The sequence below is a fragment of the Elaeis guineensis genome, chromosome 2, assembly GCF_000442705.2.
Source record: "Elaeis guineensis isolate ETL-2024a chromosome 2, EG11, whole genome shotgun sequence".
Classification (NCBI taxonomy): domain Eukaryota; kingdom Viridiplantae; phylum Streptophyta; class Magnoliopsida; order Arecales; family Arecaceae; genus Elaeis; species Elaeis guineensis.
Window position 1 is genome coordinate 104,855,512 of NC_025994.2, and position 71,440 is coordinate 104,926,951.

At 39.9% G+C, this 71,440-nt stretch overlaps 4 protein-coding genes and 2 pseudogenes across 10 annotated transcripts; 4 read left to right on the forward strand and 2 right to left on the reverse strand.

The window, feature by feature from the left end:
- Positions 1-547: 547 nt before the first annotated feature.
- LOC105045777 (uncharacterized) lies at positions 548-6,849 on the forward strand. Of its 4 annotated transcripts, none has more exons than XR_012138992.1 (4): positions 549-1,026; positions 1,107-1,184; positions 6,320-6,443; positions 6,526-6,849. XR_012138992.1 is itself a non-coding variant. In XM_073252509.1 (3 exons), the coding sequence occupies exons 1-3, from the start codon at positions 784-786 to the stop codon at positions 6,362-6,364; spliced, it is 366 nt and encodes a 121-aa protein (XP_073108610.1). In that variant the 5' UTR covers positions 548-783; the 3' UTR covers positions 6,365-6,849. The 4 variants fall into 4 exon arrangements, 2 of the variants coding, with proteins under 2 accessions (XP_073108610.1, XP_010922481.1); XR_832130.4 differs by having other exon boundaries at positions 553-1,026; positions 6,227-6,443; XM_073252509.1 differs by having other exon boundaries at positions 548-1,026; positions 6,320-6,849.
- Positions 6,850-7,799: 950 nt separating this feature from the next.
- Positions 7,800-16,355, reverse strand: LOC105045787 (uncharacterized). Its single transcript, XM_010924193.4, has 5 exons — positions 15,737-16,355; positions 15,200-15,361; positions 8,548-8,643; positions 8,295-8,450; positions 7,800-8,205 (listed from the first exon to the last, which is right to left on the reverse strand). The coding sequence occupies exons 1-5, from the start codon at positions 16,214-16,216 to the stop codon at positions 8,074-8,076; spliced, it is 1,026 nt and encodes a 341-aa protein (XP_010922495.1). The 5' UTR covers positions 16,217-16,355; the 3' UTR covers positions 7,800-8,073.
- Positions 16,356-20,262: 3,907 nt separating this feature from the next.
- On the reverse strand, positions 20,263-29,819 carry LOC105049209 (uncharacterized; annotated as a pseudogene).
- Positions 29,820-32,077: 2,258 nt separating this feature from the next.
- Positions 32,078-45,526, forward strand: LOC105045796 (uncharacterized). Of its 4 annotated transcripts, none has more exons than XR_832140.4 (13): positions 32,078-32,256; positions 32,342-32,404; positions 32,907-33,041; positions 35,426-35,528; positions 37,507-37,577; positions 37,672-37,776; positions 39,732-39,765; positions 41,223-41,323; positions 43,863-43,922; positions 43,986-44,183; positions 44,274-44,378; positions 44,886-45,018; positions 45,102-45,526. XR_832140.4 is itself a non-coding variant. In XM_010924213.4 (12 exons), the coding sequence occupies exons 1-11, from the start codon at positions 32,149-32,151 to the stop codon at positions 44,370-44,372; spliced, it is 1,077 nt and encodes a 358-aa protein (XP_010922515.1). In that variant the 5' UTR covers positions 32,079-32,148; the 3' UTR covers positions 44,373-44,378; positions 45,102-45,526. The 4 variants fall into 4 exon arrangements, 2 of the variants coding, with proteins under 2 accessions (XP_010922515.1, XP_010922507.1); XR_003801694.2 differs by having other exon boundaries at positions 44,934-45,018; XM_010924213.4 differs by lacking the exon at positions 44,886-45,018 and having other exon boundaries at positions 32,079-32,256.
- Positions 45,527-51,189: 5,663 nt separating this feature from the next.
- On the forward strand, positions 51,190-53,314 carry LOC105045825 (heavy metal-associated isoprenylated plant protein 22). The gene is made up of 3 exons (XM_010924248.4): positions 51,190-51,348; positions 51,508-51,583; positions 52,665-53,314. The coding sequence occupies exons 1-3, from the start codon at positions 51,262-51,264 to the stop codon at positions 52,955-52,957; spliced, it is 456 nt and encodes a 151-aa protein (XP_010922550.1). The 5' UTR covers positions 51,190-51,261; the 3' UTR covers positions 52,958-53,314.
- Positions 53,315-59,631: 6,317 nt separating this feature from the next.
- Positions 59,632-71,440, forward strand: part of LOC140855353 (beta-hexosaminidase 3-like) — a 22,121-nt pseudogene continuing 10,312 nt past the window's right edge.

Consider the following 71,440-nt stretch of genomic DNA (forward strand, 5'->3'; position numbering starts at 1 on the left):
ACAGAAGGAGCACATCAACGAGGACGTCGATCTGATCAAGTGGGGGAGTCTGTCAGGGCCTTTTTCCTTGCATTTTTGTTTGGCAATGGCCTCTGACACAATCTTGTACATACCTTGTAACTAGATGGCATGAACAACCGCCGCCACACCATTTTTCCTTGTTTTGGATGGGTTTTGGGGTGTTTTCATCATGTCGGGGCTTCCGAAGGCGAGCCATGAAAATGCAATGCCGCTCGATCATTTGGAACTCCCGGGGTGGGATTTGGGTGGATGCCCCGCTTGTATAGTGTTGGGAGGGTGGGCGAGAACAATCCAGTGGGCCGGTTTCCTTGCGGATTCTTGCGGTGTCCATTGTTGCCTCCCCTGCCTCCTGAGCCCCTAATTGTAGTCTGAGTAGCGGTTGTATAGGTTTGTATTCCTCTGATTTCATTAATGAAAATACTGTTCTTACAGTGCTATATCTGAGCGTGTTGCCGTACTTTTTTTTTGTATTTTTTTGTGCATCTTGCTGGGTGCATTTTGGCTGGCTCCTTTGTGCAGGTGACATCGGGGCGCCGCACGAGTTTGCTGGTCCAAGAGGCGAAATCCGTGACAAAGCCGCGTCAATCACCAGTCGTCACCCCCAACTCAAAAGGGGAAGGAATGGCGAAGAGAAGAACGCAGGGAATAATGGTCATATTTTCCCAAGAAAAGCAGATAATGAAAGAAAGAGAAAGTGAACAAGAAATAGAAGCAGGTGGAGAAGGCCATTAGAGGCGATGATGCTCCTCCTCCAACCCGCCGATGTCCGCTCCGCCATGGCGGTGGAAGCGGCCACATCCTGCTATCACACAGCGGTCCCCCCCGAGGCCGCGGCGGGAGGAGAGGCGAGCAAGCCGCGTACGGCCCGTCTTGGCCCTGGCCGATGCCTCCACCGTGAAGGATGACAAGAAGCCCGCTGTGCGCGCCGCCGACGAGCTCCATCACGCGCCGGTTCCGGGCACCGAATGGAAGCTCGCCCTCATGCGTTACACCCCCTCCACTGAGGTACCTCCATTCCCAATCCCCTTTTCTCCCTCCGCCTCTCTTTTTCTCTTTTCTTGATATAGATTGATGGGGATTCGTAGGCGCCGTTGAGGAGCCATCCTTTGATGCTTTTGTCAGGGGTGGGGACGAATGCGATCGGGTTTGATCTGTCTTCTGGGGTGAGTTTCTATTTGTCAAAAAATTTTTAGTAATTTTAGAAGATCTTTTTGGTAAAAATTCCTTTTGTCTGGTTAGTTTCAGCAACCATTTTGGTTGCTCTGTCAAGACATAAACTACTTATATAATTGATCAAACCACGCTTGTTTTGCGAATTCTTGTTTTGTGAATTCATTAAGAAGTTATCGGTATGTTCTGGAATTTGTATGATGGATGGAAGGTCCGAGTTCTTGTGATGGGCTAGATTGTTGAACTGTGGTTTTATTGGAGGGGGGTTGTAGCACAAATTTGTAAAAGATGCCTGCTTGCAGATTACTGGGTTTCTTGATTAAATGATAACATGGTGGATAGGAATTGATCAATATGTCTTCATTTATGCTTAACCGCGAGATGAAATTTCAGATTCGTAATTTCACTTTATATGTGACAAAATATGTATTTTTCTTTTAATCCTATGGATTTTTATTTTTATTTTTATTTTTTATTGAGGGGGGGGGGGGAGGGGGTATTTCAAACAAACTTTTAGGATCGAAAGAAATTTTTTGAGATAATTCCATGAGAAAACCTGCATACAGTAAGGGGGTGCTCGGTGGAGGTAATTAAAGTCTGGAATAGGAATCAGAATGGATGATTTTCATTCCAACTACTTAGTTGGAGGGAGTCCTATTCTGATTCTCATTTCAGAGAGAAATGAGAATGATCCATTCTTTCTATAACCGAATCCGAACTCATCTCAACGGTGTCAAAATCTCATTCTAGTGGAATAAGATTAAAAAAAAAAAAAATCATATAAAGAAATCCTACTAACTTCTTCTGCGCCATCGTGTTCTCCACCCTTACTAGCACATGCGTCACGATGGATTCTTGGAACTCGATGTCGTGGAAGATGCAAAGGGAGGTGGTGGGGGAGAAGGCTTGGTGGGTGGTGAAGGAGGAGGAGATGAGGGCGAACTTAGAGCGGAGGTGGGTGAGGTGGAGGTCGGGCTTAGAGCAGAGTTGGGTGGCATCAAAGAATATGATGAGGGAGTAGGAACGGGGGATGGAGGCAGAGGTGAGGAAGCGGGAGACAGCGCAGTCGTTGAGGTGGATGATGTCGGAAGGGGACTGAGCCCAGAGGGTCTCCAGCTCCGCCACCAGGTCATCGGCGATGGGGGAGGTGGTGGAGGAGAGGGAGTGAGGGCAGGGATAGCGAGGAAGAGGAGGGGGTTTCGGCGATCCATCTGGCTCAGAGTTCTTTTGGAAGGTTTCGATAGACTGATGAGGTGGGGGTTTGATTGGTGCTTTTGGTTCTAGTTTTACATCGATCGGCATAGGAGGTTTAAAGGGAGATTATTGCGTGCACCAGGTCCAAATGAACCGACACAAATCTCGAAGAATATGCACGGTAGATAGCGTGCAATCGGGAATTGGTGAAATACAAGGGACAACATGGTGTGTTATCGATCATGAGATTTGTGCGTTCTAATTGCTTCGGGTGATTTTTAGGGGAGGCTGAATAGCAACGTATACATAAAAAAATTGCTATCTACATTTTTTTAATGATAATTTTTTTAAAAAAAATTAAAGATATTATTATTATGTTTAATTTTTATTTAATATTAATTTTTAAAATAAGTAATTTTTAAAATTTTAGTTAAGAATAAAAATAAAAATTTGAGTTGACTTCGATTTCTATCTTTATATGAACTAAACAACAACAATGAGAATCATTCATTCTCATTCCGATTCCGATTACAAATCAAATACTTTGGATGGTTTGGCTATTCTGATTTCGATTTCAATCTATTTCGATTTCGATTTTGATTTCAATTGCGAACTAAGTACTCCTAAGAGAATTCAAAGAGGGGCATATAAAGTGCAATTATGCATGGGGTGGAAGAAGGTTTTCAAAGGGGAAAGGGCAATGGAGGTAGACATGAGGCTCAGAGGATGTGGGTTGATGATGGGGTGCTAAATTGGGAAATTTCAATCAGAGGAGTATTTGAAGCAGATGTTATGGAGAGAGGAAGTCTCTGTGCTCCTTTGAGGCCATTGCTAATGATAGAGATCTCCATGACCCATCGTGGTTGACTTTTTGTGATAGAAGAGAGATGCAGGAAGTCCTCACCAAAAAGATGCCGTAACCGTAACCTTGCAGAAAGAAGAACATAAAAATTGAAAAATTCTTTGTACACCATAGGCCATGTAAAAAATTTGATATAGAACACACCATTTTATCTGATTGATCTATATAGTCATCATTTTCTAACGTATATTTAATACCAGCAGATTGACTTTTTCATTTAAAAATTTTGTATGATAAAAATAACTTTATCTTTTGAAAAAATTATGACATCTTATGGCGTATTATAGGCCAAAATATCATAATATAGCTCAAAATATTATAATATGAAAGAGATATTTTTCTCCATCCACTTTCCAACACATATTTAATGCCTGCAGATTAATTTTTTTATTAAAAAGTTTTGAATGACAAAAATACTCTTGTTCTTTGAAAGAAATTATGACATCCCGTACATATTATGACATTCTGTGGACAAAAATTATGACTTTCTGGATGTAGGATGTCATAATATAAACATAAGAGGTCATAATTTTATCAAAGAATAGGGATATTTTCGTCATATAAAATTTTTAAATGAAAAAAATCAATCTACAGACATTAAATTCGTGTTGGAAAATGATGACAACGTGAATCAATTGGACAAGATGAAATACGCCACGTCAGATTTTTTACACCACCCATGGAGCACAAAGGATTTGCCCATAAAAATTATACCCTCCTTGTGAAGAGATATTCCTTGAGATGGGTGTATCACTAATGCATGATTTTGGCCCAAGTAGAAAAAGTCTTGAAATTTTTTCTTTTCTCACGAGGTCATAATGATAGCAATGCTCCACACTGAAATATTGCTCTTGTATTTTGTGTTAGGTAAAATTTCCTTTTCCAAATAATTGAGTGCTCAGGTCAATTAATGAAAAACAATGGGTCATTGGGTGCTCATGTCAATTTACGAAAAACAATGGGCCATATGTACATACCTATGTATGTGTTTAAAAGAGAGGAGATAGCAGAATAAAACAAAAGTAGAATATAGAACAGGAGATAAGAGAAAGACACACACCCTATGGTGCAAATAACAAGAAAGACATAAATTTAAGTGGTGTCCCAAGTAACAGACAGGCGTGGAGAAAGCACAGGAGTTAATTAATTAGAAACTCATTTTTATTGGATGGAAAGCAACATACCTTGTAAATGTTGTAGCAGCTCCTTCTTGGTTCATTGACGTAAAGAAGCTAATAGATGAACAACACCAGCATCTTTGGCGTTCAGGACTTGATAGTTCCACATATACCTATCTCTGATGTCGGAAACTTGTACACGAGCGGGAAGTTCAGGTCGGAAGGGTTCTTCTTTATGAAATCATAAAGTATCTTCCTCAGTTCTTCTTATTTAATCACACGGTTGACCATTATTAGCCTGCATCTCCCTCCATTATAAACTTGTGATCTTTGCATTAGATCTAGTTGTCCATCCCAATGGCTCAACACAAGAACCTCTTGGTCGCACATTGTGTGCCCTATCATGCATTCAGAGTTAGACATATACATTACAATGAATGCACTATTTCGGAGTGATTAAGGAAACTGGATCATTGAATACACATCTGTGATGCTGGTTTATCCTTCTTTATCTTCTCACTTCACCTTGAGGCTCCTCTACTTTGGTGTCTCAAAATTAAAGCTTGGAATCATATAAAATAAACTTAAGCACTTAATCTTATAATCAACATTTAATATAACATGTAACTGAGTACACAAGGAGTTTTTTTTGTTGATATATGCTAGTCTCTTCACTTTGATTGCAACTCTCTTTAATCCAAAAAACTGAACAAGTCTACGGCTAAACTCAAGGCCCATTTGGATATTTGAGCCCAAAATCCTATGAGATTAATGGATTGAGCCAAAATAATCAGTTATGAGAAATTTTTTATGTATCATGAGTGGTGTAGAAAATCCGATATGGAGTGCACCACTTCGTCCGATTGATCCATGTAGTCACCACTTTCCAACACGTATTTAATATCTGCAGGTCGACTTTTTCGTTTACAAATTTTATATGACGAAAATATCTTAAATTATGATATCCTATGACGCAATATAGCTTGGGATGTCATAATATGGTCTCAAATATCATAATATGAGAAGGATATTTTTGTCCAATTATTTTCCAACGCGCATTTAATGCCTGCAGATTAGTTTTTTCATTTGAAAATTTTGAATGACAAAAATGTCTCTATCCTTTAATAAAAAATTATAATATCCTGTGCATATTATGGATGCAGGATGTCATAATATGGACATAAAATATCATAATTTTTTCAAAGGACAGACATTTTCGTCATATAAAATTTTTAAATGAAAAAAATCGACCTGCAGGTTTTAAATATGCGTAAGAAAATGGTGACTATATGGATCAATTGGATAAGATGGTGCACTCCACGTCGGATTTTCTATACCGCTCGTCGTGCACAAAAAATTTTGCAATTAGTTATTTTATGCTGGATTAGTTTTATCTTGGTAAATACCTAAAGAATCATTGGAGTGGGCCGGCCTAAATCGTGTAGGAAGATAAAAAGACTGCAGTCGATTTTTTTCCTCCCTATAAAATTCAGGCGGGTCCACTCGAATGGTTGGTTGGACATTTATAAAGATATATCTAATGTAACCTGACTTAGCTGATTGTCTTAATCTAACCCATGAATTCTATACGATTTTTGGCCTGGACGTCCAAACAGACCCTCGGAGTTTCTTGTCCATGGAGAATTGGTATCAAGGTTGGTGATTCCCCTTCATAAAATTATTTCAATCTACATAAAAACTGACGTCTTTGAATGGGTAACACCAATGGTAAAGAACATCGTCTCTGGTGCCTGCATATTATTACATATGTTTCATATGTCGTGGAAAACATGTTCACAGCCTGCACTGTTTTTTTTTTTTTCTTTTAGATCGACTTCTAAACTGCGTCATTGTTCTGTAGATGTGCTGTATATGGTGAATGTCTTGGAAACAGAACCTCAGTGATGCATTCAAAAGCCGTGCAATCTTTTCTTTATATTTCCTCTATTTTTAGGTCTTGGTTCCATATCCAACGGGGGTTCTCCCAGGTTTTGTTTGATGGTGGCGATCCGTGCCCTTGATATGAAGGCTCCTGCGCGGGCGTGGTGGCCAAGATTTTCAGGGCCTAAATGTCTAACGTGAGTAAAGGCCCTTCGAACTCAGCAGATGGTTTATGATGTTTGTGGCTTGGTTGGCTTATTTGGTGTCTTCCTCTTGTAGCTTGGTTCATGGGAGGTTCACTTTCAACCATTTAACTTTAAACAGACTAGCAAAAGAGAGTTGCTGAGGTACACAAGTAGTAAGATGTGGTTTCTTTCGTAAATAGCCATGGTTAATGGTTGCTCCTGCTTCCAGAATCTGCTTGGTGCCTACAACAGTTCCCCTGGATTTGGCAGGATCATTCATGTTGGTGTATGTATTGTGTTCCGACCTATGTAGGTCCACTACGCAAGTCATTTGAGTAGGAAATATCATTCGGATGTAAACAGATAGCAACTAGATGACGCTGTTTGGTTGAAAAATGAAGAAAGGAAATTTTAGGTAGGAACGTAGGTGCTGAGGCATTATTCCCGGTGCTGCTTGATCGACAGTTCTTTTTTTTTTTTTTTCCTTTCTTTCTGGTGGAAGTAGCCAAATTTCTTACTTGTTGCAGAGATGGAATAAGACCAGATCTTAAAGGTTAGACGTCCGTTTCCATGTACCGAAGGCTGCCTGTACGCCTGCAAACACAGACGTATACTACAACAGAAGCTCGTAGATTTAGTATGAGGTAAACCTAAAATTGAATGACTACTCAAACAATAACCCTTGACTTTAGGTAGGGCGGAAGGGTATCATTGACGATTGAATATCATGCCCCAGCTTCATGACCTAAAACACAGATGTGCACTGATTGATAATTTTATTAACAAATATATGCAAATATTGTAATATGCATCAGTTAGTCAAACATTTAATTTTAAGATTAGGATCCCAACAGCCACAATGATTGGCGCAACAGTCGTGATTCGAGAAGACCCAGGTTATTTAATAACAATCAAACTAGCCCTAAATTTGGAAGAGGTTGCATAATGATACTTCAGGTTTAACCTTAAACAAGTACTCTTTAGAATATTTAAGCTTTAGGACAGTAGAAAAATAAATAAACAATCAGAACCCTTCTGTTATAACCATAGAGACCTAAGCTGAGCAGCGTTTCCATACAAATGTGAGGGCGGGGGCCGATGCAGGCATGACTTGGATCAGTAAAGGATGACTCCCTGAACAAGCATTTGAATAAAATCAAGTAACATGGTAGGGGAAACCTACGGAAAACTGTAAAAACAGAGAAACAAGGTTCCAAAACAGATATATCTTGGTACCGAGCCTGTGTTCTACAGCATCACTTTTCTAGACACATACCTTACACCACTGCCAACACCTACAGCCGTAATAATCCAATATGAGATGCAAAATTCAGATCTCTCCGTACAATTTGTTTGTTGCAAGCATGGTTGGATTCAAGTTGAATGGGAAAACTACATTAAGGCATAATATATAAAATGGTTGCTTGCTCAAACAAAGATTAAATACATGGATTCAGTTTTAACTAAACTAGAACTACAAGAAGGTTGTGGCCAATCCTACCAAAAGCCATGAAACTGCCATTTTTCTATCAGCAAACAGAACTACAAATGAATGCTCTTTTTATCTTGGGGCCAAAGCGCAAAAGCTATACACGAGGGAGGACAAATGATGATCTCAGTTCTGTCCGTGCATCAGTCTGCACTAGGCTTTAGGTACAGCTGTCTTGCAAACAGGGCAAGCATTCTTCTGAGAGAGCCATTGTTTTATGCAACATATATGATAGCTATGACCACATTCCAGTTTTCCCATTTCATCATTGGCTTCATATTCTTCCTGTACGGCAGAAAATGGAGCACTCGACCTTCTCAAAGGCGTGAAAGACAAACTCGTAATTGAGTAGATCATAAATAGAAATAACTTACTTGACAAATGCTGCATTTCCATTCAATTTCAGATGAGATGTGTATGGCTGGAGCATCAAAAATTGAATGTTTAACTTTCCTGAGATTGCGAGTGATCTCATCCTCTCTCAACCCAGTACTCACATATCCAATCCTATCGCTTAATTCAAGCAATTCCTGTGGAAGAGAAAAAGAGAACACAGAGATCCAATGTCATCATCCAATGCAACCAGAACAAGAATGAGAAAGCCAGGAGTAGAAGAAAATTGAGCACCTCATATGACATATTATCAACATCAAGCCGCCAATCCTGGTATTGATCATATACATCCATTCCTCCCAACAATACCCTAGTCTGGAACATCATGATCTGCATATTAAGACAATCTGTGTAAGTAATCACTCAATGTCACTGGGCATGCAATCCTCAGAAGTCCCTGCTAGATGATGAGAATATTAACCCGAAAGCAATTTTTCCATCTCAGAAAACCACTCAATTTACTTCTTGTCACTTTTGAAATTTAGGCTACAGCAAAACCTCCTGGATTACAATGAAACTTGCAGTTAATCCAAATGAGAAACTTAGACAAAGCTAAGTTCTGAGCATTACCGCTTCTCATATTAAATACATTAACAGTTCTGAAATTCTTCCATTTAAGAATGTTAAAAGCTGACTGTTCAAGGTTACGAACCTTTTTTTTCTTTTGCTTTGAGAGAAAGGGAGGAAGACCCACCCACACTATAACTAACCGGGTCTAAGTATTTGGGGATAGACTACTTTAGACTCAAACCTGGAACCTCTAGCAGCTAAATGGAGGGAAGTGGCCATTGGGATAAGCCTCAATTCATTTTTGTTGAACTGACTAAAAATTTCCATGACGAATTCAGTTTCAATTTAACAAACAAATTTACTGGTCGTATACAATAGAGTATTTGTCAAAACCTTGAAATCCATGAAGAACACAAGAGAAAGCAGTTATAAAAGATTGATATATTGGAAACTACATAGGGATAGATATACAAAATTATAATAGCAGTAGTATACATCTCCATGATGGACACTGCTGGTGGTACTGCTATATTTTGAGACAGCAACCGAAGTCCTTCTAAATAACTAACTAATGTTTTGGTCTGGCTCTGACAACAGCACAAAGCTGAGGTAGGAGTTACAAGGCTAGACTTCTTACAACTTGAATGAGGGCAATATGTTTTGTTCATTAGCTTGAATGGAATAAATGTCAAAGTCATATCTTGGTCTGAGCATATGTGGGACTCAAAGGTAACACGACCACAATACTTACCATAGCCGAACTTGCAAACTCCGCCTGCTACTTACCCATCAATTTGCAAAAGCTGTTCAGTAACCTTCCAAAGGAACTCCTAAACATAATTATAATAGATAATCTTACACTGCATCCTGTTTGCAAAATGTCCAAAACATGGAACTTTTTCAAGAACGAGACCCACCTGGACCTTAATTCCCAGATCCAGACTTCTGGAGATGCACACCCAAGAATCAAATCCAGAGTCTTTGATTTCTAGGCAGATGGTTTTAACCACTAGGCAAGCCTCAGTTCACCTTAAGTCATGGATTTTATGACAAGATGGACTAACATTTAAACAGACATGACTTACATGAAACCAAGGTGACACAATCAGTTGGCCCAATATGCTTTTAAGACTGCTTGAGTTAATCAAAAATAGGCCTGGAAAAACACAGGCCACACTTCAAACTGCAAGTGTGGTTGGGGTGGTTGCAGCCCTAAATCAGTGAGCTTGTTGATCTCGCTGTGAAAAAACCAGGCCACATCTTATCATCATGTATGGTACAATTTCTACACCCATCCCACCAAAAAGGAACAACCCAACAATATAATCTCAACAAATCTACAACTTCAGTTTCATAACTCAAATGTGCTATGCAATTGGTAGCCATAGTAGCTTGAGGATCAAGAAGGTCAAGTTTTACTGGTTCTACTCTTTTCGATATAAATCCACCTGCCCCCCTACTTCCTAATACAAACAACAAAAACCAGAGTTTGCATTGTCTCTCAACTAGAAGTCCTTGATGAAGCATAGATGTCACCATGCACTCCTTCTTCTGTACCATGACAACCAAGCTGATATTTGGCTCAGCCCATGCCCAAATAGTCACCATTCAACAATTTTGAGTTCACCTATGGCCAGGCCAAAACCCGCCATCTGTACAAGGGCCCAGATCTTCCATTTCAAACCAAGCACAGATCCAACCTGTTGACAGTCCAAAACACAAGGACATCCCTACAGTTTACCATGATAAGAGTTGCCAGGTCCTTACAGTCCATGTTGATAGTGCACCCTCAAGCGCCACACCACCCAGGAAGGGAAGGTCCCTATGGTCCATGATCTAATCCTGCAGCACGGATCAAATAAGGGCCCTTCAATCTGGATCAGACCATGGGATCAAGATACCAATAGAATAAACCAATGCTTGATTAAAATATAAAACTGTTTCCAGCTATATGACCAACAAAGCATGTAAAATAAAAGAGTTACAATGTTAAATTTAACAACTCTAAACTCTATCAAATATTAATTTATATTAAACATGAACATAACCATTAACCTTGCCTTAAATTTTTGGGTTCATCATTTTGAATACTCATTCGCCGAGCTTTCCAATCTAGGACTATCTCTAATGTTACACTTCCATTAAACCTTTTCATATCCTCCCTCCCAACTTCCGTCCATGTTGACTTAAAATCTTCCCTTTTGTTTTACCCTCCTCATTGATGCACCACCGAATCTTCATTGTACCACACATATCATCTCAACTGCTTCTTCATCCCCTCGATCTCCATCAATGCAACTCTCAAAGCTCCTCCAATATATTAATTTCTAAATCTAGCTGCCCTAGTCTTGTTACATTTATCACAAATTTCTCATTTCATCACATTCAACTTGTTTTCTTAAATGTTCTTTATTGCACAACATTCTGACCCACACAATATTAGCAGCCTTATTGTTTGAATTATTCTTTTTTGAAGTTGCTAAGGCACGATTTAATGGCATAATACCACAATAGCACTGCTCCACTTCACCAAAAAAGCCATAGTTCTGTTACCTGTCTTCATCTCTCTCTCTACTAATGTTAACAGGCCCTCAAATAACAACTCTGATCACTCAGTTGTACCTATTTGCTTGTCATTCGTGATTAGGGCTCATTTTCATTATCACTGTAATTGCATTCCATATGCTTTATGTTTGTTTTTCTAATTCCAAGCCCTTATCCTCTAAGGTTTTACTGCCAATCCAATTAAACATTTAATCTTGCTCTTTTCTCATCAATGAATATATTACATCATCTGCAAAGAACATGTCTCATGATACATCTACAAGTAGGGTTTTACTTCCTTGCCTTGAGCCTATTATGTTACAAAAACACTCGCTGCACCAAAACTACTCCTATTGCTTATGACAGCTCGAAGACCGTAATAATTTCAGTGTACTTTTTATGCATACCTTTCCTCCATTAATCCGGTGAGATTACTTTTCTAGTACCCTATCATAAATTTTCTCCCAGTTGATAACTACCTTTTGTACACCCTTCTTTATATTTTTCTATAATTGCCCTAAAATGATACCTCCAATTTTGAGTCCATAATAATTTCGGTGTATCATTTATGCTCACATTTCCTTGACACAGCCTAGCAAACTAACATTTTTTTGTGCCTATTACAAGTTTTCTCCAAGTTGATGTCTACCATACGTAGACTTTTTCCTCTTTCTTTATATTTTTCAAGAATACCCTAAGAAGATACCTCCTTTTTTTCATCTTGAGAAAACCATCAAAGAGGCGATGAGTGTTTGGCAAACCAAACCTATTTTCCACGAAATCAAATTGGTTTTTCAAAATGGTTGTCATTTTTTCCTCAATCTTTGTTCTATCACCTTTCCCATAACTTGAGAGTGGCTCATGAATTTAATCCCACTAGAGATGCAAATGAACTGGATAATATCCATTCAGATATATTTCTATATTCAAATCTATATAGATATGGATACGAATTTCAATACCCATCTGAATCTGTATCCACAGCCCACATATGTCCAAGAAAGTGGATATGGATGTAGGTAGACAATTATCCATTCCATATCTGAATATCCAGTCTGTTACAATCCTGTATAGGCTTATATAGCTCTCATGAACTTTAAAAGCAAATAATTGACAATATCAACATGACTCTAACTTAAATTACCTTTCATACAGTGACATCTTTCACTTGGTGGTTCATAAAGTTTAACCATCTCTATCTGAACTACATTCGCATTTATATTGATACTGTCAATATTTGATGTGTACCATATCCATTTAAAACAAATATGGATATGAATTCTTGCAACTGATTAACATTCCCATCCATATTTATCAACTATAAACATATACAATATAGATACACCGGTTCATATCTGATCTGTTCTCAGCCCTAAAATCCACCATTAAAAAAAAAAAAAAAAAAAAAAACCTTGATGCTTATTGATGAGTCACGCAATACTTCAATCATTTGATATGTGGCTTTTAAAATCTCATTTTGATAAACAGGGAAAAAAAAGTTAGTCCATTATCTCCCTTCATGCTCCAAAACCTCAATTGATATTTCATCTAACTCAAGTGCCTTAACCTTTGCAGCCTCTTATATACATATCTGTCTAGTAGAAACCTCATTTAATATTGATCTTTGCATCTTTCTTTAGTTCTGCAATATTTCACCAAGATAATGCTCAATCTTAATGCATTTAACTGGCTATCTTAAAGTGCCCTCTCCTTTACTTCAACTATCAATAAATTCCATTCTCACCTTCCATGAGACCCAACATATCTGAGAAATTATCGCCATTTTGCACCTTTTTCAGCTTGCCGATGTCTTTGAAAATCCTTAACATATTATTTTGCTATTAAATACTTATCAGATTTTCATCTCAAAAAACACCACCTAAACCAAGCTGCACTTGTACAACTTCACAAACTTCTTTCCTAGTAACTCCCTTTAGCAATGTAACTTATTCCTTGCATTACTTCTTTCTTCCCACTCTATGCACCCAATATCAATAACTCATGACTATCACCCACTCCCAACGCAAGCCTATGGCTTCAAATTGTTTTTCCCATTCTACACTCTCTAACAATAATATCCATTCCTTTATAAATGCATAGCCAATTAGACTCTCACATCCAACTTCAAAAATACATGCAAACACTTATCAATGGGTTGGATATGCATCAAGTACACTAAATACTTTTCAAATTCTTTAATTATATACTTTAAAGATGATAGAGTTCATTCAATTGAATATGCATGACTGCATTCTAAAACCTACCACTGCATCATCAACTTATAGGCATTAAAGTTTCAATATATGCACCAAGCTAGGATCCTTGAAATGCTCAATATAGAAAGCAATGAATACTTATTTCTATCTTACGTAGGTGGCCTTCCACGTATCATGTATGCTCAATTGATGGCAAATCAATCCACACCTGCTTAATGAGTCACTGATCTACTACTTGTATAACCATGAGGGGTCTTAGCTTACCAAGACCTTACAATATAGTGTTACATGATAATATCAATAATGTAGACCCCAATCTTGATCACATTAAAATCTTAAGTAAAAACAACATAATTATGCTCTTCCTTTGACACTTTCGATGGAACCAAGCTCTAGAATTTTCAACACCAGTCACAATATTGTTTTGTTCTTGTCTCGAGAGCATAAAATTTATGACTTGGAGTGATAAAATGCCTTAGACACTCTTTTCACCTCATACTAAGCTCATAAACATTGCATATGAAATTACAAAGAAATATGTGAGAAGAAATATGGAATATCACTGAATACACAATACAATCTGTATCTAAAGTACATTGCGCATCACAAATAATTTGAGTTTTTTCTTGGGTTTTGATCATTGATGGTGTTTAAAATAATGTGAGAATAGATATTTACTGACTACCGAATACAGGTGTCTCTGCATAACAACACCAACCTTTACAAACAATAACAGTTAAGCATACATCCTTTTAAGCTCCGTCAAAACTTTGAATCTCGAGACATGGTATCAGGTTTAAGAATTCTTTATCAGAATCAAAACATCATTAGAAATGTTATTTCTAATATTCAATTACCAATATTGCATATTTTCAGTCACAGCCTGAGAGTCCTTGAAATAGAAGAGGAAATATGTGGTCAACAGAGACATGAATCTTAATCTGCTAGGAAATGGAGGAAAAGATTTATGGAGGATAAGATAACAGGAGAGATTAACATAATAAGGATTGGTTATTCAAAATTATGTGAACTACAAAATAACATGAAGATAAAAAAAACAAACAGATATCCATCAGAAGATAAATGAAGTCATTATCTCTCTTTAAATTTTTTTAACTAAATGCTGAATTGAATACTTTCTGACAGTATAATGTTAGATCATCAACTATAAGCAGACCACAAGCAAACAATGAAGAGGACAGCCAAATGAAAGCAGAGAAAATCAGCACAAAGGAATATTTCCATAATAGGTGCCCAACTATGAGATGGTGATCTCGATAATGATATTCTGATCCACAAGAGACCTCCCAGGATTATCAAATATGTGTTTGAATAAGTTCATTCATAATAAATGTAAAAAGTCAAAAAGTCCATAATTTGAGGACCTTTTTTTTTTTTTTTGATGATATATGAAAAATACAAGTTCCACTCAGGAACCAATGGTAACAAACCAAGCATACGCATAAGAAACATGAACAAAGGAAAACCAGTATTTAAGAAAAAGAATAAAAATGTAATTCAGAACCTCCTACCCAAAGGCAAGAACAAGCATGCTGGGCAAATAAACATAACAGATTATACTAATAAAAATGAAGGATAAGTTGTCAGCATGTCACCTCTTCAATTCCACCAGGAGAGCGGTGATATCCTCGCAAATGACGAAGATGCCCTGATGGTAGGAGTTCAGATCCAAAGAAACGTGATTCAAGATTTGAGGGAGAATCCATGAAGGATGAGATCTGCTCTTGGTTGTTATCCCTTCTAGAAACGAAAGCCCGCTGCCAAAAAAAACCATTTGAGAAGGTCAACAACAATTACACAATTGTACTTCTCCTTGGTCCCGAAGATATGAAATTATCTTATAAGAATGGATTTAGAAAGCAGCAAAAGAAAAATCATACGATTTAATAACAAAATGAGCCAAAAAGATGGAAAACCCCATATACCCAGTTGATGATATGAACTAAAAGCAATAATATCGTTGCGAATAAAAACTAAAAAATTTCCAAATTAGAAAGAAGGACAACTGCGCCGAACCCCCATGAGAATTACATAATAAACAGCAAACATCACGACAGAAAAAAGTATATTTGAAATTTTAAAGGAAAATTGAAACAAGAGTTCATTTAATTCCAAGGCAAAAAGATGGATACCTCTCTGTGAATTCTCTCTCCATTCGCCCTTCCACGACCGATCATCTGATGGTGCGATACGACACAGTCCACGGAGGCATCGGCCGCGAAGGGAATCCCCGGGGCGCACCACACATCGCCACCGCCCGCTTGGCCCCGCCGCTCCTTCTTCTGCTTGGTCCTCCGCCGCCGGGGCCGCTTCCCCTGCCAGTCGGCCGACGACCGAACTACGGCGGCGGCGGCCGGGACCAAGGCCTGGGAGGAGGCGGCGGAGGCGCAGCCGAGCCCCCGGAAGGCCGCGGCCGCGAAGCCCTTTTTCTTGCTACCGGGAGGCGCAGGTGGAGAGGCAGGAGGAGGAGGAGGAGAACGGGACGAAGGGATGATCAGTGGGTTCCGTTCGGCGGCGGGCTTCGGAGAAATGAAGTCCTTCCGAAGGGGGAGAAGCCGCCGGAGGCCGCCACGGCGGTCCGATGACGGCGAGGTGCCGTCGGCGGAAGCCATGATTAGGGTTTCGGCCGACCGGCGGTGGGAGACGAACGATGCGAATAACAATCGTGACAAGAAAAGGTGGAAATGGGGATTAGCAAATTGTTGGTTTGCGAGCTTTTTGTTCTGGTTCTCTGGTAGCGTACGGCTGGCCAATTAATTATGCTTAGAGAGGGAGGGGGGAGTGAGATGGCGGTCAAGGGGATGCGGGCGGTGGGGTCAAAAAGCTCGGAGAACTCGGTCAATTTATTTGAGTTTTTTCTATTTTAATAAGAATTTTTCACATGGTATGCCAGAGAGCAAATCATGTTTCTTAATAAGAATAGGAAGATCAAAGTTTTTTCTCAAGTGATGTCATGTTTCTTAAAAAACAACTGTTACGTTTGATTGTTGATAGATTTCGTCACGGGCATGCTCGTGATCTACATTCAAGTAGAAATAAGTACTTTTACCACAAAAAAAAATAGAAATAAGTACTTGATCAAAGAATAAAAAAAATACCTAAAGGATAGAGAAGGACACTCTCTGATGACTCAGAGAAAATCAAAAAAATAATTATTTTAATTCTTTCGTTATAGAAATTCTAATTCCTCGAGGTAATACAATATTGATAGCAAGCATTGGTACTTCCATCCCACCACGCAAAGATTTATGAACCAAGAGAGTGAAAATATGATGAAATCGAGATTAAAAATATGAACGGTTCGAACTGCTTACGGCGAGCATAATTCATGTTCAACCCCGATTCCATTTGATTATTATTAGATTGAAGTAATTTTAATAATTTTTTGAATTAAATTTGGACAGTAAGGCATTTGACTAAGGAATTGGTTCAAATATATATATATTTTTAATTATATATATATATAAATTAAATTTAAATTTGAGCTCAAACACGAGCTCAAATATGATTTGATTGGCATTTGAGTCGAATTAATTTCGAATGTTATCTTTTTTACGTCAAGCTAAGTTCTAGTTCAGAATATTAAAATTTGATTGATCTCAAGTTAAATTTTAAATTTGAATATTTTGAATTGAGTCGGGCTCGAATCTCTTACTACTTGATGTGGCTTGACTTAATTGTACCATAACTAACAACTGATAAAGAGATTCAAGAGACTTTTAGATCATCGTAAAATGATAAAGCTCTATGATCCAATGGACTCCTTGTTTCTTTGAGAAGTTTTGGACTATCATCCAAAAAAAAAAAATGTGAAAGACAATCAAATTCAGGAAAAAGAACTAGCTAATGCCTAATGCATGAAAGAAACACCTTTGTGGCCTTCATCCTCAAGAAGGACAATTCAATGAAGGCCTCTTATCATAGACCCATAACCTCATGTACATGCTAATCGCAAAAATCATGGTGGCAAGACCATAACGTCTGTCGGATGCATTGATAAGTCTAAAACAAGGAGCTCTCATTAGAGGTAGGGGCATCTTTGACAATACACTCCTAGCACAATAATTTATGTATATCTCATGAGAGCCCCCATATGTAGAGGTATGATGGCAATAAAAATCAACATAGAGCAGACGTATGAAAGGATTAGATGGGATTTCTTAATACTCATTGAGATGGCTTGGCTTGAACGAGGGAGGGATTAATCAGGTCAAAGATTATGTTATGAGGCCCTCCTTTCCCTTGTTGGTGAATGACACTCCCATAGAGAACTTCCAATCATGAAAGGGCCTTCGACAGAAATATCATTTATCATCCTGTCCTTTTATGATCTGTATAGATGCATTATCCCGTATGCTCCACGAAGAGGTTAGCTATGGTTGATTGGTAGTCTACCAGCCTCGTCCTATTTGCAGATAATCCCGATAAATATTGGTTCTAAATTTATGTATTTATAATTTTAGCAAAACTTGATCACTTAATAGTTCTAAAGGAAATTGGGAATTTAAGATCGAAAGCAAATTATAAGCATAAGATAACAACTAAAAAACAAAAAAAAAAAAAAAGACACAAAAAGAATAAAATATATGCTTGTTCTGGGATTAGGCATGTGCACAATTTGGTTTGGATTAGTTTGAGGTTAATTTATATATATATATATATATATATATATATATATATATATATATATATATATACCCACAGATCAGTTCGGTTTGAATCAATTTTGTCTAAACAGAAACTAAAATCAAATTTGAAAAAAATTCAATCCAAACTGGTTTTAAGATTTGATCGATTTCCTTCCTTACACACCCCAATCTAGGATTGAGGCATTTAGTTTGTTACTTTGGAAATGCGTCTTCCCCTCTCGTGCTCTAGCAAACGTGCTCTCAAGATACCACCAACCTCTAGTGAATGAGCATGATCATGCTGCAAATGATGACCCAATCACTTCAATGCCCAACGCATATAGAGGCAGCTTATAGGAAATTATGTAACGAGCTTCTAACTGTCCTCCAGCGCCAAGGTACTAGCGATGTGCCAAGAGGTTTGATCTCCTTCTCTTGTTTCATTATCATGGTCTTCATAAAGCACTACAGAACTCGACGCATAAAATCGAACTGCTGCATTTCAAAATTCTTGAATAAAAATATTGTCTCAACAAAGAAAACTTTGAGAGCTGTTATAATATGTGTCCCATGAAGAAGACTCGTTACGCTACGTAGATCTGTGATATAATCATATAAACGACAGATAAATGCTTCCATCATACCTCACTGAGATTAAGCTCACAAAACTAGAGCCATCGCAGTTCCAAGTAAAACGAACAAACTTGAGTCCTCGGACTTTCCTATGGTGACACTGAAACTTTCCTCAGCATATAAACGCTTCCATCACTGTGATAGGAAATGCAAGAAAACATCCCATCCCCCCGCGCCACACCCCACCCCAACCCCACCCCCCCAAAAAAAAAAAGAAAAAGAAAAAAAAATGTGCAAAATGGAAGCAATGATCTCAAAATTAAAAAAAAAAATAAAGAAAGAAAAGAAAAGAAAAGAAAAAGAAATTAAACCATTTTATGCCATAGATTTTGCTTTGGAGAGGAAAACAAGAGGAAGGATGCGTTTGGTAATATCAAAAGCAGCATCGTGCCCAGCAAATTTAGATGCTTTCTCAGACATCTCTGCCATCAGATTCTCATTTCCTGTAAAGTTTAGAATACATATTATGGACATTAAGAACAAACCACCAGAGATACACGCATACGGGTCAAACAGATAGTCAGATTTGCCTAACATGTAAACAGACATATATAAAATAAGCGTTACAAGAAAATCAAACTTTGGTCTCTAGAAGTAACTACCCATGATGTGTCAGATTTGCCTTGCACGATAGAAAAAGACATTAAGGCATATAGCACGATTAATGGAATGATATTTGTCCTGTGCCAGCATATTGCATATACAAGACAAAGGATTACAATTGACATGTGAAAAGAATTGATAACCTACTCCACTACAATCACCATTGTTGGATGACCAATTTCTAAATAATAACCTTCACAAGTCCCCTGGCCAAGTTTCAACAATCATTTTTTCAGAAAGACTAGATTATGCCAACAATACAACTTGGAAGATGCAGCTCCTCACCTCACGCAGCAATAATTCAGGGGAAAACCCTGGCAGGTCCTCAACATCTCATGGCCAAGTATACCACTTCATAATCAATGAGAGATATTCCTCATGCTATTTACACAAAGTTCAAAACCTACCATAGCCAGTTATCACTTTGAGCATGGTAACTCCAACAGTGAGAATATCAAGTAACTTATAATCTTCCATTTAATTGTCCCTAAGAGACTTAATTCAAGTCACATCCTCAAATATTAGAGAAACTCGTACACTAAATATTTCTATTGCTTCATCTCCATACACCCATAGATGAAGTATGATCAGATTTTAACTTCACATCATGAGCAGTCAAGCATGGGTATGGGGTTCTCCTCCCCTCATTATATTCAACTACTTGGATGATCTGGACATTCTTCAGTATTCGTTTGAACTTGCTATGGATTTCAGAACCCAATCCCACACACAAATCTTTAGGGTCTGGACCAAGAGAAGCAAATGTCCAATACAACTATGAGTAACAATCAAACTATAGGAAAGTACATGCTTTAGATGGCTTGAACAACATGTCTTTATCCATGAATGGCACGAGATGTTAACTTTTTGAAAAGGAATATAAGGGCATCGTAAGGGTCAAATAAGAAAGGCTTTAAGTTACACCCATGTAACCATCCAAATGACTTGAAAAGCTTTAAGCTACGCCGACGACTCTAAGACTAGCCAAAACTAATATAACAGAAATAAAAGAGAAAATACAACATTATGAAAGACTAAACTGCATCTACACAATGTTGACAATCCACAGCCCTTTAGCTCGTCATAAATCCTGTTGTAAGCCAAACAAAAGAAAGTTAGCTATAACACCAAATTGTTAGAAAGTCACTCCAGTATTTAGTAGCAATTACTGTAGCATCTCTCAACAATAGGGTTTACTGCGTTATGCATGCTTGAAGCAACTCATGCAAGACGTGTACTTTAGATTGCAGTAAAAACTAAGTTAGTACTCGATTGTGGTTTCTGGTAGAGCTAGTTGACACAAGCACATTATGATAAGTCATGCAAGAAAATCTTAAATTGCAACAAAAATTGTTAGAATCACCAGTACAAATAAGTATATGACTGCCCAAAAAAAAAACACATGAAGCAATTCTTGCCATTTTATACTGCTTGTACATAGCGAACATGGTTATACAAGCATGGACTTGCAGTATATTTTTATAAGCATCTCTATGTACTTCAAGTTGCAATGAATTAGATATGAGTCAATGAGTTATAGTCTTTGATTCTATTGTTATTTAAATGCTTTTCCTGCATGTACAGGATAGTCCTAGAAGCCAAGATTTGGGATTGAACATAGAATCAAAAACCTCTGTCACTAGAAACATTTTCCTGTTGCTCCTTCAGCCTTGTCTTTTTCTGATTTCAATTCCACCATTTTCCTTGCCTATAAGCTAGACCAAGTACTCGATTTCTTGTCTTCAAGCTTTATTTTAATCAAGTGTATTTGGTGATAGACTTTTCTTTATTGAGAAATTCTTTGTGCACCGCGGGCAGTGTTGAAAATCTGACGTGGAGCACACCGCCTTATCTTATGGGTTCATGAAGCCACCACTTTCCAACACACATTTAATATCTGCAGTTTTACTTTTTCATTTAAAATTTTGAATGACAAAAATGCCCCTACTCTTTGAAAAAAAATTACGACATCTTATATCCATATTATGACATCCTGTGCGCAAAAAGTCATAATTTGACGCAAAATATCATAATATGGCATTGGATGTCCTAATTTTTTTCAAAGAGCAGGGGCATTTTCATCATTCAAAATTTTCAAATAAAAAAATGAAGTTGTAGGCATAAAATATGCATTGGAAAGTGGTTGGACAAAAATGCCCCTTCAATATTATAACATCCTACGTGCAGGAAGTCATAATTTAACGCAGGATATCATAATACGCTATTAGATGTCATAATTTTCTAGGCTAATATAACATCCTACATACAGAAAGTCATAATTTATCGCAGGATGTCATAATATGCTACAGAATGTCATAATTTTTTCCAAAGAAGAGAAGCCTTTTCGTCATTCAAAATTTCAAAAGAAAAAGCGGAACTGCAAGCATTAAATGCACGTTTGAAAGCGGTGGCTATATAGACCATTTGGACAAGGTGGTGCATTCCACGTTCGGATTTTCTACAACGCCTGCTGTGCACAAAGAATTTCCTTTTCTTTATTATCATGTCTGATTGTTTAGCAAGAGACAACTAAACACAACCTACGATTTGCAACTATTAATTGGCTAAACAAGACTGATATAGTTTGAACTGATAGTCCTAGAATTTTGCAAAAATAAGTTAAAGCCCAACTGCGAAGTTTCCAAACTAATATTGCAAAACCTTTTTTCATTTGATTTCATTTGCCTTTTCTCCTTGACACATGGTATTATATTTTTATTGTATTCTTCTTACAAGGAAAGAAAGTTTTAAACGGAAGGAATGTTGAATAAACTCTCAAGTCTTCAACAGCCATAAAAATTTAAGAGGGAAAACATACCTAAAATGTCATCAATTGCAGTTTGAAGACCACTTGAATCTCATCTTCTGTTCGAACTTTTGATCTAGCTATGTCTGCCATAATATATGTATTTTTAGTTTGATGACCAACCACAGCAATAGGTGACGGTATCCGCAAGAAAGTTAAAAATAGGTTCATCAAAAATAGGAAAAAAAAAAGCAGGAAACAAGGAGTTAAAAATTGAATTATAGAAGTAGGGATATATGTAAATAACCCAAAAGTTTTAAATGACCAGTACAACTTATGCTTGCACTTGGTAAAATAATTCTCAAAAGCACCAACTAGGATCTATTTAAAATTCTTCCATTTAGATGCTTGTATATAGACGGTCTCACATGGTTCAATGGACATCTAGCAATCCACATATGGGATAATTATTGGGATTGAACTTTCCAAATAAATGTTGAAGAATTTGGAAAAAGAACAGTATCTTGGAGAATACCTAAATGATACCTTCCAGAAGAATCTAGTTAATATAGATGCACTTTTTAGAGTAACTATATGCAGCTAAACAAAAGCAAACACATATACCATATAGCAGACTAAGGGCCTGTTTGAATGTTTAGGCCCAAAATCCCATGGGATTCGTAGGGCCAAGACAACTAGCTAAGTTAGGTTGGATTGGGCCTATTATGATTATAAGAACCCATAGAATTATTCAAGTGGGTCGGCCCGAATCCCGTAGGGAGAAAAAAAGACTTCAGCTAATGATTTTTTGGATATTTATAAAGATAGGCTGTGCCCAATCTGATTTAGTTGGTTGTGTTGGCCCAACCCATGAATCCCATGGGATTTCAGGCCTAAATATCCAAATAGGCCCTAACTTAGAATAAGTAGGTTTGCTAAATACTGTAATTCATAATTTGGAATAACCATGTACATTCCTGCACATAGTGGCACTGACTAAGGCTGAGCAAATAACTGAAACCTGAAGAAACCCACCCAATCCAACCCAATAAACATCGGTTTCGATCGATTGAAAGACATAAAGTAGATGGAATCGAATTGGGATTTGTAAAAAAATTAGTTATTTACGGTTGAGTTCGGTTCCTATACATTTAGGGGGTGTTTGGTACGCAATCGGAATCAAAATAAAAATGAAAATCAAAATGGCTTGAAATCGAAATCGGAATGGCCAAATCCTCCGAAGCATTTGGTTCAGGACCGGAATCGGAATCAAAATCAAAATCGAAATGAAAAATTGATCCATAGAAGAGAGTAGGGATTGAATTCTGTATAGATTGAGCCATTCCCATTCTATTTCGAAATCAGAATCGGAATGGGACTCCTCCCAACCAAACGGTTGAAATGGGAGTCATCCATTCCGATTTCGATTTCGGACCCCACTCCTCCCAACCAAACATTCTCTTAAACCGTACGAAATCGAACCTAACCGATGTAGTATTTCACAAACTCATTTTCATTTTGAGACAGCGTTGTTTAGACTTCAATTTTTTATTCTAAAAAAACACCGCGTCACCCATTTGGATTCATGAAAATATTAATATTAAATTATTGATGGAAGTACATCAATTTAAGATAATTCTAAAGTAAAAACTTTCAGATGTAGTTGTTTTCAGATGAATAAATCTTTTCTTTTTTTGTTTTGTTTTATACAGGTTCAAAAATAAGCTCAAAATCTGTAACTTATAAAGTTTAGGCCTTTTTTGCATTAAATTGACAAAAAAAATAAATAAATAAGCTTAAGTGGGACAACATTGGGTCTAAAATCAACATTGGGTCAACATTAAAATCCAAACCGATACAACCCATCCAAATCTGCTACAAACCGTTTACTTTGATTTCAAAGGTTTATACATAATAAATGATCGACAGCGGATTGAATTTTTTTCAACCCAATTGGGTCCGATCGGAGGAAATTTTTCTCTCTCCCCGACTGGACCCGATCCGTGCTTAACCCTAGCACTGACAACACTCAACCAATTAGAATAACTTAGTCAAATAAATATTTAGCTACATATATGAAAGACCTAGAGTTATATAGCGGCTCTGGTACAACTGACCTAGTCTACAATACAATCTAGTTTATTTTATGGTTAAGGTGACTTTATGTGGCCTAGCAACAGCTCATCTATAGGAACTCTTGGAGTTGGGCACACAAAGCTAGATTCTTAGAAGTCCACATAGGAGAGCGATTTTTTCTTTTCTTTCTTTCCATAACGCAGGGCCCATGCTTGCACCAACAAAGAAGAGGGAGCAACTCCACCTTTCTCTTCTCTCTCTTTGGTTCTTAGGCATGTGCAAAGCACATGCTAAGCACTAGTGTTTTACTTGCAAATAAAGCCCTTTGGAAGATGGTCCCTTTTAGGCCCATAGGTCTTGTAGGTGCCCGTAAAAATTTTAACTCTAGCATACAATTGGATTCCTATGACGAATGGGATTCATAAAGAGGGGTCTGCACATATTCGGTTCAAGTCCCATCTTCTCATAACTGAAAAACCCTTAAGTGACTCCAATAAAGTTCGTGATTGAAGAGGAGAAGGGCCTGACCATCACTGGTAGAAGGATACAAATAGTCGAGATTGCCCAGTGTTGATAGATATGCTCTAAACCTTACTCCATTATCCTACATCATCACGATCAATCTTGCTGTCCTAACTCTATTTCGTGTCAATTTCCAATAACAATTGCAAAACATAAATAACTTGATGATAGTGACGATACGATGTTAATTAACTTATTCAATATTATGCTGTTGTCGGTCCACAAAAGTAGATATTCAATACTATGTTGCTGTTGGTCTATAAAAGTTTTTGCTAATAAAGGGGATGTGGTATAGCATCACACACACACACACACACACACACAATCAACAAATTGCTGAAAATTAAGTGTTAAGAGAGTAGTAACAAATCAAATTAGGAGCTTTGTGATAGTCTATTACCTGTCACGTAAGGAGTTTGATTTGGTTCACTTATGCTTTAACCATTTCATTTAGAAGAGCATTTAAAGCAATAAAATAAGCATGCATCTGGGATTAATGAATGATATACTCTTTATCAATATCAGAAGGTTGTCACTAATAAGATAATTTACGTGGGAGGCATAACACTAGATTAATAGAAGTTATATTCTTTGCTAGAAAACTATTTTATATATTTGCAGCTATAAATGATAACATTCTTATATTTGTTACATCATCATTACTAAAATGAGAATTGATTTGCAAATTCTAGTATTTCTTATGATGCTTTCTGATCTTGTGGTTTTCCTTTTTATTTCTATAAGTTCATTAAATTGTTTGTGGATTGAAAAGTGTTCAAATGAAAATATCAATCATAATGAAACTATGGAAGTACTCAATAAATGCCATTCAAGCTATTACCACTCTATACCGCTCTACCTTACTGGCAACATATATTCAAAATGTTTAATAACTGATAATTGTTAAGATGAAAAAAACAAATAAGAGAAAGTATTCAATGAATGCCATTCAAGATACCACAACTTTTAGCAAATGAAATCTTGTAATATAATGATTGAACACTAAAGAAGCATTATAAAGTGCAATTCTTAGCTTCCAAGTTGTATATTTACCTGGTAGGAGTTTCATATAGTTCATTTTTTGAAAAGAATGACATCCTTACTACCAAAATTGATGGCTTTTCAATGACCAATATCACAGTGCAAATCATTGCCCCTGCTCAAGAAACAACAACATCAGCATCTGCATAAGCCATATCCATTGCATGCAAGAACCTTCATATTGAAATAGCAAATTTAGATAGATTAAAATAAAAACAATTGTATACATACACTAGAAGTTAATATACTGTTGATATCAGCACTGACTCCAAAGTACAAATTTATGAATCTCAAGAACAGTTGGTGGAAAAGTATAGGCAACAAATTGAACAAAATTGTAACAGCATTTAGCAATAAATTTAAACCAAAATACTACAATCCCTCTCTCCCTGTGTGCGCATGTGATGTTTGTTATCATCTCCTATGACAGAAAAAAGACATAGGTTGAAATGGACAGGTGATTTGCAAGAGTTATCTGATAGCCACAGGCTTCTGAAACTTGGGGAAAAAAGAAAAAAGAAGGAAAGAAGGCAGGACAGAGATCTAGCAACACTGTATGAATTTCAATCTTGGGCAATAAAGAGGCTCTAAAATACACGAAATGAATCCTGGAGGTAATATGGTGATTTTTTCCTTGAGATATTACAATAGGCCAATGTGCAATTCTATTACAGATGCATCTTTTGGAAGCACCACAAGCAACCAACTCATGGAACGTATTTCTTTAGCTAAGGTTTTTCATGAAATAGTTTGGTATGTGATTAAACTCAAATTAGGCCATCAAGATAGACCCTGTCTTAACTTCAAGGACTTGCTAATCCTTTTGAAAAATTTGTCAAATACAAGAATCAGTTTTATCTGGTGGTTAAAAGTTTGCTTTAGCTGCAAGTTCCTCTGCCAATACAGAAATGGCAAAGCGATAAAGTTTAGAAATTTATTCGGCTTTCTACTAGAATCTATGCAGATATCAGAAACAGAAGGATGATGGCAAAACTCAAGGAAAATGATAGCCCTTAAAGAATGCTGGTTTTAACTGGGATTTATTGTTCAACTCCAAGATGCTAACTGTGAAGTCTGTTAACTGGTCGAAACCTCTGCATAGTTTTGTTATGTTTGCCCTAAAAGTTTCTTCAAAAACCAACCACATGAGGGAATTGTACAGATCGGAGATCAACGAGGTCTTTAAACTACTGCTTATGCTAGGTGCACTCGAGGGATCGTCAACATACACATGAACTGAAAGCTTGCCTTAAAATATTGCATATTTGTTAATGAATCAGCTATAAGTCTTGAAATTTGTCATAAACAGGAAAACCAAACTGCCTAGAAACTGATTGAGCTATACGAGAGACATGGCAGTTGAATTTGATTTCACATGTTAGAGGCTTTGTATTAAATTAGACAACTGGACACTCAAGCACGTTGGGGAGAGTCTAATAACTTACTGGTGAATTGGTAATTGCGTCTGCAAAAAGGACCGTAGGGAATTGACACTATATGATTCTAATTGTGATCTTGAGCTCACCAATGTATAAGTGAGGATGCTAACAGGTACCATATATATTGTAGGTAAATGAAATCCTTCAACCAAATGTAAGTGTTCCAAAGCAAACCATCTTTTCTTCAGTGGAAGGTTAATGTGTTGTAAAGCACTGGGAGAAAAAAAGAGTAAAATTTATTAATTTAAATATTTACAAGTTGAACCAATTGAGGATAAAGTAATATGGTAAGAGCATGTGCAATGAAGATCTGATATGGGCCTTATCTAGGAAGGACCTTGGATAGATTAATATGACCTGGGATAGGAACCAATTGTCAAGAAATCACTAAGCCAAACCCAGAATTTGGGAAGGCTTGTTTATTCACAGTCATCATTAGTAGATTTGGGTTCCCACAATAATCATGCCACATTCTTTTGAAAAACTGCATAAATGGAATAAGCATTGCAAGGAACAGTGTCTTTATATCAATGCATGGAAAAAGATTAAGTGAACAACAGAAGTGTCAGAAATCAAGAAACGCAACAATTTTTAAAAATTTGCTTAAACTTTGACAGAAAACATATGACGGATGACATAACAAGATGTAGGACTAAGTTATAAAACATATATTGCCACACTTTTAAGCAGGAGCCTGACTTATAAATTTCACAAAATGTGATAGTAAAAAAATTCTCTTAAGATAGTGCAAAGGTAAAATGGCTTAAAACCAATATATATAATATACTCGCCTACACGCGTGCGAGCGCGCGCGCGCGCACACACATATATATATAGAGAGAGAGAGAGAGCTCTAATATGTGATGTCTACACAACACTCCAAATAAGGTCAATCCTGATCAGATGACTGGGGGCCTGAAATCGATGGTCTGAGCTGTTGCATATGGCCTATCATCTCTAAATTGCTTAGTGTCAAAAAACAAAAAATAAAATTCATGTGACTTGAAGATCCCGAGCATATGCATCACTTATAAATCTAGTGGTCAAATATGGATCGTTTAAATCACACAAACAATACATATTTTTGATCTCTAGATCACATCATTGTTGGATAGATTTTGTGAAAGGATCTCCTGACTCTTTGACTTGTTGTCCACTACGGAAACACGCAAAATAATTTGATGCATAGCAAAAAAATATGATGCACAGCCGAATTAACAACATTTTACCATCAGAATAAAACATTTTGACATTCACAAAATCTTTATGTTCAAACCCTTGGCAAGTCCACCATAGAACACACGGTGGAAAAAGAAACAAGAAAATACGGGAAAGAAAAGGCAGAGGTGAGTGTAGAAAAACTCACCAGGTCATCGGCAACTGCCGGTTGTTCTTGACAAGGCCCTCCATCTCACCGTACCCCAATGGCCCCTGTCTGCCATATGATGTGCCTGTTCTTGTGCTCCAGAAGAACCTCATAGTACATGTTCAGGACAGCAACATCGATGGCACCGGCACCCGCCGATCCCCCGAGCACGAGCACCACCTGAGCCTTTTCTGACCCAGCCTTCGGGAAGAAATGCAACCGCCTTGGACGTGTACCTCCTCAGCGAAAGCCTGAAGGGATTTCCATGCACCAGGCACTTCTTCTTGGGGAAATGCTTTACGCTAGCATTGAAGGCGAGGAAGATCTTCTCGGCGTACAGCGCGACCACACGGTTGGTGAGCCCGGGGAAGCTGTTCTGCCCCTGGATCACGATACTGATGCCCGAGAGGGCCACGGCCAATCACACCGGCGCGGCGACGTATCCCCCGGTGCCGACCACGATCTGGAGGCGGAACTCGCGGACGATCTTCCAGCTGGCGGCGATGGAGCCGAGAAGGTGGAAGGGGAGGAGAAGGTTGACGAGGTCAAAGGGCGGGCGAGGCGGGCGCGCGGGACGGGGCGTAGTCGTAGCCGGCGGTGGAGACGGCCGCGCTCTGCCGATTAAGAGGATCTTGGAGTCGGGGCATGCGTTCTTGAGGTCATCGGCGATGGCGGTCGCCGGGTCGAGTGGCTGTCAGAGCCGCCACCGGAGAGGACCACCCAGATGTCGGCGCCGGGTGGCGGGATCGGGGTGGAGGTGGGGAGGTCGGGGCTCTTGCGGTGGACGGCGAGGCAGCACTTGAGGTACCGGGCAGCGGAAGAAATAAAAAGGAGTCGGAAGGATTAAAGAGATAGAAAAGGGGAAAGAAAGAAGGGGTCATGCAAGCGGGTAATACCTGCCTTCTTCTCTTGGAGGCGGTGGTGGTGGTGTTGGTGGGCGGAAGAAGTGACGGTGTTCTTGCTAGGATGATTCGGTTTTGGAGGAAAGAGGGGTAAATTGGGAATTTGGTGGAGAGGAGCGAGGAAGAGGAGAAGCGGCGGCGGCGGTGGCCATGGGAGTTTTGGGAGTGTGGCCACCGTATTTATAGAGCCGGCAGTCCAGAGGACGTGCGCCACAGTCGGTGTTTTTAATTCAAACTGGGATAACAACAAGCCGTCCATTTGATATTATTTTATTGTACCAACTGATAATTTATTTAAACCTTATGATGTGGTGTCTCGTACTATCTCTAAATCTTAATTTATATAATATTAGAATTAATTAGACGGATTCAGATATCCCAATAATCCGATTTGAATAAAAATTAATAGGATGGATTTCGATATCCAATAGATTCATCATTTTTTAATAGATTGTATTTGAAATTTTGAATAATGTCGTAATCAAATCGATGAACTCAGATAATAAAATTTTAAATGGATTTGAATATATGATAAAATTTATAAATATAGAGGTATCTGCCAATAATTTTTGCTGCAACCTACAACTGATAATGCAGTTTCATCGATGCTGACTGCTTGTTATGTTGATGTCTAATTTTAGTCTTAGAAAATGTATACTGGTGGAAAATAAAATTTTTTATTTTTATATTTATAAATAAATATGCTTCAAATTTAGTTAATTATAAAAACTGACGCAAAGGGTTCAGGGCTGAAAATTGTAGAGGTTAAACATAAATATATATAACAGTTCAGAAACCTTGCTCGAGGTTAAAAAGTTCAAACATACCTTTTACATGGGACCTGAGAGTTTGTTATTTTCATAAACCTTACGTGTTTTAAAACAAGTTGAAACCTAAAAGTCTTTAAACTCCGGCTATGGACCAAAGAACCAAGTTATATGACAAAAACTACTAAAATCATCGTAAGAATTGGTCAGGTCAGCTGATCAACTCATTGTTGAAGATGATTCTATTACGATGATGTTTTAACTGCAAAATTACATCTATGACGGAGTCATTTATTTTTTTATACATGATATTTCGATTTTGCTAAGAAGATACACTATCTTAACCATTAGATATATTTTTCGAGAAGCAAATATTGCAACAGACTATATGATAATTTTTATAGTTGAGCATACTAGGAGACATCTTATGGATCGGGGTTGGAGGTATTCTTAGGGAATTTTTAATTTTTTAATTTTTTTATTCTTTTAATTGTATCTATATAAAAATTATTTGGACAAACCGTCTTATTAAAAAAAAAAAAAACCATCACAAACATAGGAGCTAGAGGCCAATTTCTTACAAAATACTGATAGAAGACAATTTTCTTCAAATGCAATGCAAGGTATTTAAAATCTTTTCCAGCTCAGTGTTGCCTGTAACAGCCAAGTTAGATATCTTACATGAGAAACTTACTCATAATGTCTAAAGTTTTCTCGTGGTTATACTATGCAAGTTTCATATAGTACTTTCATCGCTGGTTCAAATTGTGACAGCAGTTGTGGACCTACGAAGCCCGTAGATGATTCCATGCCATTCTACACTGCAAATGCACAACATCACAGCCTGGTGTTTCCTACCAGATTACATTCCTCTGACTATTGAGTTTCTATCTGAAAGTTTATTGATCTACAGCTGAATTTTTTTCAGACTTACCAAACAGCCTGGTTTCATTTTATTAAACCAACATCAAGCCTATAATCATATATTTTGCCATCATGTCACCTTTTTATAGCGTTTAGTCATTCCGATTTCTATTTAACTGCAAACAAAATTCCCGTCTGTACAGATGATGTCCTTTGATATTTGATTAAACAGTTTATTATGGTTTATTTGCCATTTAATTCAGCTTCTTTCACGGCAGTGAATTCAGATTTTTCTGTTGGAAATATTGCAAGCTTTCTACAGCAGTGAAGTTATGGACTGCATTAAGGCAATAAGGGTATCGGATAGGTTTGCCCTTGAGGCCGATCACAGGATGAGTAAATAGAACATAGTCTCAGCAGTGCAACAAATCTTGGCAATGGAGCAAGGTTGAGTAATGAGGAGCTAAACAAGAATGGTTATATTTGTTCCCTCATGCATTGGAAATGGATGTGTAAAAGAAAAACATATTTATAAAGAAAATTTAGTCCCAGGTAAGAGAGTGATAAGATTGCAAAAATAAAGCAATTTTCCTTCTTACAATGATAACAAACATATTTAATCAAGAAGAGCAAATAGCAAAAAACATAATATTAACCTAACTGATAACTAATTATAAAATATATTGAAATAAAGAGTAATATTCAATCCGGTCGAGTTAAAAATTAGAAAACCCTGATCCGACCTGGTTTTCAAATTGGGTCTAATTTTTTTTAATGCTGCTCCGCCATCTGTCATTTCTGTCTGTGCTCCGTTGATGCACGAGTGGGCGACGGTGATGGAGAGAACGGGAAGCTCATATGGACGGCAGAGATTAATCGACAAGCTCGGAAAACATACCAACGGATAACAAAATCGAACCCATAGGTCGCAAGGACGATGGAAAGAAAAGAATTAGGATGCGGCCTTCGGCTCTCTTGCTACGCCGCTTCCTTTGCTGCTGTGCCAATGGAGCTCCCTCTACGAGCAACAAGAAGAAGAATCTCGTCTTCTTGGGTTCCCCTCAGGTCTCTCTTGTCTTCTTTTTTTTATTTAAAGAAAATATTTCTGGTTTTCCGGTGGGTTGTGCGCCGGTAACGAATCCGATTGCAGGTATCGGCATCTGTGCTTGACAAGTTGCTCGATGCATCGAAAGCTTCCAACTCTATTTTTCAGGTTTAAGATGATCCCCAATTTCCCATTACTCTGAACTTAAAAACCAGCAGTTGCTCTCGGATTTTATGCATTCACTTCGATCTTCTTTGTTTTGTTAGGGGAAAAAAAAATTGGCTGTATTTTTTTTTGTTTCCAACAAAATCATGATTTTTTTGATTTCATTTGTAAAATAATTGATTCTGTTGTAGCTGATATTGCTGTGCGTGTGTCTTTTTTTAATAAAAGAAAACACTTAGGTATGCTTTCTTTAATCTGACATCGCGGTTGAGGAAACGGAAATTCTCTGTTGTGGAATCCGATAGCGCTAGTGTTTTACAAGAGTGCTCAAAGAGAAGTTTTTTATTCAACAGTACACAGCATATTTTTCTCTGGTAGCCAGTTTCTTATGAATACAAGAATTTGGTTTGAGATCGCATTGTTCTGTTCCTCTCTGGCATTTTGAACTTGTTTGGCTTCTTGTCTCACTAGCTGATAGGCACAAAAATTGAGTAATTTGGTTTAGCTTGCAGCAATTGTTACCCAGCCGCCTTCTGGAAGAGATAGGGGTAGAAAGCTGATGCCATCCCCAGTTGCACAATATGCCTTGGACAATGGATTCCCTCAAGATCTCATATTCACACCTGAACGAGCTGGGGAGGTATATGCACTTTGACAGAAATTTTATGCAATTTTAGATGGAACTTTTTCTTTACCTGTCCGCTGTGTTTCGAGTTTCACGTTGAAAGGATTTAACAAATATTGATTTTTGTTGAAGAAAATTGTTTGATTTTTCTTAATTGTAATAATATGTCATTGATGACCTCTTTATAAACACCTTGGTTTACTCAACTGGTGTCATGCCATTGCAAAGAATAATTCATGACCTATACTCATGGCTTCTTCCTGATGCATCCAAATCACTTTTCCAATTTATCACTTTCTATTGCTGCTTGAAATCAGAGCAAAGAAATCAGTGGGGAGAAAAGTCCATACATCAGATCCAAATTGTAGTAAAGATAGAGGTACTACTTGGTGGCCTTGATCAAATATTGGAAGCTTCTTGCAAATATTTTTCAGATCATATAATGTGCAACTTTTCTCAGTCCGCAATAACTTACACTCTTAACTAGGAAAAAGCAATAAGGCTCAGCATAGCCAAGAAATAAAGAGAGATTTAGAATTCATGTCTATTTGCAAAAAACTTAGTTTTGAATATTCCATCTCAGAAAAATCTTTGCTTTACTTATAAAAGCAAAGGATGCTCTTCTGTTGTTTTTATGATAATACCATCTCTTCATATTCCAATGTGCGCTTATCTAATGGATGTTTCTTTTAAATGCATCTCTCAATAAATGGCTGCTGCTTGTCTCTTTCCTAGTGATAACCCTTGCCAAAGAGTCAGTAATTATTGAATGGTTAATAGCTACAGGCAATCAGCGGTTGTTAAAAACCATGCAAGAGACATTAACTGGATTGCTTAGATTCTTCTCAGTACCAACCATTTCTTTGTTTGGTATCTGTCTTTAGAAATGGCACCATACTGATCCTACAATAATCTTCAAAATAAAAATATAAATAAATAATAAAGCAAGTATACTGCACCAATAGCTAATTTTCTTGATATTATGTTCAAACAAGGTCCAGAAAAAAATGAATGAGAGTTTTGGATCTTAAAATACTTAATGATCTAACCAGGCTGTTTTCAGACTATAAGGAAAGGCTTCTAGTTTGGGATGTTCATTGTAGGAATCCTAACAAGAACTCTAGGAACTTAGTGGTCCACAATGGGCATCTTGGACATACATGCTTGCAAGGGCTATTCCCAAGGAGTGCACCTACCGCCTCATGATTACTCTCCTTTTTGTTTTGTTTTTTTGTTTTTTTTGGTTTCTCTTGATAGAAGCCCCCTTAGTCAATGAGCTAGACAACGGGAGTTAGCCCTTCCCTTAATACCGTTAAACCCTCAAAACATAGTGAAGGTGGGATTCGATCAGAGGTCACCAGTCCAACTACCAAGGACTTTACCAACTTGATAATTATGGTTCATTTGGGACATGAATGTCCAGGCTAACCATGTTGCCAAGAGAAATCAAATTTTTAGAAAGAGGTTTTGTTAAAAACAGTATTTACCCTATCATTCCAAAAGCAATCACCGAAAGTTTAGGAGAAGATACAATTCGGATTAGAGAAGTGCCATATGGCCATAAGCCTTATCTTTTAGGAAGATGATCAAAATAACCTAGGGTGGCTGTTTATAATAGGGTAGAAGCTAGAAAAATTACAAAAAAGCTGCCTCTATAACTGGCCATGATATTATATGCCCAAACATGTGTTGCAACATTTGTTTATAAAGCTCCATCACAAAACTCTTTACCACCATAGTAGGGGGAAACTTAATATTATCTTATGAACGATTTTCTCAGAGACTCCAACTTTGTTAGGGCCTGTTTGCATGGTTGGACCCAATATCCCATGGGATTCGTGGCCCAACCACCAAAAGTTTTGGATTATAAGTTGGTGAGGCCTATGTTTTCAAATATCCATGGCCATCTTTTGAGTGGGCTGGCTCGAATCTCATAAGGAGAAAAAAAATCACCTCGGCAGATCATTTTCTTCTTCTTATAGGATTCGGGCCAGCCCACTCAAAAGGTGGATTATAATCCAATATTTTTGGTGGTTGGGCCATGAATCCCATGGGATTTAGGGCCCAAACATCCAAAGTTCCAAACAGGCCCTTAATCTTTCTTAAAATCCTGCTTTTGTGTTCCTAGTGCTTTTGTTACATAATGGACTCCCTCCAAAAACAAGCTAGTTAGATAGAATGTTGATACAAAATCCAAATTGCTCGTCTTGTCATATACCGTTACATTTATTTTCTTGTCTATATATAGCAGAACACCTGACCCCCTTTTTTTTTTAAAAAATATCAATGTAGACATCTTGTGCCTTGCCTTCATTTTCTTCATTTCTTCTTGGGTTTTATATAAAATCTATTCAAATTATACATGAAGGGTCTTTTGGGTTTGCATCATCTTGGTACAGGAAACCTTTTTAAGTGATCTGAGGGCACTGAGTCCAGATCTTTGTGTTACAGTGGCATATGGGAATATCTTACCTCAGAAGTTTCTTCAGATTCCACCAAGTGGTAAGTTATAGCAGTACGTTACTGATCCTTTTTTCAGTTTTTTTTGTGGAGAAACAGAATTTCTCAATTTGTTGCCATTATAGCTATCTGTATTGGTGTATCAGAATTACTGCACCAGTACATTACTATATTCTTCTTAAGTTCAGCATAAGTGATTCTACAGCATGCTGCCATACTGGTTAGAAACTGACTTTAAGAAAGTCCAGGATGCCTGTTTTAGGTTAGAATTGTTTTTCTTCATATGTGATTCTCAATCATAGCAAATATTTATCCCTCTTATAGCTGATCAATGCCAATAACTTAATACAGATACCTAGAAACACATGGCCCCCAACAAGCTTGTGTCTTTCCCATTTTGTCCTTTCTCTCCTTTTCCTCTTTTCCATCATTTGTATTTCTCTACTTTTCTCCTTCCTTTCTCATCTCATTATCTTTCATCTCTTATTCCTGATTCTTAATTCTGCCCTAAACCTACTCAATTTCAAAGACCAAACAAAGAGGTTATTGAATGGACTTGAAACTGAGTTCTTTTAACTCCTTCACTGATATATGAAGCCGTGTTTCCTTCGAGCTACTCAAGCTGATAATTTTTCAACTTGAAATCACCAACTAACAATGGAAGATAGCTGATGACTTGATTATTTTTTACAGCTGTCAGTAAAATGAGTGATGTACATAAATAAACTAGATTCAAAGGAGATCAAGGACCTGTAGCTTGTCAATTTTTCCTTTTCTCTTTCTTTTCACCAACATGGTCATATTTAATTGTTTATAGAAGATAAGTGATTTCTATGGACGATAGGCTACGAATGTTGCTATGCTATTTGCTTTCCTGCATCCCTGTTGTTGTCGTTTTGTTGTGGTGTCATGGCATGTTTAGATTTTGGGTTTATCATGTTGAGTATGCAGCAATTAACATTCTGGATCTTTTAGGGGCTGTTGTATGCTGTCTTTATGGAAAATCTACTATAAGTGGTCATGCATACATCTCCAAACCATGGTTTTTATATATGAATTTGGTTGAAAAGACCAACTAAGATATAATTGCTGGTGGAAGAATAGGGATACATCAACAGAGATATTGGAGGATTAGTACTTAATGATCCATTTATAATGAGTTGGAGTCTGATAACTGGACAATGTTGACCTGAATTTATAATTTTGTAGAGCTCCTAAAAACTGCAGTTGTTGGTACTGTGTATAGGATAAAGGGCTTCTGGATATTATCTCTTATACTTAATCTCAGCGATGGAATGTGCAGCAGAGATAATAATGAAGTTTCATTTTTAGCAGGGGAACAATCCTGAGCATAGTATTGTATGATTGTTTAGTGGTAAGTTACTGAAGGTAATTGATACAATTAGTTTCATCCTTCTGGCAATTAGGAGAATTTTTTGTAATAGAGCGACATACCTAAGTTTTTCACTGTTTTAAACCAGAAATTTGAGAAGGTTGGGTTCAAAATTTGGCCAACTTCTCATTTAGAATGAGGAAGCAGATATGGTCTGCTACTGTAAAGTCTAGGCAATATATCAGCTACTGTAAAGTCTGACCAATGTGTCAGCCTGCTTTGATTTGAACAAGGACTTTCTAGAAGAGATATTTTCTAAATGAAAAGGAAAACCAGGATTCTCATAATATGTTTCCTAACCCCTCATATTTGCCAGTGTTCTGATTAAAACATCATTGAAGTGTGAGGATGTCAGAAAACTCCTTATGAGCAACCTCACTACCCAGCCATAGTTACACTTTATGTTTTTTTTTTGCTGGCCCATTCTTATGTTTTTAGGCTGATTCTAGTGAATATAATCATGGAAATCTTGAAATTGATTAAACTACAGTACATTAGATACCCTCTGGTCTACTGTACATAAGGCATACTTATTTGTGAACCTTTTCTTAAAATTTTCAAAGGGAAAAAGTAGTACTTGAATAGACAGATGCATAAGGTTTTTCATTTGATTTTTTTCTTTTTCAGGAACTGTTAATATTCACCCAAGTTTGCTGCCTCTGTACCGTGGAGCTGCTCCTGTTCAAAGAGCATTGCAGGTTTTTCTAAGTTTACTACTATAATCCAGTCTTTAAAAAAAAAAAAAAAAAAAAAAGAAACTTGCACATATATGCTTTTTGTTTGTCTGGTTAGGATGGCGTTACCGAAACAGGAGTATCGATTGCATATACTGTTCTTGCATTGGATGCTGGACCAATCATTGCTTATGAAAAAGTGGAAGTTGATGATTTTATTAAGGTATACCACTTCTTCTGTTTGGAAATGGTTCACAGTGAAGTATCATTCATTATTCTCTATACATCATTTGTAGTTGAACATTTTTTGCAGTAATATCCAGAGAATTTGTAACCAAAAGTGCTTTTGAATTGCAATGCAATGAAGTTTACATTCTTGTTGTCAGAATAAATGTAGCAGTGAATACTATTTGGAAATGGTTCACAGTGAAGTATCATTCATTATTCTTTATACATCATTTGTAGTTGAACATTTTTTGCAGTAATATCCGGAGAATTTGTAACCAAAAGTGCTTTTGAATTGCAATGCAATGAAGTTTACATTCTTGTTGTCAGAATAAATGTAGCAGTGAATACTATTTGGACAGATGTGAAAAATTGTTGTCTTATGTGGTTCATTATAGTTTTCAGTAGGCCTTCTGTTGTCTGGTCCCTTATGAAAATTTTCTTGTCCATCTGTTATTTCTATGTAGTCCATGATGAATATGTTGATGTTTGCTTGTGTAACCTACAAAGATTTTTGAATTTTGTGGATTCTCTTTTGGCTGAGTTTCTCTAGATGAGTGAGTTAATATGGCACTTATTAGTGTTCTTCTAAACAACATTTGATCCACATCTTAAGTTTTGTGCCTGGCATATCTCTGGTAGTGATAGCATTCCTTTGCTGAATATCTTTGCTGGCTAATAGCACCCCCCTCCCCACCCCCACCCTAAGCACCCAAAAAAAAGGTTAAGAATAGTTGTGGGATTTGTTTCCCGGCTTGTTTTATGCCAACTTGATCTGAATAATCCATGGTTTGGAGGTTAGACAGCAGATCTGGAATGATGGTCTGTTCTTATGTTTCTACTCCAATTTTCTACCCATTATGGTGAGGTCTAGCAAAATTTGATCCAACTCACCAGACCTGTTGATACCTTAAAGTTACTCAAATTATGCTTTTACGTATAAATTTCAAAGGCTAATCTGAACATGCCTCAGGCCCAGCTCAAATTTAATGAGCCCTAAAGCAGGACAATCACTCATTTGTTCCCCATATTGATAATAGGGCAACCAAATTCAAATATCTTGAAATTCTTATCACAACTAGATATTTAATTTCATTTTTCTTTGACTGATGTGAAATATTATGAATTTAACTAGTATAACATAAAGATATATTACAAACTATTTGGACAAAGCTTAGCATAGAACTGGCTTTGATCAAGATGTGACTTATCTCTCATTATTAGTTAGAGTTTGATCAATGAGAAAAGCATGTATTATTTATTTAAATTTTGTAAGTTATTTAATTACAAGAAGAAAATGTTCCCTCTCATAGCTTGAGTTCTATTTCTAACCCCTTAAATAATGACCTTTCTGTAATAAAAAATACTTTAGATAAAGTCGGGTTTTCATGATGCTCATCCAAAAAAGAATTCCAAATTACCCTGAAGAGAACTTTTAACTATTTCAAAGCTTTTCTGACCTAATCTACAAATAAAAGTGGAATTTTTTGACACTAATTTTCTGTAAAGTCAGACTCCAAGACCAAGGCATCAGCATAATGCTGAAAATTAATTGAAAAAAAAAATTGTTGTAATACCTGAAGTTCCTTTGATGAACTCCTGTTTTTGGGGGGAATGGCTAATATGCTAATTCACTAAAAATGATATTACTGCTTAAATCAAATATCTGGTTTTAATTCTTCAATGATATGAAACTGAGTATGATCTTTGGTGCTTTCTTGTCAATATGATGCTTGTGGCATATGACCTCAGAGGTTCAGATAACTGCTTAGCCTTTGTTTTTGCCTTAGTTAAGGGCATATACATATACGAGACAGTGGTTTTGGAGGTATAACTTAAAAATGCTGCATTTAGATATGGAATTCAAATAATATAGATTATGTCTATTTTTGTGAATCTGATAAATGAAATCTTTAAAACTTTTTATAGCTGATCTTTCAGTGTTCTGTGTAGGCACCAGAGTTGCTTGCAGTGTTATTTAATATAGGTACGGATGTTCTTTCTGTTCTTTTTTAAACATATGCTTTTCTGTTCATTGCAGTTTATACCCCATTTTTATTTGATTATGGGACAAGTAATTTCTTTACATGGGGTATCATGTTTGCTTCTTTTGACCCTGCTATTTCTGCATTTCGAATTCCTTTAACTTATGTAAGCATGTTTTCGATTGATAAATTTTATCTAGTTAATATATACATAATGATTGTGGTGGATTTGAGTGGATCTGTCTGAGTAAAGGACTATAGTGGCCATCTAGCATTGTGGATTCACCTTGAAGAACAAATTGCACAAGATGACTGTGTTGATGAAAGCTGATGTGGCTGCTTAGGTGTTTTGCTGGCCTAATGGCTCACCATGTCCATGTACTTTTTTTTTTTCCTTTTTGTTGCAGGGTGGGGAGGGGGCATGGTCAATTGGTCAATATTTGTTTAGTGTTGGTGAAGATTAGATGGTCGTATCATCTTTATCTCAATGAATTGATTATGATGTCACAAAGGAATGTTATTTCTTCAACTATAGAGGAGGATGATGTAGCTTGCAGTTGCTGAGCTTCTACTATATTGCAATAGTCTTCAAGTTGCACTTTTGTAGGCCTTATTAGCAATGTTGCTTGCCCAAGCACCATGACATCATGATGGTTAGTATTGATGAAATTGGATGCTGAAGTCATCTGGCTGAATGCATAAACACTAACATAGGTAGAGGAAACTAATTTGTGGAAAAAAAAAGTTTTTAATGGGATTTAAGGAGATTGATGAAGTATAGGAGATTATCATCTTGAAACCTAGAGGGTGGAGGTTGCATGAAGCAGTTAGCAGCAGTGGCAATTGGCAGTAGGATTGGATGTCATCTGTAGCAGAAGTAATACCAATTCAGGGTATAGGTGTTGCAGGAGATAGGGGGATAAATCACAGGACACTTTTGTTCCTCCAAAAACACGTCTGTTATTCCTCTCCCAGCTCTAGCATCTCCTCCATAACTTTCCGCATTTCAACTTGACACCCAACTTTTCAAATCAGCAGCATCCATGAAATTGTTGTCACTTTTTCCTTCTTCTGTCATGGACCACTTTCTCCAACTTAGCACATGAATGCATCTGTCCTATGAAAGAAAACCATAATCCAGCACATGAATGCTAGCAAACCATAATCCTGTGTGTGTGTTCAAGATATTGGTGCAAATTTCTCTACTGTAGTCGCATGTCATATAACAGGAAGCTTGCTGTTAGCAAACTAAGACCCAAATTCTTTATGATAATAATAAATGTCTCATAAATGTAACCTTGTATTTATGCAGCTTCTATTGTCTCATAAGCTTGATAAATACCAAGATTTTAGTTTTTTATGGTAATGAAACAATTTGTTGCTTGGAAAATTGACTGATTTGACAAATTTAGTTATTTACTCTTCAGAACACTTGTAATTGTTGTTCTTTGCTTTATAGGATCAGAACTTCTGATTCGTGAACTTCCATCTATTCTTGATGGGTCTGCAAAACTAAAAGCTCAGCCACAGGATGACTCAAAAGCAACTCTGGCACCTAAGGTAATTTATGGAACATATGTTACTCAAGTTTGCATTAGAACATTCCTTTAATTTATTTTAGTGTCTGGTCTTTTCATTTTTAACTTTAGTTATTATTGGTAATTACTGATTTCCTCTGAAAAACAAGTGAATAGAAGTTTCATTTAGGATTGTTTTACATGGTCCATGTACTAAATATAATAGCTACATAAATTGTTTTCTTGATGAGGTTCTTGCTAAATATACTGATTGATTTATCTCAAATGCATCAGTTTGCATCAGGAATTTGACACTCTAGTACCTTCTGAAAAGAACTTCACTTTTAAAAAAAAATCAACATGGTAGTATAGAAATATACATATGCAAGAGTGGCTACATGCATGTACGTTGCTTATGTATTTAAACAAGACAATGCTATCCTGGAAAAATAATTCTCAGAGCATAGTTATATAAGAGTGCCATTATGTTATTTTAGTTTTGGCTGGACTTGTCTTGCGCTTGACCTGAGAACTAAAAGTTTGATGCTAACCGGGCCATGACGTGAGCTGGACTCTCAAATTAGTCGCAACTGATGGCCAGTAAAATTTTAAAAGGCCCTCAAGTAGTCTGAATGTCTTTTTACTACATCTATGGCCAAGAGGGTTTTAGTTAGTAGATTTCCACAAGTGATTTTTGTTATGGCGACAGAGTAAATGATAAATGTTTAACTTATTTGGCACTTCCAAGTCAGGGAATTTACACATTCTCTAAGAGCACATATATGAATATCAACAACACAAAATGTCTATAGGCTTGCCAGGTGTTGTGTATCAAAATTTCTGCCTAAGTCGGGCTTCAATGACAAGGGTTCAATCTGGGTTTCAGCAATTACTTTTTTGGACTCAGCATAGCATATTCACTATCCTAGATTTCTTTCAAGTTAATTCTGTTTTTTTTTTCCTGATGCATCATCCTCTAAATTATATAGATAGGGACATGATGAACTACCGCTAGAAACTGGGAACTAAAAAATCAACTTAATCCTATGCACATCCTCCATCTTTCTCTGAAAAATAGAAAGAAGAAAAAAATTATTAAGTTGGGGCCACTAAGAGGAACATGAGCTGGTGTGAAATGCTGCCAGCCTTTTCCTTCTTTCCCTCTTTATTTCCCTCTTTTGTCTATCCTATGTTCTTTTTGCTATCTTCTCCTTGTCCATCCTGATCTTCACCTCACCAAAAGGAAATCTGATCCCCTTTCTTTTTGTCCATGGGTGGTAAGGGGACATATGTTCCTTTCTTCTTTTAGGAAGGGAGAATCCAGCAAGGCTGCCTGGGTTATGTGAAAGCTGATTTGGACTAGTAGCGGTTGACTGGGATAAAGCATGATGACTCAAATAAGTAATAAGTAGAATAAAACCTGAAGGCCAATATGGACTACAGTGATATAAAATCTCAGCTATTCATCAAGTAAATATTTAATTTAAGCAAATAATATCCTAGTCAGTATAAATTAGTGTTTTAAACCTCCAAACACCTAATTTGACTCCCTGTGACTCATGTTGCAATGATGTGGACTAAAATCAGGGATATGCTCCCATGGTTCCTCTTTCTCAGCAAAAGCCTCTTCCTCCACTTGGACTTCAATGGAAACTCCAATGAATGATCTAGTGGAAAACATATAATTGATATTGAGGTTAAAAAAGGTGAAGTAATTTGATCGTAATGTCTAATATCCTTGTATAGAATGGGGTAGAAATTCTAGTTCATTAAAAGTACAAACATTTTCAGCATACATGGGATAAAGTTCTCTCAAGAAATGTAAAAAGAACAAAAAAGGGAGAGGAAAATAAAGAAGGAAATAGAAGAAGCAGGAGAGTGAATTAATAGAAGAGAGAGAAAGTAGAAAACAGGATAACATAGATTATCTGTCCATGTAGTCCTATTCATCATGACACCAGTCGATCAAACACTTATGGGGAAATGAAACAATTAATAAAGAGGCTAAGTAACATACCATATATCAAAAGGTTGCAAATAGCCAATTAAAATATCTTTCTGTATGAGCTTACATATACAAGAACGTGTGTAATAAGCACCTCACACAATCGATGAGTACCTATGAGTTTCCAATCCTAAGTGGTCTATGCCAGAATAGTTACATGAAGCTAGAATATTTCCATGTCTTAAATGTTTTAGGAAAATGAACTTCTATAATTTTTAAGTATTATTAGTTCACAAGATGTGTCCTTCATACAGTACTAACAGAAGATGTTTGTTTCTGGAGGCTTTAAACTTTAATTTTGTTCATCTGGAAGCGTTACCAAGTTTTGACAAGTATCCAGAAAGAAATCTGCCTACTGCAACATCTTACCATTTATTCTTTCATATGGTACAAACAAAAGATGTTTGTTTCTGGAGGCTTTCAACTTTGATTTTCTTCATCTGGAATCATTACCAAGTTTTGATGAGTATCCAGAAAGAAATCTGCAAAGTGCAACATCTTACCATTTATTTTGTTGGATAAGTCCTTCATTTTATTTATAGTGTATGAAACCATTTTGTTTTGGCCCAATGTGCAGCTAACTTCAGAGGAATCATGGGTTTCATTTGACCAAAATGCTAAACTAATACACAACAAGGTAAAGTCTCACGACCTGTGTACATGTTTTGGGGCAGTAGTGATTACAAACCAACTTCTCTAGGTAAGAGCATTGGCAGGTTGGCCAGGAACTCGAGCCAGGGTTCAAGTCATTGACACCGATGGTCATCCCAATGTGCTAGAGATGAAGTTAATTACAACGAGAGTTTGTAGTGCTTGTGACAGAGAGGCTGAAGGAAATGAGATACTATTCTCCAGCAGTAAATTGCTGATTCCATGTGCTGGACAGTCTTGGCTTGAGGTGTTTAACATTTCTAACATATTTCAACTTGCAAAACCTTTATTTAATGAAGTCTTTTTTTGATTTTTCTTTTTCTTTGGTTTTAAACAGGTCCTGGAGCTGCAGCTCCCAGGGAAAAAGGTGATGAGTGCTCGTGATTTTTGGAATGGCTTGCGGGGTCAAAAGTTGATGAAGTCATCTTTGAGTTAATTTAATGTAAGTTCTAAAATTTTGCTTGTCCGAAAGACATACTATACTCTTTTTATTTCATTTGACAACTAGCATGCAGACACAATTATGTAAGTCCAAAACTAGACCTAGCAAAGCTCTCATGACAGCCTACCACCTGCATTCCAAAGGCCTAGTTTGTTATAGAATCTTCCGACTTGTTTGAACAGTCTTGATTGAGGCTCCACTCCAGCATTGCATATGATTTCTTGCATGGTATCTTCCTCTGATTCTATCGGCATCTATTCCAAATTTGAAGAAGTTTTTTACTGATTGTCTATCTTATAACTGAAAAAACTTGCATCGTATTCTATGGTTGTTCAAGTTGAATTATGTTATTTTTGTTCGTCTTTTGCCTGTTCTTTGGTCAGTACCAAGTCTTTCTTGGCAATCATACCTTAGGCTACATCTGGAGGTTTTGGATTTCAAAATCATGAGTACATCCTTCTCTCAATTTGGAAATGTTTTGGATTTTGATGATTGGAGTTTTTTTAGGTGTTTGGTTAAGAAAAACAACATTCAAAAATAGAAAATCATTGACAGGCTATAAGAAGACAAATGTGGCATCATGATTTGAAGGCTTTATAAAGTTTCATTGTGTGACCAAATACTCAGCATTGCAAAACTGGTAATTTCAAAAAGCATCTAAAATCATCAATTATCATGATTTCGCAGTGCATCTAAACATACCCATAAATTTTCTTTTTTTAGGGATAACAGCTTTATTCATGTGTTATTAAAAAGTATGTTTTAAGATTCACATAGGCACTTAATGTGTCCTAGGGATCTTTTAAGCATTTTCAAGTTTCGAAGATCAGCTGCTGCCACATTGGTTCATGAAGATGAAAGCTAGGAAGAAAGTCTTTTGAAGAGTGGGCCTCTCGATGACTCCGAATCTGTACGAACACTTTCAGCAATTCCTCTGCGTGGGAGGTATTCTCCCTCATTAAATTGGGCACTAAAACCTCAACGATGCAATATATATATAGATTGATGTGTTGTTCTTTGGATGATACCTGAATCTTTTCAAGGCCCGCATCACATATTTAACATTGACTTATGCCTTGAAGCGGCTTGTCTTGGAGGATGGTCTCCATCATTTTTTTGATTAATTAAATTACTGCCTTAATGTTTGATTTTGGCACAAAAAAAAAGAAAAAAAGGATGTTGTGAGGTCAAACTTCTCCTGTTCGTAGTTGTTTAACTGTGAATGCCATGCTTGGTAAGGCCAGTGCTAAGTGACCAAATCCTACAGGTTGGTGAGTATTTGTTAAACTGTTTGAATGTTCCATCCATGTAGTTTCCTGCCTTCATGGTGCTATCAAAGTATACAACCTTGGAGGAAAAGCAGGTACCACAATATCTGTATTAATATTAATCTTCTAGATAGATGAAGTTTGCTTTCAGGATATTTCTATTTTTCTAAGAAATGCGGTGGGCAATATACCATTGAAGATTGAACTGAGAACCTCTCTCCGGCACATCCTGAGGGGAGGGCAGGCAACCAGCAGAGTCTAATTGGTAGATTTTATTCAGGTGTTCAAACTGGAGAAGAACTTGATGGGAAAACATAGCTGGGGCGAACTAATTCGCCCAGTAATAAATTTCGAGAAGACAAAGTTACCATAAAACGTTGAATCACTTTATACTGTGGTTCTGAAAAGTGGAATAGACTTCACGGGTTAGATGTTTGTCTAATAATACAAGGCTTTCTTATCAAATGTTCAGTTTATACCAACTTCCTATAAACATTGAATCACCATATATATGCTACTAAAAAATAGGTCCACAAGAAAGAAAAGATTGAGAAATAACCATAAACAGGTTTTAGATCGGCTGGTTGACGCTAGGGTTGGGAGTTCAGGGTTCAAAGTTGGTTGGTAGGTGGCACTTCCATCATGTCTGAAAAGGTGGAAAAAAAGAACTATTTTTTTTTTTAAATGAATTTACATGGTTCTGCTTAAATTTCTCAATATTCCAAAACCCCTGCACCACCGCGAAAAAGGAAAAATGAGATGATGAAAAATTCATGCGAAGGTTGGAAACGCTTGGGCACGAAGTGCAGTTCCTACGCAACTCTGGTTGCGGTGCATTTCCCAGCCGTGAAAAATTCTTGATCTTGTTCAGGTGATCAGGTGGCCCAGGTCCTGGGCCTGGCGTTCAAAGGTTGGTTCAGAAATTGATGTCACTCAATCAAGCAGCCTGTCAATCACCGATCCGGTATGCTTCTTGGTTCCTCTGTACCCAGCGCTGCATGTTTTGGACAGCATAGCAGGGCCCAGGAGCTGGAAACGGGGGAGGGTGGGGACCAACAAGACAAAGCTCTGGGTGGCAATTCATGGCTAGGGATGTTACATTTGTTTCCACTAGATGCAAGCTCACAAATCCTTTGCTCCTTCTCGATTATAATATGATGGGGCTACCATTAACCATGTACAGTGACACAAACCTATAGTCCACCAACCTTTGGTTGGTTCGCCCAAGATGGTTGGCGGTGATTGTGGAGTCTGCTAGGGCCAATTGCTGGCAACCAGCCATGTTTGATAGCAATGAGATCAAATTGCATCTTCCGTATAAAAAAATAATTGATTTTTTTTTTATAATAATAATTATTAGATCATGCATCACACAGTTCTCAAAATATTTTAAAATATTTTTTTATCTATTTGTACAGATCTCATAGTGATTATTGTATGATTGGACGATGTATATCATGAAAAATAATAATTTTTTTTTTTTACATGAAAGATATAAACCAAATCTGATGATCATGGATAAAAAAAATTATTTTTTATACTACATGCATCGTATGGTTAAAATGTCACCAATCATAATTATAATCATGATGCGTGCTTGACGAATGGAGTCCGTGGGAAGAATCGGTTGTGATTGATGGCCCGCATTTAGTCTAGGAAATAGTTTTCCAACGGAGACACGTGCCTTGCAATTATTTGAGTGGTGGACTTCATCTGATTAAATGCCGCCTTAATTTTGAAAAGCATCCGCTGATGGGAACATGTGTGTTTCTATTAAACGGGGAGAAGGAGAAGTTGTCCTTCCACGTTTGCATATATTTCATGTGAGTATGTATCCCATCGAAGAAATGATGAAGCCATACCGGCCGTGGCTCAGCCAAACTCATCCATGGTCTCAGCCAACATGCTTGGGTCACAAACTTGCAATTGCTGTCAGTATTAATGCAATATCTATCAAGACCAACCGGATCCAACCCTATATTTAATTAGAGTCGTAAGAGAGAGAATTGATAGAGCTGAAAAGATGGATGACCTTCAGCAATTATTTGATTTAAAAAATTTAAAAAAAATAGATAAAAAAAATGATTCCCCATCTATCCTTATCCGCTTATTTGTATCCTCTAAATTTAAGAGGATATAAAAAAAAATAGACAAGACATATGAGAGATGGATGTCTGCATTGACAAAGTTACCTCATTGATTTTTTTTATAACATCCTAATACTTCTTCATTTTTTTATTTATTTTTACTATTTTTAGTTAATTATATATAAAATTACTTAGCTATTTAAATTAATTATAAATAATGAGATATATATAATTAATATAAATAAAAAACAAATTCATGCATAACTAATTGATATTTATTAAATTAAATTATATTAAATAATAAATATATAATCTTTGTATAATCATAAATTATAATTATAAGTTGATATATTATCCAACTTCTTTAGTATCAATAAGTATCATAAATTGATAATAATAATAATATATTTTTTATTAAATAATAATTTAATTAAAAATATTATATAAATATCATTCATGCTTTCATTCATCCATTTTATATTAAACAGAAAAGAAAATCAATCCTATCAATCTTTTCATATTTTCTTCAGATGATGAATAAATCTTCTATCTATCCTCTCCTTCATTCATCTTCCTTCATTGATGATTCCTTCAATCCATTTTTTATATAAAATAGAGACAAATTTCATAAATTATCTAGAAAATTAGAAAGAAGATTTTCATTAATCTTTTTTATTATTAGCAGTGCTCAATCTCTATGTATGGTACAACCAATGCAACTGATCAATGAGCATTGACGGATGGGATCAATTGGCCCACAAAAAAATAAAAAACTATTAGGCATGTATATATATTATTGAAAAATATCAAAATTGGCCTTAATAATTTTATGAATTGATCCTATGTCTCATATAAAATTTAAAAAAAGTAAAAGATAAAGAAGACCATATCAAAAAAGTAATTATACCATATATTATATCTCTTTAATGACTTACATATTCTACCTTTCTCTCTTTCCTTCTCTCACATCATTTTGATTTTTTTACCTTTTTTTTTCTTTTTTTTTATTAATTATTTTTTTATTTATCTTTTAATATCCTATCCCTGTCTCATCTATTCATCTTTTATATTTCAGAACATGCATCTTCTGTTGTGACAGCATGCACCATCCATCGTCCATCGTACAATGGACGATCGCGTGAGACCTCACAGGATTGATGCATGCTCATGTGTGACTGTATGTAGCTGTCTATCTTGTGATAGATGGTATATACGATACTTCTTTATGATATTTCATTATAAACAATATTTAAATTATTACATATTATTATTATTTATATATTTTATTATTTTTTAAAATAATATTTTATTTTTTATAATTTTATTATTTTTTTTATTATATTGATCTAGAATTTTTACATCCGTTTTCTTCGGTGATTACTATTTCTTCGGGGATCAGAAGAAAAAAAAGATAGGCTGGATATTTGGACAAAAAAAAAAAAAAAAATCCAGGTTTTGCACGAAGCGCGTAGCATCCGTGGCCTCCCGTCGTTAAATGCACAGCCGTATATCACAAGTCACAAAGCAACTGAGGGACGTGAGATTAGCGCCATTTATGGCTGTGGGCCATGACGCTCATCAATTTGGTATGAGTCATCCCATCGAGGGCATGTTTGGAAATTTACAGCCGGATCCCGCAAGGTAGATAGTCCAAGTGGGAGAAAAAACAACAATAAAAGAAACTACTAGGTAGCAAAATGCATCCTATGGATGTCACGTCAGAAGGAGAAAAAAAATTTAAAAAAAAAAAAAAAATTATCGGCTACACCATGTAATTCATACAACTTTTTTTTTTTTGATAAAAAATTTATGCAACCAATTAAGACAGAATCTTTTAGATCTCATTTATTGTCTTGATATATCATTATAGAAATCAACTACTGAGATTGGCCGCATGCACCTTCACACAAATATGTATAATTATTGATAATTTATAAGATATGGAAATAAAAAAAAAATTGATTATGCAATTATAGGCTGAGAGAGATGGTTTTTCTACACATTTAGGTATTAAACAATAACTTATAGCTTTTTCAACTCTGTTGAAACACACTTAAAAGATCATTATAGTCTGATTGACATAATATTTTCTCAAACAAATTCTGACTTGATAATTTCTATGAACAATTTAGTTCACTTACCAGGAATCTGGATCGGATCTCAACTCCAAGACTTATATTACTCCGCTTAGTATGCGCCGAGACCAAGGCATATATATCACATCATTACACGTGAGGTGGAAGAACCAAAAAAAAAATGGAAGGACAAAGACATGCCGAAGCACTGTGAAAATATAATTTTCACAGAGCTAAGACCTAACCCATACGATCTATGCAGTAGCCAAGGAAGACCCACGATTGAATTTTGTTGATGGACTTATAGCATCTAAGGAGAAAAGAAAAAAAAAAATCGATGAAAAAAATAATAAGATAGTAGACTGGGATGTTTGATTGAAAAAAATTAAAATTTGAAACGAAAATTGAAATAGATGATTTTTATTTCAACTGTTTGATTTGAAAGAGTTTTATTTCAATTTTAATTTCAATTTTGAAATGAAACGAGAATGACTCAATTTATTTAAAACTCAATTCTTTCTTTATTCTATAGACTTAAATTTTTATTTTAATTTTGATTTCGATCATGAACCAAATACTTCAAAAAATTTGATCTTTTTGATTTTCATTTCAATCTTTTTTAATTTTTATTTTGATTACGATTTCGATCGTAAACCAAATATTCTCTAATTTTTTTTAAATGCAAAGCTTCTGTAATTATGATTTATTTTTATAAAATATTTTATATATTTGAAGACTAATAATTACTCCTATATCAATGGAAGATTTATGAGACTTTGGATGACCCACACGGAGACTAATGCTTAGCCACAGCTAAAAGAATTGAAAAATTATATCATACATGACGTCCATCGTGTGGTCATGATTGGCGGTAATTATAGCCGTCTGTTTCTATAACGATGCATCGCAATAATTAATGTTGGACGAATGGGCTTTCTAGAAACGAGTGGTTGATTGATGATGTGCACAAGCAATGAATGCACGCAATTTGGGTATAATTTTTCCAAGAAGTGCGGTACCGATAGAGAGATCATGGCAACCTACGCAAACCCAGCTGTAGAAATTTCCCGAGACCATCACACATCCCCTCCATTATTAGCGCACCACGCATCAAAAGGTCACGTCACCAGTTTCGGCAGTCGGAGGGTGTATACGCAATGGAAACCACTAGGAATGGGTACGGGGGATGCTCTTGGGATCTAATCAGAGATTAATTAAATGCACAACAAGGACAGTCTGTGGATCCTAAGCCACGCGGCTTTGATTGAAACTTCGCGGGAATTTTCTTATCGTTTACTTACATTGGCCCGTCTTCTTCAGTAGTGCTCTACTTAATTCAGGTTTAGTAGACGAAAATATTCGTAATTAGCACACGATTAGAGGATCCTGCTTATATAAATACACAAGTTGTCTTCTATTTTCCTTAACTCATCTCTCTCTCCTCTGGAGCAAAATGGGTGCACTTGACTACATCTCCAACTTTTTCAGTTTCACAAACACAAGAAGAGCATTGAAGTGGAAAAAAAGGAAGCCGCTGCAGGTGAGAAGAGCAACATCAAGACCATAAACAACCCTTCATATTCGTCCCTCTCTTTTTGGTTTTAAGGCATGAGAAGAGAAATTAGTTCTCTTTTTCCTCAGCATATATATTTCAGTCAGAAGCTAAACAGCTTTATCTGGTTTGTTTGGGGTCTATCAGACGGTGAATATCAAGGTAAAAATGGACTGTGATGGCTGTGAAAGGAGAGTGAAGCATGCTGTTCGCTCGCTAAAAGGTAACAAAACCTCTCTCTCTCTCTTTTTGTCTGTGTGTGCGCACGACACGTGCCTGTGTGAATCATATTGTTCGATACGATATTTGAGAGAGCAGAATAGTGTGACTAATCATATAGATAAGATGTAATGGTTTCTGCTTCAAGTTAACAGAAAGGTATCTAAAATTAATCATGACTGGATTTGGAAAATGGATGAGGGTGGTATCTTTCGCGCGAAAGAAGGATTCACCCGTTGGATCACCCACCGCACAGCTCTCAAAGCGCTCCGAACCCAGTCCTTCATCCACTTGCACGGATCTCAAAAAAAAGCGACCAGTGATGATCTAATGATGGATTCGGGCAAAGGAAGCTGAATCCTTCATCCGTCCTCGAAAGATACTACCTCGATCCGTAGATAATGGTCGTTTTGTTATCCAAAAAAAGATAAAAAAAATAAAAACTAAGGGACGCTACTTACTATTTTTATTTTTAAAGAGCAACTTCAGTTCTTGCCGGATATCTCGACATGAACAAACTCAGTTAGGTGGTGAAACTGTAAGCAATACCGACCGTCTGGGAAAGATAAGGAAGCTAGCGTATTAAAAAAAGCTACTTTAGAAGGGGGACATCTATTATTATTATTTTTTTTTTCCGATGAAGCCATTTATTTATTCCTTAGCAAGCTTATCCTTATGTTTCCTGGAACTCGATACAAAACTAGGAATAATAGTCAGCAGTTCGAGTTTCTTATTTTCTTCTTACGTTGTGTCTTTAAGTAATTTATTTGTTATGCACAACCGCTATGAAGAGAGACGGCCTAATTAAGTCCAACATGGATGAAGGAAGTTGCAGCTTAATAAGTTCATTAGTGCACCAGACTAAGTTATATTTCAAAAATATTAAACAAAAAAAAGGCAGAGAACAGGAAGAAAGATGTACTTCCCTTAGGGAGGGGGGGGGAAAAAAAAAACCATTACTAAATTAACTCCTGATGACTAATCTCGGGTGCTAGACAAAACTGCCTTTATAATTAATGGTGTTGAAGGCTCCTAACTTCTGGTTTCAGCACAAAACTACTGACCCTCGACATGGTAATTTTTAGGTGTCACATCGGTGAACGTGAACCGAAAGGACAGCAGGGTGACGGTCAGCGGCCACGTGGAGCCAAACAAGGTCCTCAAGAAGGTGAAGAGCACGGGGAAGGTGGCGGAATTCTGGCCTTACGTCCCATACAACTTGGTCGTCTACCCTTATGTTGGTGGGGCCTACGACAAGAAGGCACCATCCGGGTTTGTGCGTAATGTGCCTCAGGCACAGTCTAAGCCTGATGCAACCGAGGAGAAATACATGTCTGTCTTCAGCGACGAGAACCCTAACGCATGCTCCATCATGTAGTGAAAGAGCTCGGAGTCGTTAGTGACCTTGTTCATTAAGGGGATGATGGAAAAAGATGCTAGCTGCACTGGAAGATTATGATCTTTAATTAAGGAGCAGTAGCTCTGATCACCATGTCTTGAAGTGCTTTTGACTAATCTAGTCTTTATTAGTCTGTCTGTTAGATGTAACAGAGTTAGCCTTTGATGGTATGCAAGACATAATAGCATTATTGTATTTTCTTAATTTGAGCTAGGTAAATATCTGAAGATCACATGAACACTAGAAATGGAGGTTTTGGTCTCGTACTCTGTAATTTGAATGTTGTTTGGTCTTATTTTGGTATAGTAAGGAAAATGATGATTTAGCTCATAACAATTGAGGAGAGAACTGATTATCTTGACATGGTATAGTAAGGAAAATGATGATTTAGCATGCCATTAGATTACTCATCGTCTGTTTTACTCAAGTTTGAATATTTATATTGATCACTATCAGATTAACCTTGTTTAAATAAAGTGATGGGACTCAAAAGGGAGTACATTAGCGAGCTTAGTTCCATGCATGTTGGCAACTAAGGAAAGCAATATTTAGGAATTTTAAATTGATAAAGGACTAATTATTTCTCATTGTTGAAGAGGAGAAGGTGACTAATCTGTCTTGCAGGGGAGAAATTATTAAATGGATCAGCTCCAGTGGACCCATATCCACTAGTCGTTTGCCACATACCCTCCCCTGTATTTAAACAATTCAACATCAAAACAAAGTGAGAATTTATCCTATTTCCCACCATACACGTGCCCAAGGATTCTTGGTTCATATAATAATTTCTCCTTACCTAGGTCAGCTGTAAGGATAAATAAAAGTAATCATTATCCTTGCATGCAATCGCACGCCTTTAAGAATTAGATGGAAAAAATGTACCAACGACATAATTGTCTAGATTATTAGAGAACTATAAAGTGTACAAAAATTTATCGTGTTAGTCTCACTACTTCCACATTAGTCATAACAGTAAGGCAAGTCCTGATCAAGACAATAAAAGCTCCAATGATAATTGAAATACTACAGAAAAGAACAATATCGAAAAATTTAGGAGAAACTATACCTGATTAAGAAAATCATATTTGATTTTAACATACGACTATATTAGTCAAAAGAAAATTATAAAGCATATAAAAAGTATTGTTTTTGGGTTGCATCAGAAAAATAAAAAGAAAAAGGAAAAAGAAAACTTTTTGTGGTCCATCCAACAATAATTCATTTTTGCACTGCCTGTTGGTGCCACTACAAATGAACGATCAGATGATCAAACAAAGAAGAGAATGGCTTTAAAGGTCCACACCATCAATAGTGTATAAGCTTATGAAGCAACATTGCAACAATAAGCACAACTTTGTCGACAAGGAGATCAAGCCAGGAAAAAAGTACTACTTATTTGTTGTCATTCCAGCGATGTTTATTTGCAAAGACGTACGTACAGCCATGCAGCACCGCTTTGAACGATGGAAGTCTTTTCTAAAGCAAAACAAGTTTGATTGGAAGACATCATCATATTGAATTGGGTTATACTCGCAATTTTAAAGACTGATAAAGAAACGGAACAAAGGTATCAGGAAGTAGACCGTTAATTATGACCATCTTCAAATGGTTGGGGGAACAGAGTCACTTTCTAGGTGCCAAACACGAGCAATTGGCACGTAGAAACCAAGTTATCGTAGCCAAGAACTTGCCATAAAAGTCTTACCATGCGCATACTTGTATGGCGGACAATGGCCAGCCACATTAGGTTGGAGTTATTAAGTCTTCCGTATGACAACATATTCCAGATCAGTCTAACCCCTTCCACAAGTACACGGTAAAATAATAAACTTGACACCTGGATCTTAAGAGCCTGCACGACACCTTGTACAAGTATCTGTTGAAGCGATGGATGGGGGTTACAGCTTTTGCATCGTTATTGCCCATTGTCCATGAAGTATATGAGAAGAAAGGAAAAGCGATGCATTTTGATTTGATTGCACTAGAAGCAATGTGGCCAACTGCAAACTTGTGTGGACCAAGATTTGCATGCCCTCCACTTGTCAATACTAGTTTGTGCATATTCTATTTACGTGTTTTTTGGAACTAGTACAGAAAATGATAGGAGGAGAGATTCTGTGCACGAAAATTCCTCTCTCTCTCTCTCTCTCTCTCTCTCTCTCTCTCTCTCTCTCTCTCTGTGTGTGTCTGTGTCTTAATTAGACAGGCTGATAAGATTTTTTTAAAAAGACTTCTACCATATTAATGATCTAGTTACCTGGATACTTCACTTCTGAAGCCCAACTTAGTATTACCAACTCCAGGAGCCTTGGTGACATATAGGAGATTGATAGACATTATAATATGACATTCTATTTACGTAATATATTTTCACTTTATGAAATTATCATTGATATGTCAAAACATGATATTACATAATAAAAAATAATATTATAAACAATATAAAAACATAATATAATAATACATCAATCATGTTAATTATAGAATAGTTCTCTTCATTTCAAACATTCATTTTGTGGTCCAAAGATAGAGCGAAAGAGAGAGGCCCAAAGAGGAGAAAAACCCAAGGGCATTTGTGGTCCCTTTCCATCTGGCGCATGCAATACGGAGGCCTTGGAGAGGGGCTGGAATGCTTCGCTTTGGAGAAACTTTGCCTAGTGTTTGCCCCCATACTAACAAAGGCAACATGTGGACCTAGTAGCTGGTCCTAATTACGGTTGGGCTCAAAGCTCACACGGGTCCATTTACCAACCAAACGCCCACTTTCTATAGTTTAGATTACAATGGACGTGACTGTGAGGCCCAAACTTTTGGTCGCTGCTCCGATACATCATTGAAGAGAAGACTCCCTTCTACCTAGTGTAACTATAAACTTCTACTATAAAAATGCTGTTCATCAGAGTATGGTTAACAATGTTTAATCAACATGCACATGCGGAAGAGAGTTATATGCTAACTACTGACATTTGAACATTGTTGCGGCCAATCGCCTCGTCGTCCGATCGTCGGGGAATGTGCGCCTGCAAAAAAGGGAAGTCCACACTGACCGGAGGCGGCTCTGGCGGGGACCCTCCGACGGTCAAGTCAGAGAGGTGACTGGGTAACAGTGAAATGAAGACAGAGAGCTCAATCGAGAGAGAGAGAGGAGCGAGCCTGTGGATTCAAAGTCGAGAAGTGGCCAGATCCCTTGCACTGTTGCCTTCCCCGATTTATATAGTGGAGCACGGTATGGCGCCGTCATTAATGGCGCGGACAATTGAGGAATTGTCAACTCACTGTAGACTGTCAGAGTCGCCGTAAAAGTGTCATGTCGCCGTGAGGCTGTCAAATCACTAGGGTTGACAATGCCCTAGGCGGGACAATGCTCCTAGGTGGCCGTGCCGCATGTTGCTGTCAGGACGACAAGCTCTGGCGGCTGTACGGCGATCGGAGGAGTCGACCGACCCTAGATCGGCGGCCAGCTGAGTGGCGTCGGGTGGAGATTCGGGCCCCTCTGTTGGTCGGCGAGTCTTACGTGAGTCGGCCATCAGACTTTTAGGTTCGGTCGGTTGGAAAAAGTATGCCCGACCGACACATCCTCAGTCGGTTGTGGGCCGTTAGTTGGCCGGTGATGGCGCCCGTCGGTCGGTCGCTCCGGCTGTCGGTCGGTCGATCGGTCCCTCCGGCCGTCAGTCGGTCGGTCGGTCCCTCCGGCTATCGGTTGGTCGGTCGGTCCCTCCGGCCGTCAGTCGGTCGGTCGGTCCCTCCGACCGTCAGTCGGTCGGTCGGTCCGGCTGTCAGTCGGTCGGTCGGTCCCTCCGACCGTCAGTCGGTCGGTCGGTCTGGCTGTCAGTCGGTCGGTAGGTATTCCCCAACAGTTGCCCCCCTCCACTCCTGAGTCAGACGGTGAGCTGGCCGATGCTTTTATTTGGGCAGCAATTCTGGGCGAACAGGAGTGGATTCGTCGTATGCCAAATTCCGACCGTACCGAGGGTTGATCCGATGTCAGGCGTCTCATGAATGCCGAGCGATTCGCTGGCGTCAGACGTCTAGTCGGTGTCAGGTGTCACGTCGGCGTCAGGTGGTCGGGTGCCGGATGATTCGGTGTCAGACAACCGGATATCCGGCGCCTTCTGGGGAATGTAGACCGTCACTTGGCACCGATTCTGGGAGTGCGGGGCGCTGTCAGGCGTCCCATCGGGAACGCGAATCGGCGCGGATGCTTTAATGCGAAACTGCGGCCCCGTTTGCCGCGTGTCGAAGGTGGTTGGGCCGGCGCCCCCCGCATTTAATATGGGCGGTGCGGCCGTCCTGGGATGGGCGCGTCGAATCATCAGGCCGCCCGGAGGCCGCCACGTGTCGCACATCCGTGGGTCTTCGGTCGGCGCGGAGGTATCTCGGCCGTCGGACGGCCCTATATATATAGGACCATCCGGACCCAGGACCTCACTATCGACGTTTTGCTGCCGAAACTCTGTCCGGGCGATTTCTCAGTCGTCGCGGGCAGAGCCTTTCCTCCTGCTTCCAGAAGGGGTTTTCTTCCGGTTCGTGGTCTTCCTTTCCTCCTCTTCTTCTTCTTCTTCTTCGCTTCTTCTTCTTCTTGTTCGGTTCTGGTGTAATGGCCGGAAATCCGACTCGGGGAGCTCGGTCGGAAAATTCGACCGACGACTCCCGGTCGACTCCGGAAGTTGAGGTTTCCTCGCTTTCGGGGCCGAACGTTGATCGGCTTCGGGAGCAGTATTGCATCCCGGAGCAGTTTCAACTCTCCGCCCCAGGGGCCGGCGGTCGGGTTAACAACCCTCCGCCTGGCCAACTGGCGTTGTATGTCGAAGACCTTCGCGCGGGTCTTCGGCTCCCGATTCCGGAGTTCGTCCGGAATTTGCTGAATTATTACGGACTTTGTCCAGCGCAATTGGCGCCGAACTCCGTCCGTCTTATAATTAGCTTTGCGCTGTTGTGTCAGCTTTTGCCGACCAACCCTCGTATCTCGCTCTTCCGGGCCTTCTTTGTGCTCCGACCCCACCCTAAAGCCCGAGGGTGGTGGCTCTTCAACCTCCGGAAGGGCCTTTCCTTCATCACTGGTCTTCCATCCTCCATCCATGGGTGGAAGAACCAGTTTTTCTTTGTATCATCTCCATCTCCTTGGGGCTTCCCTTCCCACTGGGGCGTGCCCCGAACCGAAGCCAATGACAACAGCCGGATGGAGGCGGACGACCGGGAGGACTTCCACCGACTCAAAGATATGTCGGTCTCGAAGTAGAGGGAGCTTGTTACCGAACAAGCTCTCTATGACGCCGGCTTGAGCTTGGTCCCCCGACTAGGTATCGCCCGATCCCCCGGTCCTCTTTTCATTCGGCCTTTCGGTAGCTCTTTGATTAACACTTCTGTCGGTATTGCAGGGACACCTCCAAGAATGCGGCCGACTGACGCCGAGATTCGGCAATTTGCAATAAGGAAGAGGCCAACATCGGGGGCAGGACCTTCGCGCCCTCCGAAGAAGCCTACTCCAGCGGCGCCGACCGTGGAAGCGTCGGCGATCGATCAATCGGAGCCGGTCATAGCGCTCACGGCTCCGACGGCGCGTACGGAGGAGAGGCCGATGGAAGAAGCGGCCGAAGGAACATCGACGGCCTCATCGGTGGTGTTGGAGCCGGATGACGTTCGGGAAATCGAACATCATCCGGCGACGTTTGTGGCCGCAACGGGAGGTGCTGGTTCAACCTCGAGCATCCCCTCGCTGCCGGTTCCGTCGGTCGGGGCGGCCGATCGAGGGAAAGCCCCGATGGACCCCGCGGACGAAACAACGTCGGGGAGTCGCACTGTGCCGCCCAGCGCACAGTTACTCGAAGGGACGTCGGCGTTGGCCGACCACAACCTGGCCAGGAGGTTGTGCCAGGGAATCCTCCTCCCTGCCGACGTGGAGGCGTTGAGGTCTCGGCAAGTGACCGAGATGCTGTCGTCGTTCTACCCGACCATGGTCGAGGTAAGCTTTGTTCCGCATCCTTTTTCCTTAGTGTTCTCGTCAATTTATTTTTCTGACGAAATACTTGTGTCGGCAGCTGATCTACACCATGTCGGAGCTTGAAGCCAGATACCGGAGGTTCGGGAACGTCCGGGCGGCTTGGAAGGAGAGGTCGGCGGCGGTCGAAGCCGACAAAGCAATGCTGGTCGACCACTTGAAGCAGTCGGCCGATCGGGAGGCCAAGTTGGTAGACGAAGTCTCCCGGCTCGGGGCCGAACTAAGGTCGGCCAAAAAGGAATCCAAACGCAAGGGCCGGATGATGCATCGTCTGCGGCGCGAGTGGGATGGCGTTGCCGCCGAACTCCAAGGCGAGCGTGAGCAGCTTCGGGTCAGCCTGGAGAGGCTCGCCAAAATCGAGGAGGACCTATCGATCACCCAGGCCGACGCCGACATAGCGAAGGCAGAAGCAGAGTCGGCAAAGGACTCGCTCGGCCGGGCGGAGGAGGAAGCAAGGTCGGCAAAGGAGTCGGCCAGTCGGGCGGTGGAGGACTTCCGGGCCTTCGACCAGTACCGGGAGGCGATGCTCGAGTCGGGCTTCGCGTCGTACCGGGTGGGGTACGAGGACGGTCGGGATGCGGTCCAGGCCTTGTACCCGGAGCTGGACCTCAGCAGTATCGTCCCACCGGGGGCCGAGGAGCAAGCCACCGAGGAGATGGCCGACCAGCCATCGGGAGGCGTCGCCGTAGCGGAGGAAGCTGTCCCGGAGCAAGTGGCGCCGACTGCCAGTCCCCCGCCGATCGATGGTCCTGCTTCGGCCATCGACCCAGCACCGATCGTGGTCGACACACCGGTCATCCCCGATCTTCCGTCGGTCGAGGAGATCAACTCAGAAGGATAATCGGGCCTTGCCGACCTTAGCTTCTTTTGTCTTTTCTTTTTTTGGAATACTTGTAATCGGGCTTCGACCCAACTTTGTAAACTTCCTTTTGACTTTGAATGAAAACTTCCCTTATTTTTTTCTTTGTCTGTTTCTTTCATGTATATTGTTGAATGTCTTCGTGAGTCGCTAACCCATGTAAGTCGCTAACTCACATAAGTCGGTTAGGACGTTCGGCAACTCGTGCCACCACGAAGGTAGAGTAAGTCCCGACTTTGGATCGGCCTTTGATAGTCAAGGTCGTTAGTCGGGCGCGTCTGCTGAGTCGGGAGCCGACCGAACGTGGTAAAGATTCGGTAGTCGGGTCTCCACTGACGCGTTCAGTCGAATGTCGTTCGGCGCATTCAGTCGAGGGAGCACCGATAAGTCGGACCCCGATACCCTTGCGTCGAGTATACTTACTGTGCCTCGCGATATACGGTGGAAGGCCGAATATCTCCCGACCGACCGTAGCCCGGTCGGTAAATCATGAATGCGACTGAGGTCACATTGTGCGATAGACGGTGGTAAGCCGAATATCCTTCGACCGACCGTAGCTCGGTCGGGAGTCGCGACGTCGGTCGCGTAGGCATTTCGCCTTTCTTTGGTCGGGGCCCGATTGGTATGTCGGCCGATGGTCTGGCCCGAAAGTTCGAACGTAGAAGGAGTGTCAACTCCCGTTAGTACAGATGCATCGGTCCTTGTAAGGGTCTGATGTGTCGTCGAAGGTTGAAGGAGTGTAACTCCCGTTAATACAGATGCATTGATGTGTCACCGACGATAGGATCGTCGGTTTCAGGCGGATACCAAGCCCAAGTCGGCATGTCGGGGCTTGACCTTGGTGAGTGCCGATCGTTAGTCGAAGAGTTAAAACTCCGAGATTTCAAACCGAACTTGTATTCCGATTGGACAATTACAAAGTTCATTGGTAATACAACTTCAAGTTATCGGCATTCCAAGTTCGGGGAATGGGTTTCCCTTCAAGGGTCTCCAGTCGGTAGGCTCTCGGACCATAGGTGTCTGCTACCTTGTAGGGCCCTTCCCAATTTGGAGCCAACTTCTTTTGGTCCAGGGGCTTCGAGACCTCTGCCTTCCTCAGGACTAAGTCACCAGGCCTGAAAAGCTTTGGTCTGACCTTGGCGTTGTAATACCGAGCGACCTTCTGTCGGTACGAAGCCATGCAAATTTGAGCCTCGTCTCGTAGTTCGGGGAGGAGGTCTAGGTCGGCCCTCCGACACTCGGAGTTGTCCGGCTCTTGATACCGCTCGACTCTTGAAGACGGCAGTCCAATCTCGAGCGGGATCATTGCCTCCGTCCCGTAGGCCAAGCTGAAAGGCGACTCTCCGTTCAGAACGCGGGGGGTCATTCGGTAAGCCCACAGAACGGAGCCTAGCTCGTCGACCCAGAGGCCTTTGGCTTCGTTTAGTCGGGTCTTGAGTCCGTGGAGCAAGGTCCGATTGGTCACCTCAACTTCGCCGTTGGACTGGGGGTGCCCGACTGAAGTCAGTCGGTGTGTGATGTGGAACCTGGCGCAGAAGTCTCTGAAGTCTTGGTTGTCGAATTACCGCCCGTTGTCGGTGATGATAGTATGCGGCAACCCGAACCTGAAGATGATGGACTTTTGGATAAAGTCCTCCATCTTCCGCTCGGTGATCTGCGCCAATGGTTCGGCCTCCATCCATTTGGTGAAGTAGTCGATGGCGACAACTATGAACTTTCTCTGACCCGACGCTGGAGGAAAAGGACCGAGAATGTCGACCCCCCACTGGGCGAAGGGCCATGGAGCGACAATAGGAGCAATTTGGCTGGCCGGTTGGTATTGAATGTTGGCGTACTTTTGACAAGGTTCGTACCTCCGGACCAACTCGGCTGCGTCCTTCCTCATGGTAGGCCAGTAGTAACCTTGTCGCAGGACTTTGTAGGCCAGAGACTTGCCCCCCAAGTGATTTTCGTAAATTCCCTCGTGCACCTCTCGGAGAGCGTAGTCGGCGTCGGTCGGTCCCAAGCACCTAAGTAAGGGGAGGAAGAACGACCTCTTGTAGAGTCGGCCATCCAAGATTACATATTGGGAGGCCGACCACCGGAGCCGCTTGGCCTCCGCGGGATCCTCGGGACCGATCCCGTCGGTCAGATACCGAACGATCGGGTCCATCCAACTTGGTTCGACCGTCAGCTGCTGTACTTCTTCGACCTGATCGATGCTCGGCTGCTCGAGGGTCTCCACGAACATCCGACCCAAAGAGTCGAAGGCCGAAGTCGCCAGTCTGGAGAGTGTGTCGGCACGGGCGTTCTCCGACCTAGGGATGTGAAAAATTTTAAAATACCTGAGGCGTGCCATGAGGTCCTTCACTTTCTGAAGGTATTTGACCATGGTCGGATCTCGTGCCTCGAATTTGCCCTTGACCTGTCCCACGATCAGCTGAGAGTCGGAGAATGCCCGGAGGCTGTCGACGCCCAGTTCCCTCGCCATCCTCAAGCCAGCGAGGAGTGCTTCGTATTCGGCTTGGTTGTTGGAGGCCTTGAAGTCGAATCGGAGGGCGTACTCGGTGACCACCCCATCCGAATTCGCGAGCAGGAGCCCGACCCCGCTCCCTTGAGCGTTTGAAGCTCCGTCGATGTGTAGTACCCAGGTGGAGACCGGATCTGGCTCGGGATCCGCGTCTCATCCCGGGTCTTCAGCTCCCGACCCTTGGTCGGTTGTCGGGCACTCGGTGATGAAGTCGGCCAAGACCTGAGCCTTCAAGGCAGACCGTGGTCGGTACTGAATGTCGAACTCGCTGAGCTTCATCGCCCACTTTGCCAGTCGTCCAGATGTATCCGGTCGGCGCAATATCGCCCTCAGGGGCTGGTTGGTGAGGATCACTATGGCATGAGCCTGGAAGTATGGACGGAGTCGTTGCGCGGAGACGGTCAGGGCGAAAATCATCTTTTCCGTCTTCGAATATCTGGCTTCGGCGCCGTGGAGCACCTTGCTGATGTAGTAGATAGGCTGATGGGTTCGGTTCTCATTTTCTCGGACGAGCACCGAACTGATTGCCTCAGAAGATGTGGCCAAGTAGAGATACAAGGTCTCCCCGACCTGTGGCTTTACGAGCAACGGCGGGGAAGCCAAGTACTTCTTTAGGTCTTCGAAGGCCCGTTGGCACTCATCCGACCAAGAAAAACCATTTGCCTGGTGCAAAGTTTTGAAAAATGGGAGGCACCTTTCAGCTGATCGAGAAATGAATCGGCTAAGAGCGACGATTTTTCCGTTCAGCTGTTGGACCTCCTTCTTGGTGTTCGGATGACGCATGTCGAGGATTGCCTTTATCTTCTCAGGGTTGGCCTCAATCCCTCTCTGAGAAACGAGGAACCCGAGGAACTTCCCTGAGGTCACCCCAAAAGCGTACTTGGTCGGGTTGAGCTTCATTCGGTGTCGTCGTAGGGTGCAGAAGGTCTCCTCGAGATCCTGAACATGATCCGGGATCTGCGCACTTTTTACCAGCATGTCGTCCACGTACACCTCCATGTTGCGCCGATCTGATCTTTAAAGACCTTATTGACGAGTCGCTGGTAGGTGGCGCCGACGTTCTTCAGTCCGAAGGGCATCACCCGATAACAGTAGAGGCCCTTGGGAGTCACGAAGGCAGTATGCTCCTCATCCTCAGGCGCCATCCGGATCTGGTTGTATCCGGCGAAGGCGTCCATGAAGCTGAGCAGTCAAAATCCGGACGTCGCGTCCACCAGCTGGTCGATCTTTGAAAGTGGAAAGCTATCTTTTGGGCAGGCTCGGTTCAGGTCGGTATAGTCGATGCAAATCCTCCACTTCCTGTTGGCTTTTTTGACCATGACAACATTGGCGAGCCAATCGGGATACGTGGATTCTCGGATGAAGCCCGCTTCGAGTAGCTTGTCCACTTCTTCGTCGATGGCCCTCTGCCTCTCTGGAGTGAAGGACCTTTTCTTCTGCCTCACCGGCCTCATCGTCGGGTCGATGTTGAGTCGGTGGGTTATTGTTTCTGGGGGGATGCCCGACATGTCCGCTGTCGACCAAGCAAATATGTCGGCGTTGGCCGTCAGCAGCTCCGCCAATCGTCGTCGTTCGGGGTCGGGCAGTTGAGACCCGACCCAAACCTTCCGGTCAGGATTTTCCGCTATCGGGATCGCCACGAGCTGCTCCGCCGGCGAACCTCGTTCTTCCTCCTCCCGCTGGTCCAGCTTGTCGATCGTCAGGAAGCCCTTCGACTCGTCGTTTTGAGCGAAGATCTGGAAGCATCGTCGGGCGAGCTGTGATCCCCGCGCATTTCCCCGACCCCATTTTTGGTCGGGAACCGAACGAGGAGATGGTACGTCGAGACGATTGCCTTGAGGGCGTTTAGTTCGGATCGTCCAAGTATGGCATTGCAGGCCGAAGGCACTTGGACGACCGCGAAAGTTAAGTGGACCGTGCTTTGTCGTGGTTCGGTGCTGGCCGTTACAGACAGGGTAATTTCTCCTTCCGTCGTGACAGCGTCTCCGGCAAAGCCGATCAAGGGCATAGAGACCCTCTTCAGTCGGTCGGTTGACAGTTGCATCCGGGAGAAGGTCGAGTAAAACAAAACATTTGTCGAACTTCCATTATCAACAAAAATTTTTTTTACATCATAATTCGCTATTGTTGCCGAAACAACAACAGCATCGTCGTGGGGAGTTTGGATGCCCCGAACGTCTTCCTCCGTAAAAGTGATTACGTCGTCCGGGCACGGCTTTTTCGTCGGCTCCCCCTCGCGGATGTCCCCGGGCCCGGTCGCTTGGAGATCATGTTGATGACTGCGGCCGTCGGCTGATTAGTCGCCGCTTCTTCAGTCGGCTTGGGTCGTCGATCGGCAACTGGTTGAGTCGGCGGGTCCTTCCAAAATTTACCGAGATACCTCCGGCGAATGAGGGCTTCAATCTCATCCTGAGCTGGATGCACTGCTCGGTGTTGTGGCGTGGCCTCGGTGAAATCGACAGTACTTCCGACGGTCGAGGCCTTTTGCCTTCAGAGGCGGAGGCCGTCGCAGGTATTCCTCCCCCTCGATCTCCATTAGAATCTGCGCACGAGGAGCGGAGAGAGGAGTGTAGGAGTCATACCTGGGGCGTGCTGGCCTTGGAGTCTGTTGTCGGGGTGACTTTTGGATTCGTCGGGGTGGCGAGACCCGACTATCGGTCGGGGGCCCGCTGGGTTCGGCGGGTTCTCGACCCTTCCTTGCTTCTCCTTCGGGCCTCTGGGCTCGGCCAAGCGTCGGTCGGATGCTCCTTCGTCGTGCGCATGTACTTGTATGCGCGCTCCAGTAGCTCGGCGTACGTCCGGGGGGGTCTTGTCCAGAGAGTAGGTGAATCGGGACGCCCTCAGCCCCCGCTTCATGGCTGAGATTGCCATGTCTTCGTTGAGGTCCCGGACCTCAAGCGTGGCCGTGTTGAATCGTGCCACGAAGTGTCGGAGCGTCTCATTCTCCCCTGTTTGAGGGAGAAAAGGCTGTCCGACGTTCGCGGCGGCTTCCGGCTGGTGCTGAAGTGGGCCACGAAAGTGCTCGAGCTGTCCGAAGGAGTGGATACTTCCCGATCGAAGACCGGAGTACCAGGCCCTGGCAGCCTTGCGGAGCGTGGCGGGGAAGCCGATGCAAAAAAGAGCGTCGGTTGCCCCTGGATCGTCATGAGAGCTTTGTAGCTCTCAAGGTGGTCGATCGGGTCGGTGGAGCCGTCGTATGGCTCCAGTGTGGCATCTTGAACCGACTGGGAATCGGTTCGTCGAGAACTAGTCGGGAGAGAGGTTGGGCGGTCTGGAAGTCGACGTCATTCGAAGACTTCTGGCCGTCCACCTGCAACTGCGCGAGCCGGCGGTCGATTTCCTCGAACCGGCGCTCGTAGTCGTCCGCCGTCGGTGCTGGGAGACCCCAGGAGTGGAGTCTCCGAAAGATTCCGAAGGGAGGCGGACGGCGTTCGCGGCCTTCTCCTTCCTCGCCCGTTCCAGCAGGGAAGGAGAGGGCTGCTGGGACCGTCGGTCGTCGCGCCATGGCCGTCCCTCCTCCTCTCCGTGGGAGCTGTTGGGGCGCTCGCGCGGAGGCGACGGGGATCGGCGCGGTCGTCGGCGGCTGCTCCTGGAGGGCATCGGACGGGCCGCCGGTTGTTGCTGGAGGCTCTTGACTGCGTCCGTCAGTACGGTCATCTGCCGTACGATGGCCGCGATCTGCGCCTCCGTGGTCACTGCGGGGCGTGGAGAGCTGGGCTCCGCCGCCGATGGTGGCGGGGAGGCCTCTTCCCGACGGGAAGAGCGCCTCGCCGACCCGGTGATCCTCGATCGTTGGGCTCTTGTCTTTGTCATCGTTTTTCTCCCCTACCTGGCGCGCCAATCTGTTGCGGCCAATCGCCTCGTCGTCCGATCGCGGGGAACGTGCGCCTGCAAAAAAGGGAAAGTCCACACTGACCGGAGGCGGCTCCGGCGGGACCCTCCGACGGTCAAGTCAGAGAGGTGACTGGGCAACAGTGAAATGAAGACAGAGAGCTCAATCGAGAGAGAGAGAGAGAGAGAGGAGCGAGCCTGTGGATTCAAAGTCGAGAAGTGGCCAGATCCCTTGCACTGTTGCCTTCCCCGATTTATATAGTGGAGCACGGTATGGCGCCGTCATTAATGGCGCGGACAATTGAGGAATTGTCAACTCACTGTAGACTGTCAGAGTCGCCGTAAAAGTGTCATGTCGCCGTGAGGCTGTCAAATCACTAGGGTTGACAATGCCCTGGCGGGACAATGCTCCTAGGTGGCCGTGCCGCATGTTGCTGTCAGGACTGACAAGCTCTGCGGCTGTACGGCGATCGGAGGAGTCGACCGACCCTAGGTCGGCGGCCAGCTGAGTGGCGTCGGGGGAGATTCGGGCCCCTCTGTTGGTCGGCGAGTCTTACGTGAGTCGGCCATCAGACTTCTAGGTTCGGTCGGTCGGGAAAAGTATGCCCGACCGACACATCCTCAGTCGGTTGTGGGCCGTTAGTTGGCCGGTGATGGCGCCCGTCGGTCGGTCGCTCCGGCTGTCGGTCGGTCATCGGTCCCTCCGCCGTCGGTCGGTCGGTCGGTCCCTCCGGTCGTCGGTCGGTCGGTCGGTCCCTCCGGCCGTCGGTCGGTCGTCGGTCGGTCCCTCCGGCCGTCGGTCGGTCGGTCGGTCCGGCTGTCCGTCGGTCGGTCGGTCGGTCGGTCCGACTGTCCGTCGGTCTGTCGGTCGGTGGGTATTCCCCAACATATACTATGTATAATATTTTTGCAGAATATCTGTATGAATATGAGGATAATAGTACTGGTAAAAGTGTAAAGTTTTTAATTCAAGATTAAGCAAGACTGGTTCCTTTACAATATAAAGGTAGGATGAGTCATTTTGATGATGTATTAGGTATCTTTTCTGAAATTTGGCACTTTAGATAACAGTTAACATACCATGAATGTATTGTCTCTTTTCGTGTGATGGTGCAATTTGTGTTGATATTAATATAGATTCTACTGGAAAGCTATTTGTTTTTTTCTTTTTCGGTCATCAAAAAACTATTTGTTGAAGTGTTATTCTTCTACTATTTGGATTGCTATACAACATAGCTGTTAGAAAACCAAGTAATAGCACATTAATGTGCAGCATGAGTCCTATGAGATTGATACCTGATCTACAAAAGTGCTAGAAGTATTATTTGGGCAAAATTAGATTTTAAAAGAAAACCAAGTAATAGCACATTAATGTGCAGCAGGAGTCCTAATGAGATTGATACCTGATCTACAAAAGTGCTAGAAGTATTATTTGGGCAAAATTAGATTTTAAAAGGGCTAGGACCCAATCACTTAAACTGTGACTGTAATAAGTAGGTAGAACAACCTGTCAGTGATCTCCAAAAAAAAAGAATGCTTATTGTCACGCAAAATGAATATATTTCTCATTTATATTTTGAATATAAAGATATGGTTCATGCTTCTCTATACTGCAATTTTTTAATTCTTTAGTCTGAAATGTATCATGGTTGATGTGCAGCTGAACTATGGAATTGATGAATCCTACAAATTATCTGTTCCCACAACTGGAAATCCCTTATATGCACATATTGAGGTAGGTACAAATTTGATCCTATTTTCAAAATTTTTTGTTTTGTCATCAACAGGTTTATTTTAAAAATATAAAAACTTCTTGTGGAGTGGAGTGCCTTTCTTTTTCCTGGGTGGATGAGTGGGTTGGAGGGGAGTGGTGCAATCTGGGTTTATGGAAGCTACGAAGACTCATAGGCACTAACTAGTAGGTTTGCTAAATTAGCTAGACAGTATGAATAAAGAAGCTTGGCGCCTCATGCACCAAAAAAAAAAAAAAAAAATAGAGGGAAGCTTGGTGCCTGACAAGTTGTATTGTTCCTTTTGGCTCTTAACTCATGACTCCAGATTTCTGTCTCAGCTTTCATTATTGTCTGTTTCCTTTCTTTTCCTGCCATCTTCATAAACTAGAATGTCTTCCATTATATTGCTCATCTGGAGGAGAGAAATCTTTATAAGGTGCTTCTTATAATTGCCTGCTGTGTTGCAGTGTGACAGCATGCTTAGTAAATCAACTATACAAAAAGATGATCAATGATAGCATGATTTACTAGTAATAAGGGATTGTTTTATATCCAGTTTCTCAACCACACTTTAATGCTATCAGTTCTTTTTGAGTTTGGGCTTTGGTGCTTCAGTATGCTATCCTTCTGTAGCACAACAAGGCATCAAAATATTCTCATAATTCCTAAAGGTATGTTTTATGTCTAGTTGGAAGAAAACAATTGCCAAGGCAATTTGCATGATAGTGGAGAATAATTATGAGAACGAACCTAAAAAATTCTGAGGACTTAAAGGTGGGGAAGATTTTGTACTCATGACATTAATTCTTTGAATGTTGAATGCACAGAAATGTCACTTATTCGTACATTCTAAAAGAAAAATAGTCTCTCAATAAACATATGCCTACTTAATATGATAATACTTATTGCAGGCTCAAACAGTTTTTGGAGCACTTCATGCTTTGCAGGTAACTTACAAGCATTCATCCCATAACTGATGTTACTGGTAAATGCATTAGTGTAATATTTGCAGCCTTTTCCTAGAAGTTCTGCTAACCAGACTTCAAATGCTGTGCAGACGTTTAGCCAATTGTGTTATTTTAATTTCACCACCAGGGTTATTGAACTTCATTTGGCTCCTTGGACTATTTTTGATCAGCCAAGGTTTTCTTATCGTGGACTTCTAATTGGTGAGTTACCATCTGACAGATACTTGCTTCTACTTGTTAACTATTAGTATTCTATAATTTATCTTGTAAATTTTGAAATAAACTATTTCTGAATTCTAAATGATAAACAATGCTTCAGAAGGTCTGACTTTATTCCTCTCTCTCTCTCTTTTCTCTCTCTCTCTCGCGTGCACACTAAAAAATGATATAACTATTCTCGTTCTGTATTCTATGATGCTTGAAATGTCTCAATGTCGGGATTTTACCTAACCAGTGGGACCTATAATGCTGTGTCTCACCACCTTGCCTGCTCCATCCTCTTTGTCATTTTAATCTGAAGATGGCTTTAGTGCTGATATGTGCATGATATCAGACTCAATTGCTTTTAGAGTCATTATCATGATTTGCAAGTCATCAAGGAGATACATGAGTGAGCCTGAATCATTCACAGAAGCCCAAAAATAATTGACCTCCTGGTTGACCTTGTTGAAGTCTAGGAATGAGAGGCATAACTATTTCTGCATATACTATCAGAGCCACACCAAGCTTTTGCTGTCACAAAAACCTGTATTTTAACATGGAAATTGTTAGCCATCAACTTGATCTGCATTCATCTGTGATCTCAGATGCAGACTGTGCATCTGAAAGTTAACTACTGTTGTATGGACCAAGGCATCCAACCAAGATATATTCACAGGCTTCCAAGTGTATCCAAGTGCTTCTACAGTTGGACCAATCCATGGCAAGCTTGCTGCAGCTATTCTGGAAATTATGCTGGCTCATACAATTCTCTTGGATAATGCTTGCATAATTCCTCAAAAAAGTTTAAATTGATGGTTTATATAATGGAGTTTGTGTTTGCTTCCTTGAGTCAAGAATAAGCATTCTGTCTTTCATTCCTTGGATGCAATTCTAACATGAATGCAATTGATTTTGATGGCTAATATCAAACGTCCATTCTGACTTTGTACACCAATACTATGACATGTCCAAGAAGTTCTGCCACCAATAGGATCCGGATATCATACGAGTAAGATGAAATGTGTTTCACATTGAACAAAATGTTTCACTATTAACGAAATGTGGCTTTGACCTTCTCCTTTTCTAAATAATACTTTTAAAGCTCAATTCATTTTCTGCATGTTTTAGAAATTGACTAGCCAGATGTACCAATTTTATGAATAAATTCTAGGGCTGTATGTGGAAGATTATAAATCAAAATTGCAAACTCTTCTAGTTTTAAAATGTTTGAATTTTTGAGAGCCGCAAACTTCTAGAAGTGCTTGGTTCTGAAAAGGATAAGAGTTGAAAATGGGAAAAGATGCAAGATGATAAGGAGGGAGAAAATGAATTTAGAAGATTCTATTCAAAATAGAATTTTAATTTCACGATTTTAGGATGTTTATAAAACTTCTGTTGCACGAGAAAATAGCTACATTATGAAATCATAGCTTCGAATATCAAAACCATACCCATGTGTCATTAAACTTGCTTCATGATCTGTATGGCTACTTTTAATGCTTATGTGCCTATTAATGTCATATTTCTTAGTAAAAGTTTCCTAAGGTGAACATATGCTTCGTTAATATGTCTTTCATACCAAAGGCCTCCTATGGATATTGAGAGTGCATATATTTTTCAATAGTGGAAACAAGAACATAATGAATTGAATGTGAGAAGATAAACCATAAATATGCTATCCATCAAAAGATTCTTCAAAATTTTCTCTGGCTGACTCCTGGTAGATGAGCATGATGTGTTTGTAGTGACACTGTAGAGATAATATTTGAAATAGTTATTATAAAAGCAATAACATTCATATCATGAATGAGCCCCGATGAATTATATGGGGTAGATGCTAGATGTCATGCAATTTAGTTACATCTGTATTGTTTTCTCGATTACAGCATCTTTCGATGATAGAAAGATAAACCTATGATCGTACAGAAAGGATTTGAGCCTAAATTAGAAAGATAAACCTATAATCTTACAGAAAGGATTTGAGCCTAAATTTTATGTCAATCTCCATTATGTGATGCACCATTAAAAATGAGAATCCACCCCATTGATCTCAATCTGCATCTTGCAATACGTCTAGATGCTTAAAAACAAGTTTTTGCAGTTGCTGAACAATAATTTGTAAAATTTATGAGGACAGCTGAGGGAGAACAAGATAAATGCCATTGAATCGTATAATTTGATTATTTGGGATGCAATTGATTGATCAGATATAGAATTTAGAAGACAGTGAGCTTGGACCCTTTTAAAACTAAATATTATATCTTGCCCTTAAAAATCATCCATTTTATAATCAGTAGAAACATACCTAAAAGCTTTCAAACTATTTGATTATGATTTTAAACATTTTAAACATTATAAATCAT

Excerpts from the sequence above, each read along its gene's own strand:
- LOC105045787 (XM_010924193.4), bottom strand. The coding sequence starts at position 16,216 with ATGGCTTCCGCCGACGGCACCTCGCCGTCATCGGACCGCCGTGGCGGC. Across the intron at positions 8,451-8,547 it reads TTGATAATATGTCATATGAG|GAATTGCTTGAATTAAGCGA; the intron begins GTGCTCAATTTT and ends TCTCTTCCACAG. Across the intron at positions 8,206-8,294 it reads GGAAATGCAGCATTTGTCAA|GAAGAATATGAAGCCAATGA; the intron begins GTAAGTTATTTC and ends TCTGCCGTACAG.
- LOC105045777 (XM_073252509.1), top strand. The coding sequence starts at position 784 with ATGTCCGCTCCGCCATGGCGGTGGAAGCGGCCACATCCTGCTATCACA. Across the intron at positions 1,027-1,106 it reads GTTACACCCCCTCCACTGAG|GCGCCGTTGAGGAGCCATCC; the intron begins GTACCTCCATTC and ends GGGGATTCGTAG. Across the intron at positions 1,185-6,319 it reads GGTTTGATCTGTCTTCTGGG|GTCTTGGTTCCATATCCAAC; the intron begins GTGAGTTTCTAT and ends CTCTATTTTTAG.
- LOC105045796 (XM_010924213.4), top strand. The coding sequence starts at position 32,149 with ATGCGGCCTTCGGCTCTCTTGCTACGCCGCTTCCTTTGCTGCTGTGCC. Across the intron at positions 37,578-37,671 it reads CTGTTCAAAGAGCATTGCAG|GATGGCGTTACCGAAACAGG; the intron begins GTTTTTCTAAGT and ends TTGTCTGGTTAG. Across the intron at positions 44,184-44,273 it reads CTGGACAGTCTTGGCTTGAG|GTCCTGGAGCTGCAGCTCCC; the intron begins GTGTTTAACATT and ends GGTTTTAAACAG.
- LOC105045825 (XM_010924248.4), top strand. The coding sequence starts at position 51,262 with ATGGGTGCACTTGACTACATCTCCAACTTTTTCAGTTTCACAAACACA. Across the intron at positions 51,349-51,507 it reads AAAAAAGGAAGCCGCTGCAG|ACGGTGAATATCAAGGTAAA; the intron begins GTGAGAAGAGCA and ends GGGGTCTATCAG. Across the intron at positions 51,584-52,664 it reads TGCTGTTCGCTCGCTAAAAG|GTGTCACATCGGTGAACGTG; the intron begins GTAACAAAACCT and ends GGTAATTTTTAG.